We start from the raw sequence: 72,089 nt of genomic DNA, 5'->3' as shown, positions 1-72,089 counted from the left end.
CATATCTAAGGTCATTTTTTGATGTTTTCGGTTGGTTTGTTGTTGATGAACATGCATTTTAAGCTCAGATCTGAGTTTTATATTCAAGAGTTTTACATTCAGAGGACGGCGACGAAGGATGCGGGTTTGATTTTAAGCTCAGATCTATGAAAGGTGTACTCATCGTCTCATCAAGATGAATACTATTTTAAGCTCAGATCTGTGAATGGTGTACTCATCTTAGAGCGGTTTTCCATGTCTGAGAGAGTCAAAAAAGCTGTGAGTTTTCTCTTAATTTCGAATTCATTTTTGTTTCTATACGTGTTGCCAAAGGTTAATTAGTTAAATATAAGAAAAGTTTCAAAAATTGGTTTGAATATTTATTTTTCAGGTTATGATAGCTCGCCAATTTTATTTCTACTACACTACGCCAGATCGGATATTGAATATTATCATATTGTAATCAGGTGCAGGAAGTGAAGCCTGATGTACTCCTTGGGTTGTCTGCAGTCGGCGGCTTGTTTTCTAAAGAGGTATATTCTTATATTAATTAATTGAGTAAAACACGTTATGCGGTCATGTATGTCAAAAACAACATGTTTAGGAATCTTCATTTGTAATTTTATTTTAAAAATTTTGTGTAGATATTAGAAGCATTTAGAGGTTCGACTTCAACCAGACCAGCAATATTTGCACTGTCGAATCCCACAACCAATGGTACAGTTGATAACGCTCGACCAAATTGACATGTAAATACGAACTTTTAACGTCTCAAAATTTTGTCACATGACAGCGGAATGCACCCCTGAAGAAGCGTTTTCTATTGTCGGTAAAAACATTATTTTTGCAAGTGGAAGCCCGTTTAAGGATGTAGATCTTGGTCTGTTTTCTAACTTCTTTTTTATTTTACTTCTACCGTTTTAATAAAATGAGCTTAGTAATTTCTGCATGCTGTAATACGTAAACTTGATCGCAGGAGGTGGAGAGATCGGCTACAGCAATCAGGGAAACAATATGTATCTTTTTCCTGGGTCGGTGAACGGTTCATATCTCCCGTCACTAATCAGAAAATTGAAGATTTAATTTTTTTGTTTTTTTTTGTTTTAACTACTCTTCGTCTGACTAAATCTTGAACTGCAGCATTGGTCTAGGTACCCTTCTGTCTGGTGCTAGAATAATCTCGGACGACATGTTACAGGCTGCATCCGAGTGGTAATTTTCGTAAGGGAACGTTTCACAATATAGCAACCAACTTAGCTCGTTGGCCCGTTTTGTTAAGTATACTTTTTGTCATGAATTAGTGACTATACTTTGTTATGTGGGCTAATCTGATAATTGTGACCGGTTGATCGCCGCACTGGCCAAATGGCTAAGTACACTTGCGATTTAGTGCTAGGGCTGTAAACGAGTCGAGCCGAGTCGAGCCAGGGTGGTCTCGAGCTCGTGCGCAAGAATTTCAACGAGGCAGCTCGGCTTGGCTTGAGCTAGAGATAGAAGTTAAACTAGCCTATGAACAAGCCAACGAGCCGAGCTCGGCTCAATTACAAAATGAGCCCACTCGGCTCAGGTCGTTTCAATTCAGAGGTTTTTTAGCGAGAGTTTTTTCGAGCTTTTGTCGAGAGAGCTACGAGCCGCGAGCTTTATGAACATTAACCCAGTTAAAGTTGTAAAAAAGAGTAAAATGCCATTTTCGTCCCTAAGGTTTGGTCACTTTTGTGACTTTCGTCCCTGAGGTGCCATTTTCATCCAAAAAGTTTGAAGTTTTGCCATTTTCATCCCCGAGGGCCATTTTTCGAGGGACAAAAATCGCAATAAATTGCCAACCTCAAGGATTGAAATGGCAAAAAAAAAAAAATCAAATGAGATGGTCTAATTGATCTTTTTTTGTTGAAGATTGAAGATAGTTGCCCAGATTTGGTAACATCTGGAGGATTAAGAGAGGCAAGAACACAGGTCAGCAACGAATAGCAAAAGCTGAAAAAGATTTAGCAGACGCTGAGCTGGAACTACAAAACGTTCCACCATATGAAACTTCCCGAGAGCAATTTGTAAGTCGAATTTATTTCACTCAAATGTTTATGCATCTGAAAATATTTATTTTAATATTCGAAAAAATTACTTTATATTTGCAGGAAAAGTTAGGTGCTGAAATATTGGAGCTGGAAGCTTCTGCAAGAGAAACGATATCAAAAGAAAGAAAAAGAGAAGCTTTTAGAAAGAAATAAACAATTAGCAAGGCAAACCGCAGATAGGAGGTGTATGGGCCTGTATTAATTGAGGTTACTTCATGTTGTGTTTTGAATTTTCAGTATGGATATGTTTTTATTATTTATTTTTCTTAAATTGATTTTTAATCGTGCTTCAGGTCAACATTTCAACCCAGCTTCATGCTTCATACTTCATACTTAGAGAGTCATGTTCCTTGTTACATTTGGAAGGTACCTTAAAATTTTGAAATTTTCAGTATGGATATTTTTTATTTATTTTCTCGTTGTCTATCGTTTAATTCTTTTTTCTGTCTAAACGCAAGCTTTTATCACACAAGATTCTGCTGACCGTGACCACTTGTTCAGAAACGTTAAGCCATTTGATGTTGCCGTAATTAACCAGGTTGCTGATGGAAATCGCAACCCAGAGCCATTTAATATTTCTCAAGAGGCAAGTGATGTCGTTTTTATTTAATATTATACGCTTCTTATGCAAGGCTTAAAAAACGGAAACGAGTTTCGAGGCATTTTCACTTCGCCTCACAAGGCGTAAGCCTCGAGGCGAACCGAGACGTAAGCCCGAGGCGGAATTGAAAAATAAATATAAATATTATATATCTTATAAAAATAGTAATACTAACTAAATTAATCATCAAGTTCATCAAAACAATAAAAAAACATGCATAAAAAGACATAAATTGCTTGAAATTGACACAAAAACGCAAAAACATCAAAAACAAATATCTAAAACCTCCGAGACGCTACCTTTTTAGCGCCTCAACCCCTTTGAGGCGCACAAACAGTATAAACCCCCTGAGGTCAGAATCGTTTTTTGGTCGTTTCGCTTTGAGGCGCGCCTCAAGGCGCACGGCTCAACCGTTTTTTAAAACCATGTTCTTATGGAGGCCGTTTCGCTTTGAGGCGCGCCTCGAGGCGCACGCCTCAACCGTTTTTTTTAAAACCATTTTTTAAAAAATTACATGAGCATATCTTAAGCTTTATTCATTTTCTCAACTTCGTTATTGTTTCTCAACTTTGGAGGTAACCAATCATTTTTCATAGGTATCTTCTATATGGAGACGTATCTGCAAAAGCAGGCCATATGTTTTCCCAGCCTGAGGTATAAATAAAACTTAAGATATGCTCATGTAATTTTTTTTTATAATGATTGATTTACCTTTTTTTGTCATTTCAGGTTTCTGATTTCTTTGCTAAGTTAATACAAAGGGTCTCACCAAAGAGTTACCAGTAGGCTCTCGGTGTAGTTTATGTTACCGGAAAGTTTTTAGAAAACTTTTCTGGTGATCAGGTATTTTAAAAATGTTTTATCATTAGTAAATTCACTACATGTTTACTAATTGCAATTGTATGATAGGTGCGTTTCTTGGCAAGGTCGTTCGGAGTACCTGGGAATCATCTTGGGCAACAAAGTCATGGTTTCCGATGGCCATATGGCCCTGTAAGACACCCTTCACATATTATTATTTCATAACATTCGTTATTTATTAACTATATTCTTTATGTTTCTAATATGTGTAATTGCAGGTGGCGTTAATTACACCTTTCAATTTTCCTCTAGAGATTCCGGTACTCCAGTTGAGGATGTCGACTTTATTAATTCTGATGGAATGACGATGAACAAGCTGCTGCAAGAGGTTGGTTTCTTCACATTTAACAGTCTATTAGTAAAAAAAGATATCCATTTTCATGCCTTAAATATTCTAATCTCATAATCAGGCAAATCCGAGAATGACCCTTTTTACGGGTAGCTCGAAAATAGTAGATAAGTTGGCTTATGACCTGAACGGACGAATTAAAGTAGAAGATGCAGGATTCGACTGGAAAATCCTCAGGCCTGATGTTCACAAGGTTTTATTATTATATCCTTTAAACTATAAAATCTTGAAACTTTATGAATTTGCAACATGAATTGTATTGCTGAGGTGTCATCATCATTAACAGGTGGATTATGTGTCATGGGTGTGTGATCAAGATGCATATGCATGTATTGGCCAAAAATGCCTAACACAATCGTTGTTATTCGTTCATGAGGTTTGTTTCTTTACTTATTCTATTAACGTACGTTTTAATGCTTATCATCATATTATAATTTATTTATTTTACCTTTTACATACTGGTTTTATATGCAGAACTGGAAAAACAGCTCACTCATGAGTCACCTAAACCACCTTGCGGGGAGAAGGACGCTTGATAATTTAACAATTGGGTCAGTTCTTAGAGTAAGTTATTAAATAACAGGACATAGAAGTTTCCACAATAAGATTATTATTAATATTAACCGTTTGTCACGATCTATGTTTCTTTAGGTTATAACAGAAGCAATGCTAGACAACAAATGAAATTACTTTTCCTTGTTGAAGTTGTAATTCACCAAGGTTTATAGGTGATGCATCTGTGTTTTGTTCTTAGTTAGAACTTTTTTACTTTGCTACTGCATTAGGTACTTCCAAGTAAACCTCAGAACTGAAATGTAGAATACTAGACATAATAGCAGCAGTAGATTCCTACTATGTGTGAGGTAGAGAAGTATCAGCAAGCAATATCACTTTTGGCAGCTCAACAATGCCACCCTCATTTGCAATTTCGTTAGGCCACGTCACCTTGGTTTTAAAATGCGCATAATGCATCATGCGACGATGTGCTGATGAGATCACATGAGGTTTTTAGTGCACTGATATTTTGTATATTGGTTGGTTTCAGCTTGCCGTGCCTAGAAACAAAAGATAGACCTGGATTGCTCTTATGAGAAATAGTCAAGATAATGGCATATGTCAATACTACTGTGGGGTCAGCTCGAATTGATAGTCAAGTATGTTACCAATCCCCTTCCTGGGTCAAACGGGATGGATTGGATTGGGTTGGATTGACCTATTAGAAAAGTTGTATTGATTTATAATTTGCTATAAATAGTTAAATATTTATGATTAAGAAAACGATAATAATATAATATCACATGAATTGTTTCTGTTTTTCGGTTAAAAGATTTAGTAGGCTGTATGCTCTAATATCATACTTGACTTTTGTTCACTTTCGACGTGTTCCTATATCAGCTTATTCTTTATTTATTTTTTTCACACATTTCAATAAAATAAATGGGTAAGAATGTATGGTACAGGGTTTGGTTGCCAAAGATAAATTTCATGCTACTACAGAGGGCAACTTTAAACGAATCTATGTCTTTAGGTAACCAAATACTTTCTCCTTTGTTACTATAGTATTCTTTTTTTTACTCTTGTAGGCCCACTGGGTTAGACCATATCCGGGTCTAAGCCCAAACATTGAGTGCGGTTCAGACAATCAGGTGGCAATTGGACCGGGTCTGCAACATGTATGGTCTTCACTGGCCGGGTGTTGGGGATATCAACTTGGTGTGAGTGTGTTTGGGTGGGGGATGTATACCGCAATAGGTGGGGGCTGTTGAGTGAGTTTGGTGATAAATAGGTACACCTTTTGGTCTGGGATTGTATAAGAAGACTTTTTGGTGAAATCAGACTTCAAAGAGAAGAGATTGCAAACATCCCAAGTAGTTAACAACCTAATTATCTGATGCATTGAATTGTTGTTGGGCGCTGTCTTCAACCCAGACACATATTTTGAACATTCCTTTTTTAATAAATAGCTAAGTGTGCCAAATATAGTTAGAAAACCAGATTAGCATGTACTTAATTCTAATTTTTAGGTAACAGAAATGCAAATTTAAAAAGTAGTAAATAATCCAATTTGACACGTATGTGTGTGGAAACATGAATCTTTTTTGAGGCATTTTCCCACTAGACTGACACACATAGATATAAAGAACTCGAGTTATTCACTCATAATTGTTTGTGAACTCTAGAAGTCGGAACTACTCAAAGGTTTCAAAATATTATCACTAATAATACTACAGTATTGTGCTACTCACAGGCATTTTCCCATTAGACGGACACATATATATGGTTACTAATTTATTCAGCTATTTAGAAATAACATCACCATAAAAACATTCTTCACTTTGAATTTTACACGTCTTAAAAAGAAAAAAAAACTTTCTGAGGAAAATTCTTTCATTTGACACAGAAACTACATTTCAAAAAAAGGTAGCACGAACAACCCCTACGTTGGTGATATTTTTTTAGTTTATGAATATCAGTCGTCAATTGTTCACTCATGCGTATTTATGTTACTTGAGTTTGTGTATTTATGTTACTTGAGTTTGTAGTGATCACCATATTAGAATTACACTTGTGCAACGGTTTGTGACTTAAATGAAACTTAAATTTGAAGTCAAATAATCAGCTTCACACCAGCTACAACAATATTGATTATTTTTTTGAACGGCCAACAAAAAAGATATAAATTAATATCTAGCCAGCAGCTAGCACCAAAATTACATACACCAGAGACAAGAAACATACAACAATATTGATTATTATGTAAGACGGTAAGAGAAACAATTGGTATGCCTAAATCATAAGGCTAATTATATGGTTTTATTCAATGGAAGCCTGAATTAGAAGTTTGTATTCAAAATTCTAACAATTCAATATTTTAGTTAAAAAACATAAAGTTTGGTATAATATTACTCTGTGGTCACTAGCGGATTAAAGATTAAAGACTTTGTAAAACAAACGCATACAACACATGAAATTATATAAATATATCAACACAATTTGTTTATATATATAGCTTAGTCATTGACATAGTGCTAAATAAGTTTTAATATATTTAACGTGTTTTTCTCATCTATATCAAACTAAAGTTAAAAAAAACTAACCAAACGCATTTTGAGCATCATGACTATGTTTTTTTTGGGTTAGAAATCGGCGTGTCTGGCGCAAAGCACGGTGAACCCCCTAGAATATTGATAAACTAACAGAAAATAACTTCTGAGTTGTAAGTCATCGGCGCCGCCCCGTACATAGCCCTAAACTCACCAACCTAAGTCATATGTTTCCCGCCGCATCGCGCGGGTAAACGACTAGTATATATATATATATATATATATATTAATATACACACATACATATACAATCTATATAACCCTCGATCTCACTAAAACAACACAGATCCATACTCTCTCTCTCTCTCTCTCAGTTCTCTCTCCCTCTACACCATTCACCACCGTCATCACCACCGTTCACCCCTGCCATACACACACTCTCTCTCTCAGTTCTCTCTCTCTACACCGTTCACCACCGTCATCACCACAAATCACCACCGTTCACCACCGCCATACACACTCTCTCTCTCTCTCTCAGTTCTCCCTCTCTCTCTACACAGATCTCTCCTCCATAGGGGATTTTGGGTGTTTGGGGATTTTGGATGTTTTATGAAGTGGTTCAACTCCGGTGACAGGGGATTTTGGGTGTTTGGGGATTTTGGGTGTTTGGGGATTTTGGATGTTTTATGAAGTGGTTCAGATCTGCCGGTAGTGGATTTACGGTGATGGATGGTGGTTCAGATCTGCCGGTGGTGGATTTACGGTGATGGATTTACGGTGATGGATGGTGGTTCTTGATTTTCTAGGCTTTGTTTCACTAAATGTGAATATATGTGGTTGAATAAAAAAGTTGTTGATCTTGAAGAAGAGGTGTTTAGTGCTCTCATGTTGGTGAAGGTGAGGCTCGTTGATAGAATTGTGTAACCGTCGATTTATGGTTTGTCGTAATCATAAATTGTGTTTTAACTTTGCTACAGAGATTAGGAATGGAATATTGGAATTGGGTTTTGATGATGTTCATCTGGGTTTTATTGCAAATATGATATTTGATGATGTTTTGATGATGTTCTTGATATGGGTTTTGATGATTTTCTGATGATGTTTGGGTTTTGATGATGTTCTTGTCTGGGTTTTGATGATATTCTTGATCTGGGTTTTGATGATGATGTTTGGAGTGGCGGTGGTGGTGGTGCTATAGAGAGAGAGAAGAGAGAGAGGGAGGAGGTGGCGGTGGTGCTATAGAGAGAGAAGGGAGAGAGAAGAGAGATGATTATTTTTATCTGGGTTTTATTGAAAAAAAATGAAATTTAAAAAATGACCAAAATGCCCCTGCACTAAAGGACAAAATAGGAGGTTGCAACAGTCAAAAAATAGGGAAATCTGGTCAAATTTGAAATTTGGACTAAAATGGCAACAAAATGCAAACCACAGGGACCCAGATGTAATAAGTTTGAGATTTGGACTAAAGTGGCAAAACTGGCCAAACCACAGGGACCAAAATGGCAGTTTACTCTTTAAAAAAAAGAAGAAGCCGTTAATACTTAAAAAATATATATGACTAATAACTAATAAAATAAAACAATCCGTGGGTACCACGGGTGATAACCTAGTGAATCATATAAACACTTATATAATATGTTTTAAGTATGATACACATTTTGCTTATATAACTGCGTCTTTTGAAAGAGCAACACCCTAGGAAGGCTTCTCCCAAAAATCCTTTAAGCAATGCGGCCAATGCCTCGAAAATTCTATATTCACAACATTGTTTAGATTTGAGCCCATGACCTCCCACTAAGAGACAAGAGTCTCTACTAAGTTAGCTAGCCCGTATTAACTAATGGTAAGGGCAAAGGTCTCTTTGGTGAAATCTAGGTTCAAACCTATGGTTGAAGATTTAGACTTTGTTGAGGAGTAGTTAAAAAAAACGTCGTTAACTGCCCCTTTTTTACCTCTTAATGCATACAACACTGCGTAGAAATAATTATGTTATTATAGTGATTATGTGATATTCACCGTTACATACCGTATTATTGCTTTTATATCAAACGTCTTTACAGTATAAAACCGTCATCCTATTATAACAATATATATTGAAGTATGCACAAAATAAGAGTTTCTTGTGTAACACTATTTTAAAATCTTAGTTCAACTATTTTTCTCTCTCCCTAATAATGGATTGGTCTAAAGCCAATCATAAAAAAACGCGTAGAATCCACTCGGGCGAAACTGTACAACACTGAAACATGGAGCATTTAGTTGCACAAAAATAAAAGTTGAAGGACCAATATTGAAAATACACAAGACCCTAAATCGTGCATGTTTGATTCCTTCGACATGTTCACGATCGACCGTATCTATTCACGTACATCAAATAAAATAAATATAAACAATAACTAATATGTTTGCATTAATTATTTCAACATTTGATCCATCCACCATTTTAATATTAAACACTTAAAATGATTTTTATTATTATTATTATAGGAGCTTGAGATAGATTTGAAATTTGGTCCCAAAAGTCATTTGCCACAATGATTTAACTTACTAAAGGGGTATGGTCTTTAAACATGTGTTGACTAGAAAAGAAGTCGCGTGCAAAGGACCATACCCATGCTTAACAACAACAATACTTAGCAACGATACAAGATCTGGCGCGGACCCAGAGGTGCGCGTGCATGAATGCAGCTAACTGATAGTAAAATAGTACAAACGGCAGGAGCCTACAGCCAATCAATGTATGCCAGGCTCTGCCAAGGCGACACCTGTCACGGCCCCCGACCCGGTTGACCCGTTTCAGGAGCCGCGGGACAGGAATCCCGTGGTATTTAATTTAGGCAACAACGGAAGTCTTTTTAAAACAGGATCTCTTAATAATTAAAACTGCTCGTTTCATAATTTAGGGATAAATTCCCGAAATTTACAATAATGTGATTTCTCAGGGAAATCTTTATTTTCAAAACATGTTCATTTATTTATTTACATTGAGCCACTTTTCTAAGCTGGGAGTGCTCCACGGCACTTTTCTTTGCTCATACCAGATCACCTGAAACATGTTTGAAAAAGGTTTTTTCAGCGGGGAAATACTGAGTGAATCATTCATTTTACTGAAAACGACACATTTGTTATAATCTACAGTATTAAGGGGAATTACAATGTTTCTGATATCAAACCAACTACCCACAGTATTTGTCACTCGACCATCCATTGGCTAGCCCATTTGTCCAATGGTGTCTGTGACTGTGGTCAGATCACCCCTTGGCCACCCGTCCACCCGTTTGTCCAAGTATGACGGGAAATAAGTAATGTATACAAAACCCCACATACCGACTGTAATTTGGTGATTACATAGACTTAATCCCTGTAATTATAACTTTGAAAATAACTTGGAGTTTTGTAAAACAGTTGATAAAAAGAGAATGACTCACGTTGCAGATTTATGAGCAGGGTATAAGCTTTACTGATTAGCCTTCTAACCTAATTTAAATAACAATGCACACACAAACGAGATTAGTAACTAATTCAGCAGTTACGTCAATTCACGAGATTAAACCCTCACAACTTTTATCAAGTGCGATACTTAACAATTCAATGGATTCACAACGAATGACAGAGCATAGTCCGAATTCGAACAACACTCAAACATTCAAGTTGAAATCACAATGAATAACAAAGTACAAGCTCAATTTGAGCAGCACTCGGACAATCGTTGGATAGTTATAATCGATCGGACGTTGAATCGTAATAGCGATCGAGTTATTACCCTGATTGCGGCAGCACCTCGTGATCGTGTGTGTGTTTATTGTGGTAAAATAGCCTGAACTCGACGTACACAAAGACAATTTACGTCGTTTTAATTTCTACAGGTGAGTGCCAATGTCGGCTATTTATAGCAAGTTTTGGGACTCCCTTACGGACCGTAAGCCGGACCCTTTACGGTCCGTAAGCTAAGCAGTCTAATTATAGGCTGCCTAGGTTCGGGACTAGCCTTGGTGACTCAACATTTCAACCAATCAGAACAAAGCAACGTTTAAATTAAGATAATTACCAACTAGGGTTTGCCCCCCTCGAGTTTTAGGGGCCCTGATCCTGATTCCGATTGTTCTGAAAATTTTAGGGATAGTGCAGAATTATTTGGGTGTCTCAATTAGGGTTTTCTTATTGACTAATTATCGTCCTAATTATTGATTTTAGTGGCAGTTGTTACAACACCCACGATAACTAATCGTGTAAGAGACAAAAAGTACAAAAGGGTGAGAACATGTAGCCAATCATGTTGCGAGTTTTACCGTTCCATGATCTCCACATACCTCTTGATGCTTTTTGTTAACTAGCTCGGACCATGGGGTTGCAATGGCTCGATTGCCAGACAAGGAACAACGTGTGTAGATGCGTATTATTGTGTAGTTCGTTTTTAGGGTTCCTAGCACACTCAACCATACCGCTTTGATTCAGCAGCGAAACGCCACTCAAGGTCGGGTATAGTATTAATTTTTATATAGTTTAAGGAGTTTATATTACTTGTATCTATTAGTCCGTCGGCGAGCCGTCAATTCCCCTTAGGTAGTTACTTTTATATAAACTAAGTCATTTACACCTTGGTGTTATCTCCGCGCAAAGGCAATGGCTTACCCAACCCAAAGCCTCATCCAAAACTTTCAACCTCCGCTGAGAGTATCAACTTGTTTTAACTCTACATAGACATATAATACATGAACGACCCAAATTAATGGCGTCACAAGATTGTTGGTAGATTTTAAGGGTTGGGCGGAGACTCTAACAACCCAAGTTAATGGCGACACTATTATTTCATCCACTTTCAATAAACTATTTCATTAGTTGATGTTATTAACACACACACCCTCTATTCACCCATGACCTTACTTAGTTAAGTCAACATCAATGAGTAAGTTATCACCAAACACCCTCAAGAATCTAGCCAAGAATGACCATGGAACTAGATGTTACTAAACTTGAAAATATTATATTAATCATAAAAAACTTGATTACACATGATTTTTTGAGTTCTTCCTAATGATTACAATTACTAGAGATCGTGGGGGTAAAAGAGAAGTATGTAGTGGAGAATTAGGGGGGGGGGGGGCAAAGAAAAATGGTGGAGAATGACCTCTATTTTCAGGCTAGCTAGAGCCAAGCATTGGGCGTGCTTGGCTTCGGTGACTGGTTGTTCCTGGTTCTTGAGGCACAGGGCGTGTATACGAGACACGGGTCGTGGTCAAATTTTCGGGCCCACTGGATCTTTCAAAAGACTTCATTTGTCTTGTATTGTCGAGGCATGGGACATGTCTGGCTTTTCTTCATTGATCTTCGTGCCGAGGACTTTTGTAGGTATTTGGTAGTTCCTTAGTTCCTGGATTATTATGATATCTTGCTGGTCCACTTAGAAATCAAAAAACGATAAAACTTTCAACAATAAAACGGTGTCGACATAAAAGGTGCGTGAAAAAATTAACTTGATGGGTTTTTTTATGTGCCAAGAATAAATCAAAGTCTCACTTTATAAACTAAACTAAATGGTGTAGTTTTATTTCTTATTTCCCTCGTCTTGTATTTTTACTTTAAGCCTCTTGCTAGGATTTATATTACACATTTTCCCGTTTAAAAAAAGTACCCACATGGATTGAAAGTTTATTGGATGTGGATACGTACATTTTTATACTCATTTATTTTGTCATTCTATCTATATTTTTTTTTTGTTTCAGTCATCTTTTTATATAAAATTCACCGGATGAAACGAGTTTTCCACTAAAGAACATATAACTTTCAAATGAAAAATAAGCGAAAATTTCTATAATATATACGTGCAACACCAAATTATAATGGTACTCAATATTTTAAAAATCGGTTTTTAAATCATACCGAATTGGGCTCTGAAAAAGGTTGAACCGGGTTACTAGTTAACCCTATAATTCTATAAAATACAAACTCATCTAAAAAACAACCCAATCTCAATTAGGTTTTGTGTAACTGATCATAGTTTTATCTAAAAAACAACTATTTTATTGTAAAATATTTTAAGCATTTTAAGAGTATTTTTATTACTTATAAACAACTAGAATTACGACCCGCCGCAATGCGGCGGGGATTCTTAAGTTATAACTAAGTCGATTTAAGACCTGCACGTTATGTTGAGCCTGTCGAATGGGGGAAAAATAGACGATGTAAACACGTTCACCCACACATGCACGTTGCGTCGTGTTAACTCGCAAAATTTAGAACGAAACGTAAAACGTTAAACAAAAGACGCACGTTGCGATGTGTTAAGTCACAAAATTTAGAACGAAGTATAAAGCGAAAAAATTGCGGAAAATGAAAACTATAAAGGACCAAAGTTGAAAGTAAAAAAAGTTGTGAGTATAGATTGCAAAAGATAAAAAGTTTTGGGTTAAAAGTAAAAAAAACCAAATAGTTTTGGGTTAAAAGTAATTTATGAAATACTTTTGGGTGAAAAGTAAAAAAAATATTTTTTTTGAAAAACCCCCAAAGCCAAGGTTACAACAACCATATGCATAACCATTTTTCTTTGGAAAACGGCGGGGGGGGGGGGGGGGGCATAAACCGTGTCATAGCAACAATGTCATACCATCCCAACGACCACCAACACTGAATTTGCGGCGAAAAAATTAGACTGAAACGTAAAACATAGAAAATAATAACTAAGTCGATTTAGGACCTGCACGTTATGACGAACTTGTCAAACAGGAAAAAAATAGACGATGTAAAAACGTTGAACTACACACGTACATTGCATCTTAGAACGAAGCGTAAAACGGAACGTAAAATTGTTGAACCATACACGCACATTGCTTTGTGTTAACTTGCAAAATTCAGAATAAAGCGTAAAACGAAAAAATTGCGAAATATAAAAAGTAAAGGAGACCAAAGTTGAAAGTAAAAAAGTTATTAGGTTAAGCTGAAAAGATAAAAAGTTTTGGGTTAAAAATTATAACCCAAATAGTTTTGGGTTAAAAATAATACATCTAATACTTTTGGACTAAAAGTATAAAATCAACATTTTTTTTAGGAAACTCCCCAAACATGATGTACAACCCATAATGCAAAAAAAAAGTTGATAATTTATAGTGTGTAAATATTGCATTCTACCATATGGAAAACAGTTTGGACGGTGATGAAATAGTACTGACCGTAAATCATAAAAAATAACTATATCCCAACCCAGAAAAAACTCCAGCACCAGTTTGGGTAGTGGGCTTCACTTCTAAGATTTAAGGGCTAACAATTGGATAGTGTTAGTGGGCTTTTTAATTTTTGTGTTTTTAGTTTAATGGGCTTTTTAATATTTGTGTTTTTAGTTTAATTTAGATAAACTGGATTGGAGGAAAATAAAAAATGTTTGAAACAGAACTAAGTTTTCATTGGAAAAAATGTTAATGTCATTACTATAATAGACTTTCACTACATGAAAATACCATCATCAATTAATGATTTCAAGGTTATAGTAAAACTTATAATTTTGTTTTCATTTGAAACGTTTTTTGATAAATGATTAGATATATACATAGGCACACAAGAATTGACGAGTTTAAATAAAAACACAGTTAAATCAACAAAATTCCAAAGATATCTTTTATATATTGATCATGCAATACAAGTGTGCACTACAGAATAAACTCACTACCTTTTTTTTTTTTATCATCAGTTAGACTCTTATATAATATATAATGCTATAAAAACTGGCCGAGTTACATCAATATCACAGGTAAGCGAGCAACAAGCTGCGGCGCTACCCCTTTCTGAATAGCAAACCCTAGCCTATTAAAGACGAACCCCTGCCCTCCTGTTGATGAGCAACTGTTATGGACAACCTTTTGGACCCTAGTCAACAAACGGATAGCTTCTGAAGCTAGGGAGCCAAAGGTGTCGAAGGCGAAGGGGACAAATGCATGTTGGTTATCAGCAGAGGATTTAGCGTGTTTATCCACCTTTTTTGATTCCGCTTTCCTTATAGCTTGTCCTGCTACAAACCCGCTTTCCCTTAAACCAGCTAAGGGGGAGACTCCTGTGAGATCCACACAAGCATATTTCCCTCCCGCCCAGCCAAGCCAAAGACGAGCAGATCCGCTGGTCTCAATGTATATCTCCCTTCCATGGGATCTGTAAGGAAATTCACAGGGGCCTCCTTCTTGGCAGAAATCCCCGCTCTCCTCAAGATGTCCCCTAAAACATCCCTCACCCAGTCATGCCGATATTTGAAACCAAGGAGCTCCTTACAATGAACAGCAGGGACGATGTCGATTTCAAAAGCCGTAACTTGTTCGACGTTTGGTTTCCAAATTGCCGCCCATAATCAAAAGGTGTATTTTGTTGTTATAGGTCTTGGGCTAATCTTTGTTATTTACTAATTAGGTCTCCTTTCAATTCTATTATTATTAATTTGTGCTTATTTATTCATTCGCACTTAATTATTCTATAAGTTTTGGGTTGTAAAATGTTTGGGCTTATAAAAATTGGGATTTTAGTAATATCAAGTATCCAATTTTTTTGTTAGGAATATCCTCGTATTTTTAGGGGTATCCTTAGTATAAAAATTATCCTTAGTATAAAAAAAAAACACGAAGAATACGGGTTTGAGCCGCCTAATACACTAGTTCCGCCCCTGATTCCAACCCTCTTGTTTAGGATGAGCGACAAACAAGAATCTTGGTACACAAACAAACGTCTTACTAACCTCAACGATGGAATGACACTTTAAGAGCATCCATAACACAAGAAAAGGAGCTTGATCCAGTTATCAGGTCCGGGCTGTTAGCATAATAAGTTTTTAGGTTAACTGGAGCTAGCTTCCCTGTTTATTATCTTGCTTTCCTTTTTTTTTTCATTGCATACTTTTCTCTAATAATAAACCTTAGCCGTATTCTCTGTATACTATATCATCGTGTTCACTTGTTTAACTTTAATCGAACAAACGATCTAATACAAACTTTTAAATGAACAAAGTTTTCTTATTTGTGTTCGTTCATTAAGAAATGAACGTGTTCGTGTATTTTTATGTTGGTTCGTTAATATAGTATAAACGAATGGTTTACGAACGAGCATAACTAAACATAGATGAATGAACTTAACTAAGCTAATATCAACTAAAAGTAAGTATAAATAACAATGTGTTGGGCTAAAAAAATTAATATAACTAGACTAAATTGTAATAGGTGATATTTTAATTTCATAAAACTACACTAAGTTCTAATGGTTTGGGATTAACACACAACTTCATAAGTGCAATTTTCAACAATTTTTGTTGATATCATATAATTGTGTCTGCCTTCACTTAAAAACATTTCCAACAATGTTCATATATGTTAATGCAAGTCTCCAGTTCCAAAATCACTTTACTCTTCTCACCCTTATATGTAATATTATTCTGGATTAGTTTTAACAAATTTTATCCGTCGTTTTCCTCGTTAATTAAATATATTATGGCATAAAATGACGATTATACCCTTCATTTAAATGAGGAAAACGACAAAAAAGAGAGAAGTTAACAAAAAATTCTAACCCAGTTAGCCAATTGGATGAAGATGACAACAAAATTGAAACCTCAAGACCATATACAAAATGTTTCATTTTTGAACTAAAGTGGCCTAAACTCAGGATCATTTTGGCATTTTACTCTATTATTTGAGATAGTGGGCCCAAGAATACAGTGAACTTGGGCTGGTACCACATGTAATATGATCCAGTGCTAATATTTTATGGGCCAATATTGATCCACTCATCTTACAGATACTTTTCATTGCCATACACATGACTTCTGTTCTCATCTTTCACTACTTTGTTAGTTTATGTTGTTTATCATTTTGACTTGATAATTAAATCATCATCATCATCATTATATCCCACCAATAGCAAAGCTAAGGTAGGGTCTGAGCAGGGTGAGATGTAGATAGCCTTACCTCTACCGCATAGGAATAGAGAGACTGCTTCCAATGAGACCCCCAGCTCGATAGTAGTTTTGCATCAAGCCTTGGACATAAGGCACATAACACTCGGCCATTAAGACAAATGCCGATTAGTGCATGTGCTCCGTTTTCTTTCGGCTATCAATGCCACCACTTGATGCATGATTAACCATCCCCTCTTTTAATGTTATTTTCACGAAATTGGTAAAATAACGTTAAAATTGGTGCACTTTCACTTTTGCCCCCGAGCGCCCACACATATATACATTATATGAGCATACCGCAAGCAGGGCGCCTGACTTGATAATTAAATACATACCCTTTAACATTATGCTGTCAGCTGTTGCTTACTTGCTTTGTGTTTTTAATATCAGTAACAAAGAATATACATTAATAATTCTTTAGATGTATTAATGTAGAAAACACAGTAGTAACTAGTAACAAAGAAGTTTGTCTTCATTCCACCTTTTTGAACTTTGTTTCCTTGTATTTTTTGTTCTAGATAAGGTTGGACAATTCTTTTGTTCTGATTCTCATGCTTACAAGTTGCAAGAACTGTAATCTAGCACACATCTCCTACGATATATTTGATGAACAACTCGATTTCATCATGAATGAACTTCTTAAAAGGAAAGTCTTTTGCATGCTAGGCACGGAACAATCTTTCGAATACATGGTATGTTGCCAATTCCTTCCTATGTTGCATTATCTTTTTTTTTTTTTTTTACTTTTGGTGGTTGGTATTCGTTTCTTCAGGTAGTTTTCGTCGATTTACTTTAAACAGAAGGTTAAAAGAACTTAACCTTGTAGTGAATTCTTGCTTTTTCTTGTTGGATGGACTTGTAGACACTTCCTTATTCCTTCAAACTATGACTTAAATTCAACAAGAAAACCACACTGCAGTTCATGTACTTTAGCAAAATATGTCCATGTTCACCAAAAGCAAATCATCATTAAATTCTAAAGCAATCTTGATCACGACAGGCTTTATCAACAACACGTCCAGTACACATTCTAACGTGCTTTATATCGTGTTGCAGGCATTCAAGACTCAGGTACTCATTACAGCGAATTTCGGGAGGTAAAGTTCAGTAGCCCAGAATTTATAAGTGGAATGTGACATCTGTTGATACCGACGTCTTTAAAGAAATTGGTCCCTCAAGTGGTCTCAAGTTGTAAATCGATTCTCACAGGTGTTGTTAACCTTTTGTTTTCTCTGAGAGTAGAGTTAGTTTTGTATCATCTCCATACATTTTTTTTGTACTTTTGACTGTTTATATTCTTCTCTTTTTCCTCAACTCATGATTGATGATGATACATAGAAATTTTGCATTATATTAGATTTATAGGACCATAGATTTGTTTTACACATCAATGGATATGGTAGTATATTTTTCCTAATTTAATTATACATATGAAACAATGATTACTAAATTATATATTTTCTTAGAAAGTTTCTGCTGAATATATAATTGAAATTGAAATAATATTAATGAGCATGTATTAATGATAGAGAGTCATTTATTCCCTATAAATAGGGGATTAATCTAATCATTAGGCAGGGAGAAATAATATTTGGTGAGAATCTCACAATATAAGGGGATTAACCTAATATCATTCACCGTGAGAGCGTTAAGAACCAAACAAGTTCATAGAATTAGGCCTATAAATGAACCGAATGAACACGAACATATAACCGAATATATTTTTTTTGTTCATGTTCGTTTATTAAGAAAATGGTCATGTTTGTGTTTATTTATGTTCGTTCGTTTAAAACCTAAATGAATAGTGTTTTCTAACGTAAACGAACATAATTCAACAAACAATGAATAACACAAATGAACATACTTGACTAAACATAAACAAACATAAAGTAATTTTTTTTATATAAATTAGTGATTACTTACGATAAATTTCATTGGAAAACTTATTTTTATTACTAGAATGCCCAATTACCAATTAGATATATTTATATAAGTAGTAGAAAGTTACATTTAGTTTAATATTTATATGAATATAACTATGTATGTATTTAAATTGAAACGAACATAAATGAACGGACATAAACAAATGTAAATAACTGAACATATTATGTTCGGATGTTCACAGACATAAATGAATAAACAAAATGTGTGTTCATGTTCGTTCATTTAGTGGGGCGTTTGTATCTGGTCCTGGGGGGGGGGGGGGGGGGGGTTGTATCTGTGTTTTCCAAATGATTATTGTGATCTGAAGTTACAGATTATTAGTTGTTCAAAGCTGAGGACAGGTATATAAATTTTACATTGTGCTCAGTTTTTTAAAGAAGCAACTTCAAATGTTAATAATCAGTTTAATTTTGTTGAATTTAGTATATGATAACTTGAAAATATGAACACCTCAGGATGACCCAGGCCACATTTACACTCACTGCACTCGGCCACTTGTCGTTTTCCTGTCTTTTATGGTGGGTCGTCTCGTGTTATATTCCTCTTTAACTTTTCTTTTCGCAACTACTTCCATTATCTATTCAGGCTTTCGAAATATACACGTAATTATATCCAGATTCAAGTACTTAAAGTTGTGCAGTTTGCAAAAAAAAAAAAAAAAAAAAAAAGCAGTTGGTAATTATTGTAGAAAAAAAAGTAGAAAAATTGTGGATTGAGATTCCATCATCTTGAAGAATGAAATGAAGTGCAAGTTTTGTTACATAAAGAAAGAAAGAAAGAAAGAAAGAGTACATAAAACTTTTGGTTTGTCTGGTTAATATACAGTCTTTATTGTAGGCAGATAGTATGTAATGTACCTTAACATATGTATACTTTCTAAAAGCTTTGCATGCATGTCCCATGAAACCCACATTCTTCTTTCTTTAACTTCTCATAGGACCACTATTCCACCCTCAATATGCTCTTCTTTTACACCATTTTTTTGAACATGGGCTGGGCCGGGCCGGGTTGACCCAAATCACAGCTTGTACAAAATTTTTTGATTTTTTAATAATTTTATAATGTACGAGATATGATTTCGAAAGTTATATTCCCATCTTTTACATCGTACTTTGAACATGGGTCGGGTCGACCCAAAACACTGTCTGTGTCTCTGTACAATTTTTTTATGATTAACAAAGTTGTACTATCTATGTAACAATCTATTTTTTTTTTATAAAAGAGTAAATTATGATTTTGGCCCCTGTGGTTTTTTCACTTTAACCTTATCAGCCCAAAAAAGAATTGTTTTTATTGGAAATACTCAAGGTTTTTTTTTTTTAAATTTATTTATTAAACGGGGTAGATATGGTTGTAACAAGTAAATTGACATAAATGCCCCTCATATGAGAGGCACATGACCAGTTATTAACCAAGTAAATGGACGGGGATAGTGAGAGAGGCTAAAAGGGTTAGAAAACATGACATTAGAGGTTTAGATGTCAAAAGATTCTCTTTTAGACTAATAAGATTAAAGTGAAATAACCACAGAGGCCAAAATCGTATTTTACTCTTAAGAAAATGATTTAAGAGCTTTCAATGCATTACCTATAAAACTTTAAAGTGACTTGACCTTTTTTTCTTATTTCTTTAAGTATAGACAACCCGAATCGACACATTTGTCAGTAAATGAGTCGAAACAGCCAGCTCTAGGTGTATTTATCAAAATTGTACTTTTCGCTCTCTCTAGAGTTTATCTATAATCATGGATGTTGAAACGTTATATCTAGCCACAATACAACACGTTGATGCACAAAGAGAGGCGAAAATGACACTCTGACACGCTAACGCCATGTAAAATGGATTCGTATTCGATTTGTGGGTCACCCTGGCGAGCACTCGAGTGCACGGAATTTAAGAAAGAATTATCTCCCAAGAATTTGTGATGGTTTCAATAGCCGTTGACATTTTGGTACATTCCCACTCTTTAATTCTCTTCTTTCATTTTCCTGTTATCCTTTTGATCTTGTTGCCACTAATCAATCTCATTCTCACCGGACCACCACTTAGTTCCTTTACATGCTCACGCTTACCACAGGTTTTTATCTTACCTTAGCCTTTATAAAAGGCTATGTTACTTTGATATTTAGTTGATTTTCTTTACCATGTTTTTGACTTTTAACTGCTTGTGTTTAAAATGTCTTGTTTTACTATATAGATTCGCTCGTGGGACCGTGGGATCGTTGGACGTCCTGTTCGACATATATTGATGAAAATTTTGAGCTGAATCGCTAACTACAGTTTCAGGAAATGACATATTAAATTGGCTACGTTGGGTGGGCGGCTGGGCCAACCTGTTTACAGATTTGGTGGTTTAACGGTTTGGTTTTGATGGTTTGAGCGGATTCTTTTTTATTTTTTTAAAAATCTTTGTTTGTTTGAAAAAGTTGTAAAATAATCTTGATTTATAATAATAATAATACATATAAACATACACATACACATACACATATACATACATAGCTTCGTAATTTAAAAATATAAAAATGATATAAATCGTAAAAGTTAATCGACTAATTCCATGTTCAGATCGGATCAAACCACTAACCCGGCAAACCGTCAAAACCAAACCCTGACCCGAATCGTTTAGGTATCAAACCGAAAGGTTTGGAAGGTTCGGTTATTTTGAACATTTTACTATGATTATGGATCACGATTCTAAATCTTTTCTTCGACCATGTCTTTTGTGTTATTTTACTATTTTTGTTTAAAGTTCTTAAATGAAAGAATCTATTAATTGTAAATTAACATTCCTATACCTTGTATCAGTTGAATTATTTTTGTTTATATAAGCTAAAAAACTAAATATAATGATTTGAGTAAATTCAAGAAACTTCCCAACAAAAAAAAGAGAAAAAAAGGGGCATGAAAAATGTGAAACCATTGGGAGTGGTCATTTGTAAATTCCATGGCTCAAAAGGGTCTTTCTTGGTCTCTACAGGGGTACTTTCGTCATTTCCAATGCTACTCATGAAAAACTTTAAACTAAAGAAGGTCGTTCTGTATTTACTTTTTTATGGTTTATCCAAATATTTTGTAACATTATATCGTGAAAATATCTTTTGTTTTTTCTTAAATGAGTTGGGTGTTGATGGAAAAAATCTTTATTAAAATGGGTATAGGGGTGCAAACGAGCTGAGCGGCTCGCGAGCTACTCGAGATCGGCTCGAGAAAAAACTCGAAACGAGCCGAGCCGAGTTTAAGCCTAAAGTAAAGCTCGTTTGTTTATCGAGCCCGAGTTCGAGCCTTGCATGTGAAGCTCGTTAGGCTCGTCGAGCCTTAGTGTAAACGAGCTTATTTAAACTTGTTTACAAGCCGAGCTCGAACCTAAAAATAAGCTTATTTAGTAAACGAGTCCGAGCCCGAGCTTCACTTATCGAGATCGCGAGCCTAAAAAGTCTATTATTTAATATATTAATTAATAGTTAATAAACGAGCCCGAGCCGAGCTCAAGCTTGAGAAAATACCAACGAGCCAAGCTCGAGCTTTGAAAACAAAGCTCGAATCAAGCTGAGCTCGAGCCCGAGCTCTCATAAGTTAATCGAGCTCAGGCTCGGCTCGTTTGCACCCTAAATAGGTGGTTTAAAAAATATTTACCAAAATTAGTTTTTTTCTAACAAAAACTTGCTTCCTCTCCTAATCTAATTGGATAAAACAAAATTTAATGATAACTAATACAATATTATTATTATCTAATAATAATAATAATAATAATAATAATAATTATTATTATTATTATTATTATTACTATTATTATTATTATTATTTTACCTTTGTTTTTCCATTTGATGTTTTCGTGCCTGTAATTTTTTTTAATTTGGCTTTAAAAAAGTAAGTTTTCCATTTACTCTATGTACTGATATTATTACACTATTTATATGCACTAAGCTAAAAGATATTATTTTTCACCATACATATATTAAGTATATTCACATTCACAATATAAATAACAACATAACAAGAAAATACTAATTACTTACAAAAATATATAAATTATTTATAAAATTAAGCATATCTTATCATTCCAAATAATTCGTAGTCCGGATAGTTTAGCTATTGTATACTATAAATTAGTAACATTGTAAGGGTGAGAGGGACACTCCTCTCTTAGGGGAGTCCCCTCTCTTACACACACCCAATCAGCACGTGTCATGTCAACTCCCCTCTTAAGTCCCCATTTTGCACTCAAACGTTGGCATCACTCAACTCACACAATTATTTTTTTTTATAAAAAAAGAAGAAAAAAATATGATTGTTGGAAAAAGAGTGGACCCACATTAACAACAAATCACCTCCTCTCTCTCTCTCCTCTCTCTCATGCGGTAACTACACCCCGATCTTGGTCACCGAATTCACTCACCGCGAGGATGGCGACGGTGTTCGCGCTCGGGGAATGGGGTCACCGCTTGCCTCCCCGCATAGTGCCCAGTACCCCCTAATGCATCATAGTGTTGTAATTCATGCATAATGAGTTTTTCAAAAAAATAAATTTTATTTTCCACTTTAAACCCTATAAATTAGTAACATTGTAATAGATCATAGTGTTGTAATTCATACATAGTGAGTTTTTCAATAAATAAATTTTATTTTTCACTTTAAACCCTATAAATTAGTAACATTGTAATGCATCATAGTGTTGTAATTCATGCATAATGAGTTTTTCAAAAAAATAAATTTTATTTTCCACTTTAAACCCTATAAATTAGTAATATTGTAATAGATCATAGTGTTGTAATTCATACATAGTGAGTTTTTCAATAAATAAATTTTATTTTTCACTTTAAACCCTATAAATTAGTAACATTGTAATGCATCATAGTGTTGTAATTCATGCATGGTGAGTTTTTCAAAAAATAAATTTTATTTTTCACTTTAAACCCAAAGCTTTTCATCTTTTATATTCTAACCCTTTTGATTTTTTTTTTTACTTTTGACCCAATGATTTTTTTTTTTTTTTTTTTTTTTGCAATTTAACTCCAAGACTTTTTTATTTTCAACGTTGATCACCATACTATTCATCTTTCGCAAGTTTTTCGTTTTACGTTTTCTTTTAAATTTTGTGAGTTAACGCGCCACAATGTACGTGTGGGGTTCAACGTTTTTTCCCGTTTAACAGGCCCGTCGCAACGCGCCAATTTTTTCCATTTGATAAATTCGTATCTTTCGCAAGTTTTTCGTTTTACGTTTTCTTTTAAATTTTCTTTTAAATTTTGTGAGTTAACGTGCCACAATGTACGTGTGGGGTTCAACGTTTTTATCTCATTATGCATTAATTTGTTTATGAACTTCAACTAGAACTGGAGTGATTAATAAAGTTGTTTTTATTAATTCTTTTGCTTGAGCTGTAAGCTTTGGAAAAAAAAATCATAGGTCAAACAATGCTATTTAATCTTATGTAAATTAGTTTGTAAAATAAAATCAAGTTCTAAAGCTTCTCACCAAAAGTTTTTGTTCAATTTTAGTCAATTTAAAAGAAATATTGTAAAAATGTTTCTTATTACATTCTCTAAACTATTTTAAAAATTATCCTATATATTAATTCTCCAACTATTTGAATAGTAACAACTATTTGAACAGTAACAAATAAAAAAATAGCATTATCCTAATAATTGAAGAAAGCACCTGAAGAAGCAATGAAACCACATGGCATGGAATAGTATCACCCGGTCATTGGTTCAAATGGGCGGTCGCCCCTTACCGATTGGACCAACCAGTTTATTATTTTATACACTCTTTAAAATTACGTTTTTGCCCTGGATTAGTGTTTCTCTGCCATTGGTTCAAATGGGCGGCGAGCAATACCCATTGAACCAACCAGTTTATTATTTTATATCCACTTTAAAATTACGTTTTTGCCCTCAGTTAAAAAATACGGTTTTGCCTCAACTTCAAAATACATTTACCCTTTTGCCCCGAGCTAAAAAATATGATTTCGCTCTCGGTAAAAAAATTACGCTTTTACCCTCAGCCAAAATTACGTTTTCACCCAAGTTTAAAATAACATTTTGTTTTTCCCCCGGCTCAAAATTACGATTTTACACCGGTTTATTATTTTATATCTACTTTAAAATTACGGTTTTGCCTACAGTTTAAAATTACGTATTTACCCACAGTTCAAAATAAATTTATGTTTTTGCCCCCAGCTAAAATTTACGAATTTCCCCTCGGTTCAAAATTACAATATCACTCTCAATTCAAAATTATGTTTTTACCCCTAGTGCAAAATAAAAATATGGTTTTCCCCTACCTAAAAATTAGGATTTTACCCTCGGGAATTTTTTTTTGATTTTTCCCTTAAGTAAAAATAAAAATATGACTTTGCCCACAACTAAAAATCGTGTCAAAGAGCTGACTAACACTCTTTTTACTTTTTATTTCTTGCAAAACTATAGTACTGTTTTTTTAATTGGTTGAGAATTATTCGGCCATCACCCCACAACGCGGGCAGGGCATAACCTAGTGTACTTAAAAATACTAGTTTTTTTTTACTATCGTCGCGTTGCGGCGAACGTCTTTTATTGTTTAGTCTGTGTTTACATGTGTTTTGAAATCAATACAAGCGTGTTGCGCACGAAACCGTTCACAAGAATAAAAAGAAAATATAGGAAAAAACACTCAAAGATAACCAAAAGAAAATCAACCAAAAAGTTGTATGGCAATAATGTTGTTCGTATGAAACCTGTGGTCAGAGATGAGCAAATGATACTGGGTACCGGTACCGAATTTCCTAAACTGAAATATCTTAAGTACCAATTCGGTACGACTTTTGTCGTTTCTGCTACCGGTTCGCTACCGTTTTTTACCTTCATATATAGGTACCGTAACTGGTATTTTCGGTACCAGTACCGATTCAGTATTGGTTGGCACCGAGCTCATCACTACCTCTGAAACTAAAAAAAGAAATCATTAAAAAAGTTGGAAAAAATCAACAAAAAAAGTTGCACGATACCGTTGTTGTTCGTACGACACCCGTGATCAGGGATGAGCAAATGGTACCGGGTAGCAGTACCGAATTTTCCAAACTAAAAGATTTTCAAAATCAATTCGATACCGATTTTTGGTGTTTTCTGTACCAGACTGGTATCGGTTTTTACCCTCATGTACCGATAACCGTATCGGTATTTACGATACCAGTACCAGTTAACATAAATTTATCTAACTTAAAAAGTAAAGAAGATAATAAAAATAATAAAAAAAACTATATTTATTATTATAACCTTTTCTAGTTACGGTTCAAAACATTGTCTTTTTCTACTTAGACTATAGGGTATGGGGCGGAGGTTGGGGCGTGGGTTGGAGAGAAACGCCCAAATCACCACCCCGGGTGGGCTCGGGTTTGAGCGTGGCCCCTTGGGCGGGAGTTTAAGGCCGACCCTGGGGCATGCGAGCGATCCTATGTGGCCGGCTCTTATTGGCTTGTTGGCTAGGGCATAACGAACCATTTTTTATTTTAATACACCTGGCAAAGCCACGCCGGGCTAGCCACACCCCACCATACCCCACGGACACGTCACTCACCAGTGGGGGGGGGGGCTCGAACTCCACGTGTCAACCCATGCCGTAAACCCCCGCCCCACCTGGCCAAGCCACGCCGGGCTAGCCACGCCCCATCATACCCGACGGACACGTCACTCACCAGTGTGGGGCTCGAACTCCACGTGTCAACCCATGCCGTACACCCCTGCCCAACCATACCCTACGATCTTACTATTCAAAACATTGCTTTTTTTAATATACTTATTATATTATATTATTATTGTTAATGTTCAAATCATTCACTTTTTAATATATAGAAGAATATGTAGTTAAAACAATAGTAAAACAAAATGTTTCTAAAAAGTTTTTTTTTTTTAAATCTATATCTAAAATATTGAAAACCTGTCTATTAAAAAATTCACTAAAACTTGTTTAAGAAAACATCTTTAGAGGAATTTAAAAAAACTTTTAATAAAATATCATAATATATGGGTATGATTTCTTTTTAATTTTAATCAATCATTTATAAAAGCCTAATATTAATTAGTAAATAGCAATACCCTAATTTCTTAAGTTAATATTGAATTAGGTTAGAGAGACAAACAAATTACAAAAGACTAGTTAAAAACATGGAAAAACACCCATTTTGGTAAATATTTTTCAAATCATCCATTTTGGTAAATACTTTTTCCGCCAACACTCATTTAGAAAAAAACTTGGTGAAAAAGATCCGTAAATAATTAATATTTTTAATTTGTCACATTTTTTTTCTATGTATTTTTCTTTGATTTTACGTATATTATCTTATTTTTAAGCATGCACTTTTAACGGTGGATATGGACCGTAAATGATAACTAATTTAGGGTTAGCAGTCTAAACAACTTAGGAGCTGTTTGTTTACCTCTTAATGAGGCTCTTAATGGTTCAGATTTCTTACTGGTTCAACACTTAATGGTTCAGACTGTTTGTTTCACGCACAGATGTCTGAATGGTTTAGACATTTGCCTCTAAATGGTTAAGATTTATAAAGAGTCTGAATGGTTAAGACCTCTAATATGAATTGGTCAGACATTTGCCTCTGAATGGTTAAACATTATACAGGCTCTTAATGGTTCAGCACTTAATGGTTCAGACCTCTTACTGGTTCAGCACTTAACCATTCAGATGATGCCAAACAACCCCTTAATAAACCGGTCATTCTAAGGTTCATATATTAAACTTGTTTAATTAAACAAGTTGATAGTCTAACTTGCTAACCCGTCTATGACGTGTTTTAACTTTTATCCATTTTACAACCCCTAAATTGTGAACCTGCTGACACATTTAGATAAATGAGTTGTGTTTGAGTTACACAATTTAAATGTGTACGGGTTATGATTTATGTTTATGAATTTTGACACAAATAAAAATATAGGCAAAGTGCTTGTTAAATAATTCAACATGTTCACCCGACACGATTGCCACCAGTACCTCTATCAATTTGCGTAAAAGTGTGATAATTGTATTATACGCCCCTTGTCAAATTTAGACACATGAATGCTTTTTTTACTGGATATAATAACTGAAGTAATTTGAGAAACAATTCACATTATAAAAGCACAAACTAAAATGATGTTTAAATTCAAGAAAACTCCCAACAAAAAAGAAATAACGACCATGAATAATATGTGAAAATTTGAAACGGGAGTAGGCACTTGTAACTTGTCTCCATAAGCTCAAAACTCAAAAGGGTCTTTCTTGATCTTTCATGAGGGGTAATTTCGTCATTTCAATGCTTTTGGAATATTACCATTCTACCCTTTACGTCGAAAACCTTGCTTAACCACTTGTACATTCCGCTTTAACAGTTGCCCCACGCATCCGAACCACTTGTACCGAACCCTCCATCGGCCGGGATCTCTATACCCCCGGTGTACGTTAGCATACTCCTCACGTTCACGTTAGCCTCGACCCCACCATGGTGGTCAACCTCCTGATCGCCGGTCAACCCAAGAAAATCTCTAGTCAAACGGTCCGTTTTATGCCACGTGGCAATACTCCCTGACGTCATCCCCACGTGCTGGTGGTACCCCACAGAGCTTGTCACGTGACCCAACTCTCCCATATCCAAACCACTCATAGTTGACCCCACATGATCCACCACGTGACCCACCGTCGCCGCCTTTTGTAGTAGCGCGGTGGCGGAGAGGTGATGCGCCGGCGGTTGATGTACGTTGGTGCTGACGTGGAGACCGTGGAATGTTGCTGGCGCCCGTGAAATTATCCGGGTCGGGTCCGGGTCTTGGTAATAGGGCAAAGAAATGGTGGGAAGAAGGTGGTGGGTCGGGTGGGGGTGGTTGATGGTTTCGGGTTTGATTCGGGCCGAGTTGGGATCTTGGGTGGGGATCCAAGTAGGGTTTGGGTTTGGGTGGTTGTGATTGAAATGGAAAAGTGAAGTTGTGGAGTTTTGTGAACTTAGTTGAATGTTGAAGGGGGTATTTGTAACATTGTTGATAATTGAAGGGTGGTGGGTGTTAGGTATTGAAATTGAAGCTGCAGCTGCAGCTGCAGCTGAGAGTCTGGCAGTTTCTTCAGCTAAAGCATCACAGAAGGCTCTGTGAGTAATAAAGCTATCTTTCCTATACACCATAAATGTAGAAAGTTAATATTAGTACTTTACAATAAAATTTACACATTATTAAAAGATTAATTAGTAAATACTTTAAAATAAGTTGCATGATTAAATAACTTAGAAAAGAAAAAATAATAATAATAATAAAAGTATGTCACATTTTGATATAGTGTGTATATATATACTATAACATAATTAATTATAAAATGATAATAAATTATTATAAGATGGGTGTGAACCCTTATTATAAAAGTTCATGAATAGGATTCAAGCTTAAAAGTAAAAGACGAAATTTTCATCATTGTAACACTACTCATTTCCATAAATAACATGCAAATGTTTGTCCATTTCTGTGATTTTTCGAGACAATAATTCAATTTCTATGAGCATACACAGTGACACACTATTGGCTTAATTTTTAGAATGATTTTATATGTTATAATTGTAGTTTTGTCACAAATAAAATACTTATTAATACATTAGATAAACCATCAAACTCTATGCTAAAATGAACCATGATAACAATTAATGAATTAATATATCTCATTTTGTCATACTTTATTTACTTTTAATTTTCATACATGAACAATTATAAGATAGTATATAACAAACTACTAGTACAATCACTATAAACCTAAAATATTCATATATAAACTATGAGGATTTTAGAGTTTCCTGTTAACGACATACTCGACACTCATTATAACTTATTGAACGTACCCATGACCTAGCAAGAGTAACATACGATATTGTACATAACCTATACACATCTAGTAGTCGAACCAACTTAACTTAAAGCGTGCAACTTTCTTTTTGTTACATTTTAGAATTACATTCTAAAAGTATAGGCAAAAAAGGTAATTACAACTTTTTTTTGTTCAAATTATACTACTATATTAGATAAAAATGCTGTAAAAACAAAATGTATTTCTTCATAACACTATAAGGTAGTATAGGTTTTAATAAAAATGCTAGATTTGTGATTATGTAATCTGCATGCATACAAGCAGTGAATGATGATGATGTTTGCAGGTGATGAATAATTCATATATACGGAGTATAGGACTGGCTATATATATATAGCTTTCAGCATCAATGTTTATTATGCCATCAAAAGCAACAGAATAAACAGTGGGAGTAATAATCAGTTCTGCCAATCTGTCTTTAATGCATTTTAACACTTGTATCCATCAACATATTCCATGCAAAACGTACGCCATTTTTATGCACATGACACCAACAAAAGACTAGTAAAAACAGTTGCAAAAAAAGTAGATAAAATGAGTCAAATGAGTAAATGACCACCAAATTTAAACACATTGATCAATCTTTAGGACAAGATTTTAAAAAATGAACAAGTTTGTTTATAAAATATGAGTGATTTTGAACAAATTATGGGGATTTACAAGTGAATACCTAAGTAATTAACAGTTGAAAAGAGTTAATATATATATAATATTGCTTTTAAAAATGACAAAAGTAGATTAAATTTTGCATGATGACAAACTGGCTAACAACCATAACAACTTATGATAATAAAGGCTATGTAAACTTCAAAAGAATTGTTTTTGGAAGTTTTATGTTTGACTCGGTAGTTATACTAACAGGTAACAATGACGGAACCAGAATTTCATAGACGGGGCAACCGGCTACAATAGTAGGTACAACTCATGTTTTTTCTTAAAAAACACTAATATTGTATGCATTTAATTAATGGTAGATCAACAAAGCCTTTTGACCCCTCTTGTTCCACCCTTGGTTATACACATCATGAAAACTGAATTGACTAGGCGTCATCGTATGTTTACTAGAGGTCAATTAGAAGCAATGCTTTCATAACAGTCGTCTTACTGGTTCACTGGTTGGTTTCCGGTCTAACTAGCCGGTTCGGTCCGGTTATGAAAGCATTGATTAGAAGATATATATGAAAATTTACCTGGAGAAGAGGGTACCACAGTCACATCTATACTCCCTAGTGCCACAAGTTTTAGAATGTGCTTTCCAATCAGATTGAACTGCATAGATCTTAGAACACTTGTCACACTTCCACTTCTTTTCACCATGTTTTCTACAAAAGTGTTTCTTGATCCCAGTGAGATCCCCAAGAGCCCTAGAAGGGTGGTGGTGCACACAAGTAGGTTCAGGGCACACATAAGCTCTTTTCTTGACCTCATCTTTGTTGTTTCTTTGCTTCAGTTTCCATGGTAGGTTATGACCTCTTCTGTGAAGTTGCAAGTTTTGATCTCTCTGAAACCCTTTGTTGCAAATCTCACACACAAATCTGTTTGTTGCCATCAGTGTTTTTGGTGATAATGCTATCACTTCTGCATCTGGATCTTTTTTATTTTCCAAAATAAATAAAAAACACCATTAAACATAAACAAAAAGTTAATCAAGATTATAGAAATATGTGCTATTTTGTTTTAACAAAAAAAAATCTAGACCCTACTCTACGAGTGAGATATTAATTACGGTTACGTTTGTTTGTTTATTACATATATGTGTGTATACCTATAACCCATTGAAGATTAACAAGTCAAATAAGATCTTAGATCATCAAAACACAAACTTAATTCATTTTAATAATAATTTTTGTTTACCAAAATTTGGAAACTGATTTTAAGTTTTCTGTTGAGGACAAAGATTTTATATTTTGTAACTATCTACTTACAAAAAGTTGATTGGACCTATTGCACTTACTCACTAGGGAGCTGGTAGGTGAAGTCCCCTACAACTTTTGTAACTAGAAATTAAGTACAAAATCACTAATTACATATTTATGCAAGATATTGTAACTATCAATTTGCAAATTTAGTCTTTTTCTAGTTGATTTCTTGATCCAATACTGTATCGGTTAATAATAGTGGCGAATCCAGGAATTTACTTTAAGTTATTGAATTCGAATAACTAATTAGTGTCCATATTATTTATGAAGAGAAAATGAGTGATATTATATGTATATATATGTACCTGGATTTCCTGGGAGGTTTCTCTTTTTCTTGATCTTTTGAGGACTAGGGTAGAGATGATCATGTTCTTGAATATGACTTGAAATTGAAGAAAGTGTGATTGAAGGAGTGAACTGATCATGATGAATCTTGCTTGTAATCACAGGGGAAACAGTGCTGGTTGCAGCATCTTGATCAGATAAAGAAGTAGAGGTTTTATTGCTAGAAGAATAAACTGATGCTGAAAACATCATTTTTCAGGGTTTTCTTGATGAGATTTCAAGAAAATGAAAGAAGAAGAAGAAGCCAAGGGATGAAGAATCAAACAGAAGATAACTAATAAAACAAATGAAACAAACCCACTGCTTGCTTTTAAACAAGTAGCTTTCTTTTTTACTCTCTCTATATATATGAAAATTTTGTGAATATTTGTTGGAAAAAAGCCAAAAGATAATGAGGAAATTTTATTCTTAAATGAGAGGAGTCACTATCTATCTATGCTAGCTCTTGCTACTCCTTTTATTAGCTACCTCATGTGTCTTGCTTATTATTATCTTTCTGTTCGTCTCTATTTGCATGCAAATCAAAACCCTACAACTACAGATATTTGCATGTACACACATATAGATATATATATATATACACATGTATATATGTAGGCTTGTTTGTTTGTGTATATCTTCAATGTACTCATGTGGGTTCATAATTTTCTCTATAGTATATATTTATAACTCTCCTTTATAGTCACCAGAGTATCTACTTGAATATGTGTGTATATATTGCTAGAAAAAAAAAGCAAATCTAATTAATTCGTTTAATTTTTTAATCCGTGCTTCATAATTTTAAAATTTAATAATTATTACACACAAATGTGTATGTTTTTTTTTTTTTTTTTTTTTTTTGAAAAGCAATGTGTATGTTTATATATATAAAAATTTCCAAACAAATTTTATTAAATGTTTTAATTTTTAATCGTTTATTTACACATGTGTAGGTTATATAAACAAAACTTGCCATTTTTTTTTGAATTTCATAAGAGGCGAATAAATATTGCAGTATATATAAAGTAAAGAGTGGTTTTTTGATAAATACAGTTATTATGCATACATTTTTGGACTACCCCACGCTATAAAAGTGACAAGTCAATCTTATATAACGTTATACCACATTTATAAAAAAAAAAAAAAATATGTTAACAAAACAACGCAATATTTTTTGGACGGCTATGCATTCAAATAAAGAAAATTATATAAGAATAAGAATGACAAGTAAACGGGTAAAACAGTAAATGAAATAAACGTTAGTGAACACTTCGTTAACTGTTTGGCGGAAAGTTCGTTTACGTTCATTCATTTAATGGATGGACGGACATGAACAAATTATTTCGTTTGGTTAGATAAATGAACGGACACGAACAGATGTCTCGTTCATTCGATTATGTCTGTGAACGTTCGATAATGTGTTCGTAAACATTTGTTCATGTTCGTCTGTTTTATGTTGTTCACTAAAGATTTTTATGCATTAATTTATTTTATCTAAACTTTTTATATTCGTTAATTCTTATTTATTTTATTACCCACCCTGTTTATGCACCATTCCTCTTTCCTTCTCATTATTCACATCGATAAATACTATCAACGTCTGTTCAATGATGGGCTTCAAGGTCTAGCATCACTCCCTCCCGTGATCCACCTCTAGCCGCCACTAATTTTATATGTGTTCATGAACCGTTCGTGAACACATTCGTTTTCTTAATAAGCATACGAACAAATTATCTCGTTCTCCAAGTGTTTAGGAACCATTTATTAACACATTATTTTCTTAATGAATGAACACGAACAAGGTCTTGTTCATGTTCGTTCCTTTTATTTGCAGTCCTATAAACGAGCAACAAACTACTCCACAACTCTCTTTTGAATAACAAATCCATTTTTTTTTATGATTACATGTTTGATAAACGATGAAACTCGTCCAAAAATGTTGTAAATCATGTCACACTCTCTTTGTTTTCTATCATTTTTTTTCAATATAACTCTCAAAAACTTTGCATCAAAAACCTTTTCATTCAAAATCTTTTTTTGTATATTCATACACACGTATGAAAATGTAGGACTGCAAAGATTTAAAATCTATAAGAATTAATTACCTGTCACTTATCTTTTGGTGCATTTAACTTGTTTTGATTGCAAAGTATGAAAATGTAACCTTTTATATCTTTTTAATATCTATCATTGATCATTCATATGAGATGGACAGTGGAGATGAAGTTTTTTGGGTTTCTTTAACTCATGTGTGTTTTCGATTTATTCTCTCTCTCTCTCTCTCTCTATATATATATATATATATATATATATATGGATGTAGGCAGAGAAGGTGATAGGTAGAGAAGGTGATGATTACATTACAGACTAAACATGTGAGGTTAGACCACACGATGTGGCAGCGTGGAAGAGGCGTGGAGGCCTCAACTACGCGGCTACACCGCCCCTTCTCCGGCGTGGTGGTGAGGGCGGGGGAATTTTTTCCGGCGTGGAGGGCTTTGGCTTGGTGACGTGGTGGCTCTTGATTGGTGGATGTCGTTTGAGTTGATTTTGATTGGCTGATGTTTTTTTTTTTTAAAAAAAAAAACGCTACTTTCAAGCCCCTTCCACTCTGTATGTTTTTTACCATGCCCCCTGCTGATGTGACGAAGAGAGGGAGAGGGGGAGGGGCAGAGAAAAGAGAGAGTCCAACAATGGTCCTAAGGGCATATGACGTACGTAAGTGTGTTGGGGCGGCTCAACCAATTTGAAGACTCAAGGCGAAATAAAAATCCGGGGCCCTTTTCTGAATTTCATTGTACAAAACTTTTTTTTTTCTGACTTGGGAGAGAAAAATAAACTATTCAATTCACACATAACAGTTTTGAATACCTTATCAATTAATGTTAAATTACACTCAATCTATTAAAAAAACTAAACAAAATTGTAGAACACAAAACTAAATAATCAACTTAAAAATCATATTCAAACATATTCTAACCACCTACACAAATCAATCAACAAAAGCATATGTTTAACAAAACTATGGATTGGGTTGACTTAGAGATTTCTTCACATTGTCGATACTCGTCGTCACCCGATGGCATTGACAATAAGCGAAAGTAATTAAGCAGATTAGCCGCTTGGATATAGAAAGTAGAAACAAGCCTATCATATTTTAGCACTTAGCTGTCTAAAAGTTATATATATGAAGAAGAGTGGGCTTAATATTCGGGCTCTTAAATAATGGAAGCCTTGGGTAATTGCCTTATTTTCTTAAGCCATAGAGTTAGCCTGCGTATGTGGGCGCAGGCGTGAGGCTGCCAATATGGCTCACACTCTCTCACACACAACATTCCTTACCTGTTAGTGTGGTGTGAGGCTGAATTCAGTGAGCATAGCAGCGGGCTCGAGCCAAATTCACTATCCAAATTATTTTTTTTGTAACCAATCAAATCACTCCACATATGCGCCATCTTTAAAATAATCAATATTAATTGAAGAAAAGTAACACCTAAATTATATTAAAGAATAAAAAATCACCCACTCGATCACACTCACGCACACATGGTGTTCCTTCCCCATGTGAGTGTGATATGGGAAACAACTTCGGCATATATGCGTGTCGTCTAGGTGATGCTGCTCACACTCACACTCACACTCGCCCAGGTAAGATGGATGGTCTAAAACCATCAACTCTAGTAATCAGTTTTCAAGGGTAGCATGTTAAATGTAAAGATTTTTTATACAAAATTTATAGATTTTTATGTTGAATAACTTTAAAACTAAAGAAGAAAGAATAAAAGATGTTTTAAAATACTGAATCATCATATCAATACACTGTTGTTTAGTTTCTCTTTTAACCGCCATGTCCTGTAGGTTTGAAAGAATATTATAAACTCAAGATTGAGACAAAATGAAGTCATAATATATTGAGAAGACTTTGGACACTTTTAGATAAACCCCTTTTAATTGTTCCTCAATTATAAAACACCCAAATTTCTAAAGCTGAGTTTGATTTGAATCATTCTAAAAGTAGAGGATATTATTTAACAATGCATGTAAGAATCAATGGGATGCTGAATGATGTGGGTAGAAAGCGTAAAAGCTAAAGTGCCTCCCCTTCCATTCAAACCATTCCTTTTGTTTTGCCCCACAAATCCAACTCAATTTTTTTTTCTGTTCATGACTTCATGTTAATCAACCATTAATCTTTTTGTTATCTTAATTAATATTATACATAATATTTTACAGAATCTAATAATTAGATTTTATTGTAATTATTTCTAACATAGTTAGGATATAAGATACAAGTAGGGTTTTTTTTTTTTTTTTAATTTTTGTTATAATTATCTTCATCCTATTTTGATTAGCTAGGTTTCCTTGGTAATTATACTAATTGTATTCCTTTATATAACTAAATAACTAATTAACAACACATTATATATCACGGGGTTTTCTTAATTCTATATGTTAACAAAGCATTTGGCTCTTGTTTTGTTCTCCTTTCTCTATAAACACGTCTCTTCCTTACTTTTGCAGACACATATTGTTTGGGCATTATTCCTTTCACCCCTCGCCCCCTACGTACGATGACTTTCTTTCTCTTATTCTCCTTGTCGTCCTACCTGAGGGACACATTTTACAAATATATTGATTAGATATTATTTGTTTTTCTATTGTCACCATTGTCATAGCTTTTGTTGGCGTAGCTCTAGCAACATGCCAAGCCGCTATAGCTTTAGAATTGTTCTCGCCATTTGCCGCCAAGAACAAATTAAAAACCAGGTACCGACCTTGAGTTTTAAAAACCATGACAAATTCATATTAAGCACCGACCCTAAGTTTTAAAAACTGGAACAAATTACAAATCATGCACTGACCCTTGCTATATAAACCAGAACAATTTCAAATAAGACATAAACCCTGAATTTTAAAAACATTAGTTTTTTTCTCTTATTTTTCATGATTGTTTTTCTTTTTATACCTTCATTGTTTTTTTGCTCACTTCTGAGTCCCCCCCCCCACCCCCACCCCACTCTGATTTCAGAGAGAGTATTAGATAAAATATATTAGTAATGGTCTATTGTAATTAACTATCCTCATTGTATTTTGATTAGGTTTTCTTTGTAGCTATCCTCAATAATTCTAATATATCGATTGATAATGTATAATATTTCACGAGCTAGGTTTTCATTATTCAACATGATATCAAAGCCTTAGGTTTCTTACCTATCATCTTCTCTCCTTTCACATCTCTCTTGCCACTTTTGAAGCCTAGATATTGGTTGATCGTCAACCCCTTCACCCGTTGTCTCCTTTGTGTGACGACTATATATTTAATCTTCTCTCTCACCATGCCTTGGGATGTATTGTAGAAATATATTGATTAGGTTATATTTAATTTCTCTTGTTGCACCATGCGCCACATTCATCATCTTCGTTGCCTTAGTCGTAACTCTTGTCATCATAACTTAGTTGCCATGTCTCTTATCCATGGCGCCATGGACTTTGAATCTTTGTCATCATTTAGCGTTACTGCAGAAATTACAAATCAGGTATCGACCCTGAATTTTCAGAAAACCAGAACATATTCAATTCAAATTTCAAGCATTAACCTTGGGTATTAAAATTTTCATTGTTTTGTTCTAAATATTTTATGAAGATTACATTTTCTTGTACTTTGTCTTTCGCTTCAATCCAATCCAAGCGTCCGAATTTTGATAAGTAATACATAACATGTCACATGGTTTTTATTATTTCATAATATGTCACATGGTTTTTATTATTTCATGATATGTCACATGGTTTTTATTATTTCATAATATTAAATTTTTTTAGATGTTCTATGTAGCAAACTTTATTTTTTTCCTTTATAGAAAATAATAAATGTAAAATATAAAATACAAAGGTAGGATAATAGGAATAGGACATTGTTCAAAATCAAAGTTGACCTAAAGTATCATTATTTTCTTGGTCGTATATGCATTAAAGAATGGAAAACTAGAAATATATGATATATAAGGAAACTACCTTTTCATATTAAAAAAATTAAAATACTATTATTGTACATATGAAGTAGGCCGGATCTATTAAGGATGTACACTATTACATGAGACCAATATCCTCTTTCTTTTTTATTTTTGAAATGTAACACATGTAAAAAAAAATACTAGATCGAGCTAGGTAGCATCTTAGTCATGTGAACATATATATGAATCATAATCATTATTTGAAACAGAGAAAAAACATTGATTGATAGGTTATAATAAGGAATCTGAACTGCTTTCTTGTTTACAATAATTTTCATCAAGATTTGTTTCATCTCTCTTCTTATTCTTTTGCAATAATTCTTCTCATGGTATCCCCATTAAACAGTAAAAGTTGATCTTATACTCATACATATCTCCCATACCCCACCACACCAGAATTATATTTTGGAAGCTGTCTTCCTTGCCTTAGCTTTTCCTTATATTCCAAACCAAAACCTAAAGCCAAATAGTAACAAAAAAGTCCTAGTCTTTTTCTAATACAAACTCAACTCATTATGTGGTCATTTTTAAAATAATTATGTGGTCATTTTTAAAATAATACTGTTGAAATTTTCTTTTTACCTAGATATAGAATGGTGAATGACATTACATAATTACAAAGTTACACTACTCGGTTCAAGACACGGATCTGGCTTTCGATCTACTACTAAACTAAAAAAAAAAAAACAACCGAATTAGTTTCACTAATGGTATCTTCCACCCGAACTTGACTATTAGAGAACTTAACATCGTTTCTGGCCCGCCATATGCTCCAACACCCAATCAAAATAATCCAGTGAAATATCTCAATATCTCTTTCGATATGCCTTGCAAACCGACATGATCATGAAGGTCCAGAAGCTCCCTGACCGTGTGAGCAATAAAAGGTGCAACTTTACACCATCTCGAAATATAATGCCACACTCTACTCGCCACCATACAAGAAGTGAAGAGATGATTGCTCGTTTCGTCTTCAGCTCCGCATAAGGGCACGCAAGGTCTTCTATCTCGACATTCCTACTTCTTAACGCCATTCTAGTTGGGATTTTATCCATTTCAGCTCTCCATGCATGAATGTTACACTTCATCAGGATCCATTTACACCATTTCTTTACATAATTACTGCTGTGATCCGTTCCTTTTTTAAGAATTCTTCTAACCGTTCCAACCGAATAATCTTCCATCCCGATCCATGCCCACTTGTGGTTTCGGACTTCAAGCTTAATCGAATCCAAGTCCCTAATGATCCAATTCAATTCCGATATCTCCAAGAATGACCCGGGACTATTTCTCCAGCTCTAGTTCATCCTACAAGTGCCGTGATGACCTTTGTTTAATACATATGTTTCAAAATTTTGATGGCAATATATATTTATCTTTTAATAGAATTATTTCTTTTGTATAAAGTAACAAGTTAAAGAATTATTAAACCACCTAAAACCAAAAGATAATATTCGGTTTATATATTCCCTTTATATATTTTGAGACCACGTTACTATCTAAGAGAAATATTAGGTCTACATGCGTATTTAGGATATTCAAATTTGATCTCTTGTTTACAAATGGGGAATCCAATGTGGTATTTTTCATTCCTTGAAGGTAGCTTTAGCTTATATTCATTTTTCTTTAACTTTTTGTGGATAAGGTTGGTTTTATGCTTGAGTGATTCAACTTTAGGTACAATGTAAAAGCATAGTTCTTGCCACTTGATAGATACTCTCCCTAAATACACCCCTTTCTATTAATTGTTACTTATTATCTAAATGAAATCATTTAGTTTGGACATGGTGTAGTAGTATGTTTTCTCATTTCTATCCTGGATTGTATTTAGGAGTACGTAAATTTGCTGTTATAATAATCATTTAGTCAACTTTTATTGCTTCGTATTTATCTCATACTTTGTAATTAAGAATGTTAATCGTTGTCGTAAGGTTTAAATGTCATTTTCTTGTTTGGTGAATCATATATATGAGTTATATTATTTGATGCATGCTTATCTATATATACAATATTATAATACTAGAGAGGCGTGAACACCCCTCTGGTATACAATAAAGTACGCAGGCTATTACTCTTTAAGTTCTAAGATACAACAAAGTATGTAGGCCAGTACTCTTTAAGTTCTAAGAAGAAAGCATCTTGGGCGCGATGAGCTCTACATGTGTACGGTATTGAGGGTATGTGTTGGCTATAAATATCATATATAACATGTTAAAAGATATTATGATTTAGGGGTCTTAAGAACCACCGTCATATGGTCAATTCATGTATATGTAGAGCTAGGAAGATGAGTATTTTGAAGAGAAGGTTAAAGTCCAAGGACCTAATATGTAAGAATCAAAAGCCCAACCCTAGAACACAACAAAAGCCCATATGCTTTGTACCTTAACAATTATCAAGATTCAATCATATATAATGCACTAAATAGTTGAAAGAACAAAAATGAATTGATAATGATGTCAAATCCAAGATAATGACACTTAAAAAGTAACACCAAAAAACCAAAAATTCATCAATTAGAGTTTTAAAGACAATTAACACTATACAACTTATGTCCCAAATTGCTTAATAGATATCCATTTACCAAATATAATGAATTTCTTGTAATGATGTATGTCGACAATCTTAGATCGTAAGGATTTGTCGTTTGAATAAAGGACGACGACAGTTGGCAAAATTATATGTACCAAACATATCATTCATCATAGGAATCATACCATATTTTAACTATTAGACAAGATCGTTGTCCAACCACAACTTCAACCTCAAAAAAACATATTACTTTCTAATATAAGTTCCCTCACCTTAATTTACCAAAAATGTGCATAAATGTTGGCCACTATGTAGCATGATACACATCTATTAGCAAGTCTTATTATGCTTGTGGGTATGCACATATATATTTGTAGTCCTTTTCTCCTAAAGTAGAAGACCTAAATCAAGAGTAATGTACAACTTTTTTAAAAAATAAAGTACAAGTTGTTATAGCTCGTTAAAGCAAGTACTTTGTTTATATTGTTGTAATCATTTCGTTTGTCTATAAACTCTAAAGATCGACAAAAGAGGCCCACACATAGAGTTAGTTAGAACTATTATTGCATGCAAATTGTTTTAAAATGTGTCTACATTCAATTTAACTACATGTTTAGAAAACTTCGTTTACAAGACAATTTTAAGAATTCTAATGTAACACTATCTTTTTATCTTAAATAGGCGATTTGTTTTCTAATCTCACGATGACACTTAAAAATGGACTATGTGTAGAGTACAAACAAACTGAACGTTCAATAAATTGTTGATTCACTAGATCAACAAACACAAATAGACGTATTTTTCATTAATGTATATTCGCGAACATTCATTATTCAATGATGTATTCACGGTTTGTATACCTCCATAAGCTACATACACGCAATTTTATTTTTTCTTAGTAATTTATGTCCATAAGCTATATACATACAAACATGCATTTTATACTTTCTTGGGAAAATAGTTATACCCCCATCAACAAAAATGTATGAAACCGAATATTATGTTTATTTTAAATTAAATATTTTTAGCAGATTATATTATAGATATTTGTATTGTTGTATCTAATCCTAAATAAATTAACACCAACAAACTTATGTTCTTAACAAAATAACAAGGAAAAGACAACATGTTTGTCGAAATTTTTCTGTCCCTCTGTTTGGTTAAACTTAAAGGAACGCATATGAACAAGTCTTGTTTGTGTTCGATCACTTTATTGACAACCGTAATACTTATGTGTCATGTTTAGAGATGATAATGGAACGAGTACCGTATGTGTTTCCCAAACCAGGGAAATAAGTGTGTTGTCCCAAACCACGGACACATGCTTTTAGTAAAGAGTTGTGAACTCACCTTAGTTTTGCTCGGTAAGACTAAAATGCTTTATAAGTTGATGTGGTCAACCATGACCTATTATGATACCCATAGGGTTATTAGTTTTTATGCAAAGTTTATAAGTTCTACACTCATCTAGCACACATAGCACGCGAAAAAGTTGTCACAAGATATTTTATAGTGTGGTTTTCATGCACATGGTCTTAATATAACCTACGACATGTCATGTATCATTTATGCAATCACTAACCAAGTGCGGGCACTTAAAATAACAATTTTGACTCTTATAAGTTTATCAATCATACATAGCAAATTCACTAAAATTAGGTTGTTTTTGGAAGCTCGTTTACCATACTTACGATGTTGCAAAAACTATGATCTTTTGTGGGACGTATCCCTCGGTGGGGTTGTCCTTGTGTTAAATTTTTGAGGCCTAACTCTTTACCAAAAAAATTATAAAAATCCTTTACTATGCAGTGGCCAGATTCGTCACCTTCTGACTGCAACTTACGGAAAAAATCATTTAAAAATCCTCGATTAACCGATTGACCCGACTCCACTTGGAGATTCGTACCGACACCTAAGAACATCTACTGTATAAATTTCATGACCTAACTCCAAGTATTCACTGAGATATAACGTAAAACACCACACAAATTCTGCAGAAAAATGCAGCTTTGACCATTGAAACGAAATAATTTGTTTAAAATATCAAACGACGTCCAAAAATTGTGATTCCAGTGCCATTAGAATCGTATTTCAAAATACTATGTTTTGGACTCAAGAAAATCTAGTTTTCGTTAGGTTATGACCCGCGTTACAGCCACTTAAAATCTGGTTGTAACGTTCGAAACATCAACTCTTTTCACATATACTTTACTAAAACGAGATTCCAAGCTTCTTAGACATGTTTCGCGATTATATGAACCTAATAAATCATTCTTAGCAGGTTATTGGTTATTTATATCAGATTCATTGTACCAATTCATCAAAACACATAGCATGCGAAAAAGTTGTCACAAGATATTTTACTGTGTTGTTTTCATGCACATGTTCATAATATAACCTATGACATGTCATATATCATTTATGCAATCACTAATCAAGTGCGGGCACTTAATATAACAATTTCGACTTTTATAAGTTTATCAATCATGCATAGCAAATTCACTGAAATTAGGCTGTTTTAGGAAGCTCGTTTATCATACTTACGATGTTGCAAAAATTATGATCTTTTTATGGGACGTACCCCTCGGTGGGGTTATCCCTATGTTAAATTTTTAGGCCTAACTCTTTACCGAAAAATTTAGAAAAATGCTTTACTATGCAGTCGCCAGATTCGTCACCTTCTGATTGCAGCTTACGGAAAATTCATTTAAAATTCTCGATTACCCGATTGACCAAATTCCACTTGGATATTCGTAGTGATACCTAAGACCATCTACTGTATAAATTTCATGACCTAACTCCAAGTATTCACCGAGATATAACGTAAAACACAACACACAAAGTCTGCAGAAAAATGCAGCTTTGACCACTGAAACGAAATAATTTGTTTAAAATATCAGACATCCAAAAATTGCGACTCTAGTGCCATTAGAAGCGTATTTCAAAATACTACGTTTTGGACTCAAGAAAATCCAGTTTTCGTATTGTTATGACCCGGTTACAGCCACTTAAAGCCGGCTGTAACGTTCTAAACAACAACTGTTTTGACATATACTTTACTAAAACGAGATTCCAAACTTTCTAGACATGATTTCGTGATTATATGAACCTATATTCTCAGTAAATTATTGGTTATTTATATTAGATTTACCAATTCATCAAAACCATCAAGCATCTCAAACCCTAATCGTGACACATCTATCTATACATGCATAAAACTATTTCTAAGCATATCACTTGATTTTTATGAACCCTATACCACAAGTAAATCATCATAACATCACCAATAAACCTTATAAATCCAGAAAACGCAGCCAAGAAATGAATGATTAAACACAAATTAACAAAACCGAAAAATGCTTAAAGTGTTACCGAGATCTAGGAGGTGGTGTAGGGCCGATTTAAGCTTCTATCGGTGAGTGTGAAGGCCGTGAAGCTACTGATCTTCGCTCACAACAGAGAAGGGGTGTCGCACTAGGGTTTGGGGATTTGTGGCAGTTAGCATGCATACATACATACGTAATATCAAGTGGGATTGGGCCGAAACAAAATGGTGGGGTTTGGGCTCGGTTGACTTGGGCCGAGAATAAAGAGAGGGGGAAATGGGATGGCGGTTTGGGTTTATAAAAAGTGGGCCGCAAGTAATTAAGAATCAGGTTTGAGTTTACAGTGTGTTGTGTTAGGGTGTTTGGATTAAACACATTGACGTAGGTTTTGGGCCGAGGACGTACGAGTGGGCCGGGTCACGTGAGCGAATTCTCGTTACGTATTACAGTTTCGATATATATATATATATATATATATATATATATATATATATATATATATATATATATATATATATATATATATATATATATCGTCTAAGAATCGATATATTACATAATCGTATAGATATTCAAGTAGGTGTGCTAAACAACACAAGCGATGTAATAAAATAAGACATAAACGTGAGCGGTTTTTACCTTAGACAAACGGGTTGTCACACCATCCCCAACCCAACCCAACCCAACCCAACCAAACAATGTGTCATTCACGCATTCAGGGGCCGGTCTATGTGAGAGCCAGGGGGTGCACGGGATACCCCTCAACTTTCTTGTTGAAGTGCAATTTGTTTTTTCTTCTAGATCCGCCACTGATGTCATTTGTACAAAAATCAATTACGGCCTTTAAAAACCTATCCCAAGCCCAACCCAACCAAACAGAATTTTTTGTACAAAAATCAGTTCTGACCTTTGAAAACCCATCCTCAACAAAACCCTACCAAAAGGTTATCTTAAACCAAAATCAGCTCTACCGCGGACAACTCATCCCCTACCCTAGTGCAACTAGTTCGGTTTGTGGTTTTTAGTTTCTCTACTCGGTTTCAAATTCTTTTCCTATTCCTAACCAAGGACAAAAGATCTCAAAAATATAGTTCTTAAGCACATATGAAAAATCGATTGAAATTAAAAAAAAAAAAAAAAAGGATGACCTTAAAGTGATGTATCCCAAAAGGTTATTCCACTAAGAACCTAGAGATGGGCATAAAAACCAGTTCCTATCCGATTCCAGTGGACCCGACCCGTACCCGGTTCCGGTTCCTACCCGGCTAATAGTAGAACCGGTTCCGGGTTCAAAAAACCCGTAGGTTCCGACCCGGTTCCACATTTTATAAATAAAATCGGTTCGTACCCGGTTCCTAACCGGAACCCGGTGCATACCCGGAACCCGGTTCCTACCCGGAACCGGTTCCGGGTATTACAAAAAAACCCGACAACTATTTAAGATATGGATTTTAATTGGACCGGTGGTTTATATGAGCAGACCACATGGGCCGACAACTACAACACCTAATGGAATATGATTGGGCCGTTCAAAGACTGACAATCCTAATTATTTCACATGCAATTGTTGACAATGTCCGACAAAGTAATTCAACACTCTCTATTCTCATTGGGCCGATTAATATAGTGATTCTGAACATGCACATGTATTGTTTAAAAGGGCCGAAGACAAATTACTCTAATTGGACCTCCAATGTTAGTGGATCTGATTAATTGTATTTCATTTATGATCACATGCAGCCGTTTTTGATTCAAACGAAATGATTAATATTCAAACGAAATGAATATCTTTCAAACGGAATGATTGACGTGTACCCGGGTTGTACCCGGAACCGGTTCCATCAGGACCCGTACCTGGTTCCATTGTACCCGAAACCGGTTACGCCGGTTCTAAATATATTGACGTGTACCCGGGTTGTATCCGGAACCGGTTCCACAGAGAACCCGGTTCCACTCACTTGTATCCATACCCGGTTCCGGGTTGGAACCGGTTCCGGGTTTTATGAATACCCGATTATGCCCATCTCTATAAGAACCCAACACAATTAAGACATGGGCCTTACATGCCTTTGTTCAGCCTACACAATTAAGTAATGGGATCTTTAAGTACTTGGGCCTTAAAGTTCAAGTTACACTCAAAACTACCGAACACAAATATTAATGGGCCTTGATACAGATTTGGCCCGACCCATTTTAATATGACTAAAAAACAAGTCATGAGTAGCAGTTGGAGCTCATGAATCATGATCCATATCATCCGGGTTACCCCGTATTTCCGTTATGACGAAACTTTTAAATATACCAAAACTACATACTACTGCGTTCCAAAACCACAACGATAGAATCTCCGGTGCAACCGGTACAATACCTTCTGTGAGATCTACATTGTAAGCCAGAAAATAACACACCATGACAAGAACTAACCGGGCTGAGCTCATATTTACAATAACTCAAACTCGGCTTGTTTCAAGCTCAGTGGTTAAATCTTGAGTTTTTATAATTTTTCAAGCTCAAGATCAGCTTAGACTCAACTTGGTTATTATTTATAAAATTTTATTATGTTATTTATACATATACATAATTATTCTATATTATATAAATATTATTATAACATAATTTTTATATATAAAAAGATTTATTTTTTAAGTTACTTTACTATAATTCTATATATAATATAATAAGATTTATTATGTAATTTATATATTTATAATTATAATATAAAATAAAATTTTATTTGAAATGAATAATAGACTTGTACCTAAGCAATCAAACTCGATAAGGGAAACTTGAGCTCAAGCCAGTTTAATAAACGAGTTCATTTATTAAATGAGTTTCTATTTATGAACGAGTTCAAGCTCAAGCTCAAGCTCGTTTAAACTCAAATCGGTTCGAGATTTCACGATCTCGAGAAGCACACGAGCGCCTCGACTCTTGTAACATTTACGAATCAACATAACGAACCTCGAGATATAATCGGAACAAGCAACTTCATTTGAGTCCAAGAAAATGCTTGCTTCCAATCTAATCTGATATGATGAACAAAGAGTTATTATATAAGAGAATCAAATGCACAAAAACTTAAAAAGAACCCATAAAACAACAAATGATTTCTGGATAAACTTCTGAAGGAAGGAATAGTTGTGTTGATGACCTAATCTCCTGAGAATCACAACAAAATCTTGAATCAAAATCTGATAAATCAACACTAGACATAATTGTGGATTAGATAGAACATAACCGACCGAAAAACAGCATCCTAAAATCGGTCAAAGATCATCATAATCTTCAATCACCATCTGATGTGTTTGTTCATAACTACAAAGATCAATAACAAGGAAGATCAAGATTCAAGAAACAGTTATTCATGAGTTAAAACATCCGTTAACGGGCTAACGGGCTTTTCCTACTTCGGGCTCGAGCCCAAGAAATCCAACTTATCAGCCAAGAAATTCACATCATCAGCAGACTGTTCATATGATCTGTCACTAAACAACTCTTCCCAGAATTCATCATCCAGTTCTTTCTCCCCACCGTCAAATTCGAGATCGTTTCGTTCGTGTTCGTGTTCGCGTTCGCGTTCTTGATTTCTTTTCGATCTACCAATCCCTTGAATCTCTAACGCAAGCGCCTCGAGTTCCGACACTTGGAACGACGAACTATCCATGAATTCCTCCGGTTCGGATTTAATAAGCTTCGACCCGCCACCCGTTTGACTTGATTCGCCGATCTGGTTCTTGATCGCTTCTTGAAACTCCTTACTTTTACCATGTTTGACCAGTTTCTGAACAAAGTCCGGATTTTGCATTGCTTTCGCCAAGAAATTCATCATCTTTTGTTGTTTTAACTCGGTTCCTTGTAACCGTAGCTCCATTGCTTGAAGTTGGGCCCGCGTGGTTTGTTGTTGTTGTTTAAGCTTAACTAACTCCATCATTAACACCTGTTTTTCGTGTTTTAGATGACCAACTTCATCGAAACTCGACTTTCCAATTTCGTTAACCGGAGATAACACTTGAGCGTTAGGCGTTCTTCTTCTCTTGATGTTCTTTAACACATGTCGTTTACCTCTTACAAACGCTTCGTTAGCGAATTCCCATGTGTCCGGATCGATCTTTCGAAATCCCTGCATTCGAAACCGAAGCCCTGAAGCTAAGAATTTCCAAAAAAACAGGAAAATGTGAAAAAGTTTCAACATTTGATCAAGAAAATTTAGATTAGGGTATGCAGTATGCACAAAATTATCAAAAAAAATTTTTTTTTGTCTTTATCAATAATTTTTTTGTTGTCTTTATCAATAATATCTTTATGGGTTACCAATATACTGTCATGAACACACCCACAAATATCATCTCTTTTTATTTCGAGGATCTTGTGAATTTCCTTACGGACTCTATAGAAGGAAGATCTACTCTGCAACCAGCAGATCTGCTCGCCTTTGGTTGGGCTAGGGGGAAACATGCTTGTGTGGACCTAGCAGGGTTTCCACTCTGGTTTGTTTAAGAGAAAACGGGTTTGTAGCTGGACAAGCAGCAAGAAAGGCAGAATCGAAGAAAGTTGATAAGCACGCTAAAGCTTATGCAGAGAACCAACATGTTTTTGTGCATTTTGTCTTTGACACATTTGGCTCCCTAGCGCCAGAAGTTATCCAATTCCTGACCAGGGTACAACGGGTCATCCACAACAATTGTTCAGCCTCAGGAGGGGGCAGGGTTTCGTCTTTGGTAAATTAGGGTTTGCAATTCAGAAAGGGGTGGCGACACAGCTTGTTACCCGTCTACCTTCTGTTATGTAATATGAATATATGAATTTTTCTATTAAAAAAAAAGGATAAATCTAATATTTTTGTGTAAAATCAAATTTAACAAACAAATAGATTGATACCAGAAATAGCTTCCTACTAGTAAATGTAAGATTAGGAAAGAGAGAGACTTGAGGTAGGTAGGCCCCACACACAAAAAAAACAGTGGATTATGAAATCAAGATCATCCTAACATACAAATGTGGATCAAAATCTCACAAAAAAAAAAAAAAAAAAAAAAAAAAACCTTTGAACCTACAATGGATCATGAAATCAAGATCATCCTAACATACAAATGTGGATCAAAATCTTGCAAAAAAAAAACCCTTTGAAACAACAATGGATTATGAAATCATGGTCATCCTAACATACAAATGTGGATCAAAATCTTACAAAAATAAAAACAAAAACAAACCTTTAAAAACAATGGATTATGAAATCATGGTCATCCTAACATACATATGTGGATCAAAATCTTAAAAAAAAAAAAAAAAAACCCCTTTGAAACAACAATGGATTATGAAATTATGATCATCCTAACACACATGTGGCTAAAAATCTTTGAAACAGTCTATGAACATGAACATACATTAACATAACAACTCCCTCATTTGGGCTGCAAATTTGACCAAATTTCAAGATTTTTATCTTTTTTTAATATTTTTATTATAATAGTCACAAGAAATCTGAGATTTGGGGAAAAAAAGCAACTTACATAAGTATTGAGCTGCCTGACAAAGCTAGAGAAATTATTATGCTTAAAGTATCTTGGAAGAAGATTAGTAGAAAAAGCATGTGGATCCAACACCACAAAGCTTTGACCTCCTCTGCTCCAACAAATTATGTGATCAATTGTTTGGTCATTCACCATATCATAGATTTTTGTCAAAAAAGGTGGGGGCCCAGCATCATGTAGCCCCTCCATTGGCTGTGGAGCTTGTACCACCACCACTGGTTGTTTACCACCACCACCACCACCATCATATTCTTCTTTAATAACTGAGTAAAAAGGGTTCATTTTAACCCTTTAGAACCCTTTTTCAGTTTTTCACCTACCTAAAATCAGTAAATCACCAACCTTTTTTATATTAAAAAAAAAAACTGAAAAAGATCACAAACCCACAATCTTTTTGCTGTAAACTCAAATGGGTCTACAACAGTTTTCAGGAAAAACAAGAAAAAAATAAGAAAAAAGTTTGCTTGAAAACAACAAAACCAGACAAATTACAGCAAGATCATCACAAACCCTTGAATTTTTCTGTAAGAAAATTAAACTAAACAGACTAAAAACAGATGAATCGGAAATCAACAATCTGTTTCCTATGGGATGATCAAACTTTGAAGCAAAATCAAGAGAAAAAAACAGGAAAAAGTTCATTGAGACAAAAGATCGAACAGTTGGTGTGCACAAAAGATTTGAACAAATTCAGTTAGAAACAGATGACATAAATGGAATCTAGAGGACAAAACGACATTTGGGGAAAGATTTGACAACTGCAAGATTCATTGCAGATGATGAGTTACTGATTTGGGAAACTTTTTATAGGTCAAATTAATGGGTTTTTTTATTGAAAACATACGTTGATTTTGGGGAAAAATGGAATAGAAAATGCAAGTTGCTAGAGCCTCAGGCTGGTAGAAGGAAGACGAAAGTTCTAGACTCTACTTATAAGAACCTTCTCTTCATCTAAATATTTTTTTAATGAATTTTTGTTTAAATTATTGAATATGAATTTTTAATGAATTTTGTTTAAATTATTGAATAAAAACAAATTGTGGGGCTTTATGGGCGGTCAAATGATGAAGATGTGACATTATTTCTGTTTTTTTAACCTAAGGGTGAATAGGGTGAAAGTGGTAAAGGGTGCGGTGAATTCTTTTACTGTGTGGGGAATATCGCCGCCGTCCCCTCACACCGTGGGGGACACCTCAAAATCGGGGACTTTTCGCCGCACATCAATATAACCGTTGGACATGAAAGATGACCGTTGGAGGGCACTTTAACGGCTATAATGTCGTTTGATTTAAAAAAAACAATTAAATACCTTATAAATATTACCAATTTACATTTCATTTTCACCAAATTCACAAACTCTCAAAGCATACTACGGATAGACAAAACAAGGGTGATGACGAGAAAAAAGTTTCGGGTTCCGGTTCGAATGCGAGGGGTCGCGGCTCGCAAAGTAGACGAGGCGGATCGAGTGTGTACTAACCCAACTATCCACCACAATTTTTTTTCACAACCGGGTTTTTACAACACCCAACCCAAACCCAACTATCCACCGCAATTTTTTTCATTACCACAAGGTCTCACGATGGTTGCACCGGGTGTGTACGAGTATCCTACGGAAGCTCAAAACGCTTTTGACCCGTTTGCTTATCGAAGTCCACGACTTAATCTCAAGAGATAATGTTGAGCACATGCTTCCATATTCAATGATCATGAAGATGAAGAATTTGTAGCCGAGACTCAAGAGCTATATCAAGACAAAAATGAAGAAGCTGAAGAAGAGGAAGAAGTTGAAGTCGAAGAAGAAGCCGAAGATGAACGGAAAGGAAAATAGGGTAAGCCGGATCCGCAAAGATGGACGACGAAACAAGAAGATGCGTTAGCGATGGTGTATGTGCATTGTAGTGTTAACAAGAAAAAAAAAAGCAATCGACAAAAGTCGGAAGGCTTTTGGAATAAAGTTCTCGCACACTACAATGCAACCGTTGGAGAAAGTTCACGGACCGTTCATCAAGTCCGTCCGGAATGGAAAGCTATGCAAGAGAAGTTGAACTTATTCAACGGCTTTGACATCAAGCAGTATATTTTTTTACGTTTCCATACTTTTTATTTTTTACCTTTACATATTGTTATTTTTTACCTTAATATAATATATATTTTTATTATAGGATCGTTTACGTCCTAGCGGGAGTGACGATGATCATGTTATGATACACGCGCTAGAAGATTACCAATAACAACTTCCGGGTGGCTTTCGTCATATTGAGGTGTGGGAGGTGGTTAGAAAACATGAGAAATGGGCCCGGTACCATTGGCGGGTGAGGAGAGTGGTAGTTTGGGGCAAAAAAGAAAGTCATCGGATAGGGTAACTACCAAGCGGGTACACTGAGTACCGAATTCGCTAGTGATATACCCGACATAAACGTAGACCCCTCTCCAAGAAGGTAAAAAATAAAAGAGAAAAAAGATAAAAGACCCGCAACGTCGAGCGAAAGGTCAATTGGTATGTTCGACAAGCTCCAAGAATACAAATTTATGAAACAAGAGTTGGTGGAAATTAAAAAGAAACGAGAGGAAAAATTAATGGAGTTGGCGGATGAACATCGAGAGACGTTGAGATCGATTAGGTTTGATAAGGATCTGGAGACGTTTAACGGGCCACTCGACAATGTTCCACCGGAGATGTTGGAATCACACTAGCCCAAAAACGCGAGATCGCAAAAAAATATAATTTGCCATGTAGTTTCTAAATTTTTTATGGTTTTGTTTTTTTAGTAGGTTTAATTTTCTGTAATGTTTTTTTTAATTTAGTTAATGTAATTTTAGTTAATTTAATTTAATGTAATGTTTTTTTTAGTTAATATACTTTTATTTTGTTAAAATTCTGTTTCATTTATTAATTAATAGTTTATAAAAAAATAATTTACCCCATGGCATGAGTGGTGGCCACTCTTTATGTTTTTTGGGCAAGAGTGGTGTAAGAGAGGGAGAATTGACATGACCCCTCATGATTGGGTGGGTGGAAATTTCCACCCATCTTATGAGGGGCGCACCTCTTTCATCCTGAGTAAATACACTCTACAAAATTATAAACATATAGAATTAGTATAAAAGTGATGGCTAGTGTTTGTGTTTTATTATTATTATTAGAGTAAATTGTAAATTTTCTCTTTTATTTTGTATGAGATTTCAGGTGGTATTATTTGTCTTAAAAATTGATTGGATTTGTATTTATGATTCCAAATTTATAGCGTTTGGTAAACTCTATGAAAACATGATGACATATGTTTTCTTGATAGTAAAATAAAAATCATTTTAAGACCTGTTTTATGAAAACTTCCTCTCACAAACGAAAAAGAATTGAGAAATGTATCACAAAGTAGAGGGCCATTGTCTAATATTGTAACACCATGTAAAAACGTGTCCAATTATGTATAGACACGTGTCCTAAACTCTAAATATAGGAAAGATTGAGTTTGAAGGACTAAAGTTGACAAACAGTGAAAATATGTATGCGAAGGGACTAAAAGTGTCAACATGCCAAACTTGAGCCTCTGAATGACCTTACGTGAAGAATATATCCTTAAACGAGTGATCAATTGGGTATAAGAAGCCGTTTGTGTAACATTTGTGCTCGAAATCATTATGAACAGTTCAATTATCAATAAAACAATGTTATTTGATCCCAATGTTTGTTTGGTTGTGTTTTACATTTTTCATGTTTTGACTTTTGTTCGATTTTAAACTCTACATCGCTTTCTGGAGAATTATACGCAAACTGGTGCGTAAACGTACTCAGTTTAATGCGACAAATACTCCGGAACATCAACATATACTCAACATACCTTAAATAACCTTTACATAACTTAGAAATAAGTTTTGAAGGCCTTGGTATGGCAAAAACAAGTTAATTCGCTTACAGGGACTAGATTTGACAAACTGCGAAAGTATGCCAATTTGAACTAAAACAGACATTCCGGAACATGTCCATAAGTTAAACATACCATAAATATCCTTTACATAGCTTAGAAACAGGCTTTGAGGGGTTTGGTATGCTAAAATAAACTTTTGGATCATTCAGGGACTAAAAGTGTCAAAAAGTGCATAAGTTTGCACTTTCGCGCATAACTTACTTTCTGAATACATCCGGACATCCAAAAATTTATGTAAGCATCCTAATATTATGCCTTAGTGTTTGGCATGAGAAAAATCCATTCGTCGCGCATTTTGGATCGTTTTTCGCGCTTATGCGCATTCCGTCGTAATTAACCGAACATCGCGATCGTATGGCCAAACGAACCAACATCCGACATATTTTTGAGCATGTTTCATGTCCTCAATGTTTAGGCATCATTTTAGGGCCTTAAAGTTGGCTTTACGGGCCTTAGAAGTGTTGGAAATGGCTTAAATATGCAGCAGGGACTAAAACTGTCATTTCTGAAAGTTTGTGCTGATCAGACAAGGCCAGGCGGCCCGCCTGAGTTTTGTGTGTATCCTGACGCGGGCCGCGTCAGCCCTGCAGATGCAGAAACTCGTTTTTTTGCTGATTTTGGCCTTTCAATCACTCCAAAGGGCAATGCCCTTTCACAATCTCTGGACTTAGGGTCATTATATGATACCACAACATCTTGACAAGTGTACGGATTAGATCGTGGCACGATATTCAAGAAACGATCCTAACGGTCTTGCTTTTCCTATAAATACCCCCCCCCCATTTGTGTTAAAACCCACAAAACTGATCAAAGAGCTCTAAGTTGATGCCATTGCTTCATACCTGAGCTCCTGGATCAAGTTTAGCTTTCGGGGACCCTTCGTAAGTGTTCTTTCGTTCTTTTAATCGCTTTCTAGTGCTAAAGTCAAACTTTGTTTGACTTTCTGCGTTGACCAGCTAATGGTCAACACGAAGTTCGTTGGAACTTCATAACGTGAGCGTGATCACGATGGTTATAGTCCGTAGTGACTATACCTACTGATTACCACGTTATCTAGGCTCAGTGACGAGTCGTAGTTTCGGCCAAAATGCGCATTCTTGCGTATTTTGTAACCAAACTACTCGTGAGTATCAAAACCGTTTGTTTTGATACCAAACCTGTTTTCTAAACTTAGTTAAGCATGTTCTAACATGCTTAGCTCGTCACTTTTAGTTTAGTGCTTATATAGGGTCGTAAGGTAAGCGATCTAAACAATCGCTTACACTTTCGAACCCTCATTAGGATCCGACCAAACACATTAGGTGACCATAGCTGTAACCTTCCGAGGTTATATGTAACGCCTGGCTATTTTGTACTTTCCATTTATAGGAAGTTTTGTTCGTAATTATATTTTTGGAAGCCTTGTATTCTTGTAATCGTTCCTTTCTTTGTAATCTTTATCAAATCGAGACTTGGATCATTAATGAAGCTGGTATTTTATTACATATATGTTGTATGCACCATAATTATGCTCGTATGTTCAACTTCGTGCATCAATCGATGTTTAATCATTATACTTGGAATCTATGTGTGAAACGTGTGATCAAACTAAACTTATGCTTTGAACGTATTTTGAACAAGAACGACACTTGAATTGATACTTATACGCTCGATTATACTTGGTTTATATTCCTCATGCATAAACATACCTTAAACTATGCTTTTGTGACAAGAATGGTCCTTAAAACACCATAAATCATCAACTACACAACAATAGGGGCCAAAATTGTAAAAAAAGAAACTTGTTTCCGGTACCCAGGTGGCGCGGCCCGCGTCCACTAGCCTGGATATCCCAGGCGGGCCGCGTGAGGCTCATGTCTGCAGAACTCTTGGATGGTCGCGACCAGCCACCATTTTGAGCGGGATTTTTGAGTTTAAACCGTGTTTTGGCTCTTGTAATCACCTCTAAACAACCCTAATCACCTCCCTATAAGTACCCAAGCTTCCCCAAACACTTGGACACTTTCACCACTCTCAAATCTCACCAAAACACTCCCAAATTCAAGCAAGAATCTGCATTTTCGGACAGATTCATACCTCTACACTAAACTTGGTATAACTTGCTCATTTCTTGATGAAAACACTTGGTTATTCTTCCTATTTGCTTGGTTAATCATGGAGTTTGATTCCTTGACTTCTCCTTGGAGAAATCAGACCTGGAATTGCTCCGAAATTGACCAAAAACTTTCTGTTTTGTTACAAACTTATGTAAACTTCATCCAACTTGTGTTTGACACAACTCAAGCCAATGTCCTAATGCTTACAACCCCTCTTTGTGACAACTGGCACAAAACCGGTAACTTCCGTACACTTTAATTATTATTTAATGACTGCAATTATGTGCTTAAATGTCAACATTGACTAATTAGATGCTAAGCAAGTGAATTCATGCACGTTGTATACTACAAAATATTGCTTCATGCAATCGAGAGCGCTGCGTCAGAAATATTAGTAAACTCGCCGGTAAGACACACTGTGTCAACGGAACTGCAGAAAGCAGTCAGACATTAGAATTGAGGCCTAGGTGTAGGTCCTACGACAAAGGTACATTAAAACCCAAGAGTACATATCAGGGTTTAATTTATGGTCGTTACAAAAGCTAAAACACGCACTAAAAGGCACCTGAAACACACTTTAAGTGCATAACTAATTACGACAAAACTGCGAAACGAACGTTGGTGGCCGCCCGGATAATATTTAATCCCACAAATATTCTGTAATGATTAAAATTTTATTTTAATCAGGTTCGTGTTGTAAAATAAATTAAAACGCTTAAAAACGTTATTTTTCAAGTTTAAGCGCGTACCGTGAGTTCCTACGCGACACAGTGCTTACACTGCAAAACGCAGACAGCGCAAAAAACCCAGGAATATGCCAGGAATATGCTAGGAATATGCCAGGAATATACCAGAAATATGCCAGGAATATGCCAGGAATATGCCAGGAATATGCCAGGAATATACCAGGAATATACTAGGAATATACCAGGAATATGCTAGGAATATGCTATATGGAAGGTCTATAAATACCACCATTCCATCACTCCATCTTCCTCATCACCACACTTCCACTCTCTCCCTCTCTCTCTCTAGAAAAGCTACGGCCAAACACCCCCTCTCAATCCATCAATTTTTCGGTTTTGATCACCACATTCCATGTCCATAAAGTATCAAGAATCCCGTATAAGGAGGCTTGGTGCAAACGGAAAGCGAAAGACCTCATTCTCTTGCTTTTATCCACCCTATTTGCGTCTAGATTCTTCCCTAGCCTCGAGCTAGTGGTATGTTGCTTAAATCACATTCTTGAACTATTTTGAAGTGGTTAATATGATATGTAACGGTTAAAACTCGAAATCTTACAAATTGATGCATTAAAGTCTACTAAAAACACTAATAATGATGGTTAAAAGCTCATATGTTGTGTAAATGTTGTAGTAATTGATTTGTGTGGTTATTTGGACCCGATCTATGTTGTGGTAGCTCGGATCATCATTTAACCCGGGTTGGTCATGATCATGGATCATGACATAAGGATGTTTTGAAAGAAACAAGGGTTAAAGGGTGAAACTCTACTACACATGAATCATGAACTTGTGTAAAAATGAATTTTTCTTGTAAAATGAAGTTCTAAACTAATAGATCTAAAGATCTACAAGTGGTATTTTCGAAAGACCAACTGTAAGACGAAACCATGTTTTAAAACCGAACCTTTCATGAACTAGAGGTGTTTTTGTGAACAAACAAGTGTGTGGACACTTGTGTAACAAAAGTTTTAACAAAGAAATAATTTTCATAAAAACTGACTAGAAGTTGTGAAACTTCATATTCTTTAAAAATAAGGTTTTTAAGAAATTAAACTTATTTATAAAGATAACAAGACTTACTAAATGTGCTAGTAAATTACTACACATTTTTGTAAATATTTAAGTTCATGAAATGGAGTAATTAGTGAATGTTGTTGATGATTAGTGTTGATAATTGTTGATGTTGATTGTTGACGATTTAAAAGAAAATAAACACATGTTTTGGAAACATGGGAAACCTCCATTTTTAGGGGAAACTCTGTCAAAATTTTTATAAATTTTGACACTTAGAAAAAAATATAAGTTTTTGAAGAACTTATTCCCTAAAAATGTATTTAAGAGTATTACTAAGGTTTCCCTAATTTTTGGTGATAAGAAATGAGGATTTCTTCAAAAATAAAAATGGATATAAGTATGTATATTTTTGAGAGAAAAATATATATTATTTTATCACCAACTTTTGTGCTAAGTGGATATAGTATGTGTTATACGTGCTAGCGTATTAAGACTTAAAAATACACATACATAATACAAGATACATAATTCGGGTGCAAAGTGCAAAACACAAGATACTTATATTAATTTTAGAGAAAATAATATAAGTAAGATACTTAGTTAAAAATATAAAATATTTTTAACACAAGAATATATACACAAAATAGAGTGACTGTACTTGTGCGATGCAAGTCTAGTGACTAACGTTAAGAAAACGCGTATAGGTTACGACGTTAATTAAGCAAATCCGGTGAAGTTTACGACGCACAGGAACGCAAAGTTGTGAGTTCATGCTCCCCCTTTTCTCTTAACTGTTTTCAGTTTTATAACTTCGGGGGTGAAATACATGTCACAAATATTTTTATGTTTAACAAATGGTATGATAATAAAAAGCACACTTGGTGAGAACGAGTACCAAGTGTGTAGCAATATAAGAATACAAGAAACACACTTGGTGAGAAACGAGTACCAAGTGTAAAGTGATATAAGAATACGGGAAGCGCGCTTGGTGAGAAACGAGAACCAAGTAGGATGCGCTATGAAAAATGATGCGAGAAATCGTGTCACGAAAAGGGTACAGAAGCACCATTAATCAACAATATACCTAGACCGTAGAACAAAAGGTTAGATCTAACGGGTGCCGGGCAGCCACACTCTCGGTGAGGGCGAGTACCGAGTAGTGCTTTTGTGTCTCAGAATATACCAATTAAATGCCTAAGGTTTGGTGACTTCCTATGTCGTGTCACATGTTAATGGCTTTGCAACCCATTAACAATCCTGATACTTACAGGAATACCTTATTTACATAAAATTTCATACCATACTAAAACTTGATGAATACTTGAGTACGTGGGGTACTCAAGAAAATGGGAATTATACTTGAGTACGTGGGGTACTCAAGAAGAATTTGAATTATACATGAGTACGTGGTGTACACATGAAACTGGATTTATATATATGAAAACTTGATTTATTCACAAACTATGTTTTCATACAAAGTATACAAACGTGAAATACAAAACTGCATGAATTCACACCAATATTATGTTGACGTTTTTTCCAAAACTCACATGTATTTCAGGTAACTAGGATGGATGTGCGCGTGGTCTTACTTATGCTCTTGGATGTCGCTTATGTTTATCTTTAAATAAAGTTGTAAACTTTTAAGACAATGTTTTATGTGACCTAGCGATGTAAACGCTAAGCGTATGTTTCAAATTATGGTATTTGAAGTTATTTTCATGAGCATATAGTATGTTTACCTTTCGTATGCAATGAGATCCTTTCATGATCACACCTCGTGCTTCCGCCGCAGAAAGGGGTGTGACAGATTGGTATCAGAGCTGCGATTGTAGTGAACCAGGATTCCTTCTCGAGTCTAGTCTACAATCTCTAGGATCCTATCACGAAAACAATTTTTTTCAAAGAGTTTTCATTGCATAAAACGTCCCGCGACATCCACTGCCTGAAACTGTTTACATGAGTCTAGAAAGGACACTACGAGACTTAGGGTGCAGGAGTAGCACTTGTCTTAACTGAGAAATTACTTGCAATTATGTGTGATAATTAGCATGTACTAGAAGTAGGATGTCACAAGTATATGTGACTTTACCTGAAAGCAATGGCCCATCCGAAGGAAGAAATATGAGGATGAAACGAACTGTGCGGACTGTGCAAGGAGTTACGTAATTATGGATGCATACATAATTATGGAATTTAGTGCACAGAAACCACAGCAAGTCTCGTCACGTATAGATTCCCTCAGTGCAAGCCTACTATGTACTCTGCTGGAGTAATAATTGTTTGATGTCACTTATGTGGTATATATACCTGTGAATATATATGCTAGGGTGACGATATCAAGCAAATGTTTAACCCTGTCGTGTTATGTTCTGCCAGAGCATGGCACCCAGGAGAGCTGTGAATGCTCGCAATGGTGATCAACCTCCTCCTCCCCCACTGCCAAGAACTGCTGAAGAACTGAACGCCCTACTGGAAGAGAGAATCTCTGCTGCCATCGCCCAGTACGAGGCGAACCGTACCCAAGACAGTGGAGGGCTAAGCAATGCCAGGCGTAACGAACATGGAGATTCGTCAGGAGGAAACGCAGCTCAAGGTAACCCTAAAACAATTTGCTAAGCATGAAGAAATTTATGAACGGTCCTTGTTTCATTATTTCTTCGATTGCTCATAAGTGAATTGGTTGGGTTAATTACAGGCTGCACTTTCAAGCAGTTCCTCGACTGCAAACCAATGAACTACGATGGCACTGGAGGAGCAGTAGCATTTGTGTGTTGGACGGAGAAGACTGAGGCCACTATCCGCATGAGCAAGTGTACCGCGGATCAGCAAGTCACTTTCGCTACTGGACTGTTTGTCGATGAAGCACTGACATGGTGGAATTTGCAAGTTCAAACGTTGGGTGATGAAGTCGCGTACGGCATGACCTGGGATGAACTAAAAGAGAAAATGAGAGAGAAGTACTCTCTCGTGCCGAACTCCAAAGGTTGGAGACAGAGTTCTGGCACTTGACGATGGTAGGTGCTGACATCAATGGGTATACTCGAAGGTTCCATGATTTGTCCAGGGTGATTCCTTACATGGTGACCCCGAAATTTAAGCGCGTTGAACGCTACATTTGGGGTCTGGCCCCGGAATTTCGCGGCATGGTGACTTCAGCCAAACCCCAGACAATCACTGAGGCTGTAACTCTGGCTGTCAGCCTTACTGAAGACTGTGTTCGCATGGAGAAGCTATCTCTGAACCCGGCAAAAAACACCGTGACGCATGCTGAGTCGTCCGGTGACAAGAAAAGAAAGCATTCAAACCTGAGTCAAGCAACTCGCAACAACAAGGGTTCCAACAAGAAACATGACTCCAACCACTCTAAGGAGGCAAATGCTGCAGCGAAAGGGTACCAAGGCACCATGCCTAAGTGCCAAAAATGTAAGTATCATCATGATGGAGCTTGTCGCATTCCAATGTGTGACAAATGTGGTAGGTTGGGTCATCAAGCGGAAGACTGTTGGGGTAAGGGGAAGAATCGAAATGGAAACAGTGCTGGTAACAAGAATGGTAACGGGAAGGGGTGGAACCAAGGATGCTTCCGTTGTGGAAGCAATGATCATTTCATGAAAGACTGCCCAAAGAAAGACAATGCTCAGGCTCGAGCATTTGTGATTGGAGCAAAGGACGCACGCGAGGACCCTAACGTGGTCACCGGTACGTTTCTCATTAACAATCACTTTGCATCCATATTATTTGACACTGGAGCCGATTATAGTTTCATGTCCGTGGAATTTAAACGTACGCTTGGGATAGAATCTAGTAGATTAGAAATTCCTTATTCCATAGAACTAGCCAATGGTAAACTTGTTGAATCGGGCGAAGTTGTTAGAGGTTGCACGCTAGAACTTGGTGAACGAAGATTTAGCAACGACCTCTTACCTATTCAATTGGGTAGCTTCGATGTGGTAGTCGGAATGGACTGGTTGTCCAAGAACAAAGCTGAAGTTATTTGTCATGAGAAAATCATTCGCATCCCTTTAGCGAATGAGGAAACTCTCATCGTACATGGAGAAAAGCGAGACGCGCCTCTTCGAATCATCAGTTGCATTAAGGCACAGAAGTGCTTAAGGAAAGGATGTGTTGCCTTCCTAGCACACGTTGTAGATAAGAAGGCTGAGGAGCCGAAACTCGAAGATATTCCTGTGGTGAAGGAATTCCCGGATGTTTTTCCCGAAGACCTGCCAGGACTACCTCTGCAACGACAAGTCGAATTCCGTATAGACTTGGTTCCAGGAGCCGCACCTGTAGCCAAGGCACCCTATCGACTTGCACCATCCGAGATGCAAGAATTATCTACACAACTTCAGGAGTTGTTGGATAAAGGATTCATAAGGCCAAGCTTCTCGCCCTGGGGAGCTCCAGTATTGTTCGTGAAGAAGAAGGATGGAACTCTACGAATGTGCATCGATTACAGAGAACTGAACAAACTCACTATCAAGAATCGGTACCCACTACCGAGGATTGATGACTTATTTGATCAGTTGCAAGGATCAAGCTACTATTCCAAGATCGACCTTCGATCTGGATATCATCAGTTAAGGATACAAGAAGAAAGCGTACCAAAGACTGCATTCAGAACACGCTATGGACATTACGAGTTTCTTGTGATGCCATTCGGGCTGACGAATGCACCAGCGGTCTTTATGGATCTGATGAACCGCGTATGCAAACCATATCTCGATAAATTCGTGATTGTATTTATCGACGATATCCTGATCTACTCTCGGACGAAAGAAGAGCATGGGCAACACCTCAGGACCATTCTAGAGCTACTGAAGAAAGAGAAACTATTCGTAAAGTTCTCAAAGTGCGAATTCTGGATTCGCGAAGTACAATTTCTTGGTCACGTGGTGAATGAGAAGGGCATTCATGTAGACCCGTCCAAGATTGAAGCCATAAAGAATTGGGAAGCTCCCAAAACCCCGACTGAACTTCGGCAATTTTTGGGCTTAGCAGGCTACTATAGGCGATTCATCGAGAATTTCTCGAAAATAGCTCAGCCGCTAACTGCTCTTACGCAGAAAGACAAGAAGTATGACTGGGGTGTTAAACAAGAAGAAGCTTTTCAACTACTCAAAAGCAAGCTATGCGATGCACCAATATTGTCACTACCCGAATGTCACACCCCGATCTCCACGTGTCACCGGTGGGCCCGGTGTGGGGTACAGTGACGTGGTTGGCATCGTCATAGACAAACAACACAATATAATAATGCACAGCGGAAGCAGAAATAGATTCATTTCAACTTTAATTAAAATGTAATAATAAACATCATAAGTAGTTGAAACGGATCCACAGGCGGATCAAATAAATAAGATAAATTGTTCAACAGTTTATTTGTCGTCCGAGCTTGCGAGACTATAGTGGACGCTCTTAGGAAACAACCAGCCTAGTTCGTATAGTACCTGCACTTAACCTTTTGGGAAAAATACGTCAGTTTACACTGGTAAATACACATCAACTGACTCATTTTGAAAATGATTGAAAATTGATTTAAAAGCACAAGGCATAAATATTTTTATTAACTTGGGATAATTATGCAATATAAACTTGTGAACGAATTACATGTACTCGTACTTTTGGTGGCCCGGGATCTGCTGTCCGGGCTAAAGATTAAATGACACACCACATTAAAGAGTTATACACGTCGGGTGTACGCCTACACCCCGTGCTCTGGTCGTGGCCATCTCGTAAGATAATGCCAAGGATATCCGGGACACGGTCAATAACCCCCCCAAAGCCTAAAGTAAGACAAGACTGTTTAAACGAGTCGCACAAACTATTCAAGACTGTACACCCAAGGCGCAGGATTTGTGCGCTCGATCAAGCGGTATTCTATATACCGTACCCCAAGCCCGTATAGGGAAAATAAGTCAAAATGTATTTACCTGAGCAAGTATGAATCACAATTGGTAAGTGTAGGTAGCTTTTACTGGGCCTCCTAATCTGGAACAAAGGTTTATAATAACCTATCAGATTCCTAACGGGTCTTTTATTTAAGCTTTAGCTTAGACCGGTTAGTTTTAAGGACGATACGGTACAAGCGCACGATTAAGCGAAAGACCGGATAGAATGTGATTTAGACCCGACAAGTTTGAATACTTGTATAATATGGGTATACTAAATACATTCTGGATTTTGAGACAAAAATGATAACGTTTGACCCGTTTCGGTCAATTTACGCAAACTAGTTACGTAAACCGAACCGAACGCTAAAAGGGCGTTACGGGTAGCCAAAAGAGTCAAATGCAAGTTCCCTGAGATAATATGCTTTAAATATGATATAATATCAGTAAGTTATGTTCCATTATGCCCCGAATAATTTTAAACTCAATTTATGCCTTAGAAGGGCATTTTGGTCATTTAAAAGATTATAAAAGAGTAAAATTAGAAATCTGAGTTTCGGGTCTGGTTTATACAGTAAATATACTTTATTTGGTATATTATAACAGTAGGGTATGACCCATATACCAAACTTAACATTTAAAATTAAACTATGCACCGTAGGGGTATTTTAGTAATTTCACAAGGGCTAAAACTGCCAAAACTGGAAATCTGAGTTCAAACATTTATACTTACTGTTATTATATGAAAATATACTAATTACATCAGTAGGTATGAGTCTTATATGTTTAAAATGAGTATAACGCCTACTATACGCTAGAAACGCTTAAAAATGCGATTTAGAGCCGTTTCCGGGTTTTTAAAAGAAAGCTGAGATTTTTATATTTCCAGAATGCTCAAAATGATTTATTTAACATATAAAATCAGTAGAAAAAGATTTGGGGTCAAAAGAATGTGTAAAACTCATTTTATGGCTTAAATGGTCAAAACCGGCATTAACCGAATCGACTAAGCGATCTATGATACGATCAGCCAAAAATTAAATAAAAATCATCAAAAATCCCAAAATAATATATAACATCAGTGGGTAAAAAGTTTTATACCAAAACGTGGCCTGAAATAGGTTATACGCTAAATGCGCCGTTTATGTAACTTTAAGATATAGTTTTACGATATCGGCCATAACTCAATATCTGGACCACTAACTGATCTCAAATTTTCGGTGCAAGTTTATATATTAGAAATAAAGATTTCTACTCTTTCACTTTTCCAAAAATCACGTTTTATATCAAAAAGGGCAAAATAGTCAACTTTAAGCATAAATCGGAAACATGCAAATGAATCGGCTAAGCATAGACTTGAGATATAAAAATTCCAGAAAGTTTAACCAAAATAAAAGTAGTCAAAAATAAGCTCCAATACAGATCTCAAACATGCATGTACGGATCCGAATCGATAGTCTACGAAAAAGTCGTTTTACAAGGCTCTCGGTTCCGATTCGTATTTATACTAAAGATTGTCGAGTTGATTATGATAAAACACATTCTTATATCCATTATAAGTTATTTTTGATGATCAAACTGATTGCATGTCGTCTACATTACCATTTAAGCTATTTTTCGCAAAAACGATTTCTGTTGACTTTTTAAGAACATCTTTGACTCGACAATTAGCATGCATAAAGTGGGAATCAGAGAATACCCTTTTGAGGGTTTGTTTCCCACATAAATACCAACATATCAGTGGTTTCAGTTTGAGAAATGACAGAGCCAAACTCGTTTAATCGAAAAGTCAAATTATAAGAACAACGGTTTGACTTTTAGCAATTAATCTATGCTAGAACGAATTATAGAATGATATAAAGGATTACCAAGGTCCTAATGAAGCTTAGTTAACCCTTAGAGGCTGCCTTGTCGTTCAGAAATGCTCCAGAAGTTGTCTTGAGAGTTCTTGAAAGTTTGGTGTTTCTTGATCACAATGCAAGTGCCAAAGAAATGAACCTTTGATCTAATTTATGGAGGAATTCAGAGGTTGTAGCAAGCTCTGAGTAGCCTAGGCATGCAAGGACTCTTATTGGAGCAAAAGAGAGGTGATCCCAGCTGTTTACCACTTCAAAAATGGACCAGATTGCAAATAATTCGCGAATTCAGCATCTGATAGGGTCACGCGGCCCGCTTGGGCATGTCCAGGCGGGTCGCCTGGCTTCTGCTGCTGTCAAACTTTGCCAAAAGTTGGCAACTTTGGTCCCTGTCTTCGCAAACGATGTTTCGGCTACTTATTTTGACTCGTAAACCCCCAAACTTGGTTTTTAAGAACCTTGGGACATTTACCAACATGGTAATGTCCTCGGATAACTTTGCGCTCAACCGAAAAGCCATGAAATTCGACGTTGACGCTTTTAACCCCTCAAGTACGGTTTTGGCCATAACTTTCTCATACGTTATCGAAACTTCACGAAATTTTTAACACATATTCTAGTGAGTATATTTTAGCATTACAAGGCTTCGGGTCTGCCAAAAGTTCACTCAGAGGTATAAATTCAACATGTTGACACTTTTAGCCCCTATAGTTTGTAATTCCTCACTTTTGTGCAATTTCTGCGTCGTATGATCCATGAACCATCCGTTTAAGGTTATATACATTATGTAGGGTTATTGTAGAGTCTATTTATCCATTGTTGACACTTTGGACCCTTACGTTCCATAGTTTTCACCGTTTGTCACTTTTAGTCCCTTTAAAGTTTGTTTTCACATACCGGAACCTTATGACACGTGTCAAGACATTATTGGACGAAATTTTTCGAGGTGTTACATCCTCACCCCCTTAAAAGAAATCTCGACCTCGAGATTTACTGAAACAAATGAGGATATTTCTCTTGCATCGTGGATTCCACTTCCCACGTGTATTCGGGACCTCTACGGGCATCCCATTTGACCTTTACAATAGGTATGTGCTTCCTTCGAAGCTTTTTCACCTGTCGATCCTCAATCGACAGAGGTTTTTCCACGAACTTCAAACTCTCATCTATGTGTATATCTGTATGCGGTATAACCAGTGATTCGTCAGCGAAACACTTCTTCAAATTACAGATGTGGAACACATTATGAATAGCGCTAAGTTCCTCAGGCAAGTTTAACTTGTAAGCAACTGCTCCGACACGTTCGATGATCTCGAAAGGTCCTATGTATCTCGGGCTTAGCTTGCCTTTCTTACCAAATCGCATCACCCCTTTCCAGGGCGATACCTTAAGCAACACTTTATCACCTACATCGAAGTGAAAGTCTTTGCGCTTAGGATCCGCATAACTTTTCTGCCTATCCCTGGCAGCTTTCAAACGATCGCGTATCTGCACGATCTTGTCCGTCGTTTCAAAAACGATATCTGGTCCTGACAGTTGGACATCTCCAACTTCTGCCCAACAAATGGGCGATCTACACTTTCTACCGTATAAGGCCTCAAAAGGCGCAGCTTTTATGCTGGAATGGTAGCTATTGTTGTAGGAGAATTCAATCAGTGGTAGGTTCTTATCCCAACTACCACCCAAGTCGATCGCACATGCACGAAGCATGTCTTCCAAAGTTTGAATAGTACGCTCACTCTGACCATCAGTCTGAGGATGATAAGCCGTACTAAAATTCAAACGAGTGCCCAACGATTGTTGGAAACTCTTCCAAAAATGCGACGTATATCTAGTATCTCTATCGGAGATAATAGATACAGGTATACCATGCAATGCTACAATCTTATCAACGTATAATTGAGCTAACATATCGGAGCTATACGTCTCCTTGATGGGTAGAAAATGAGCTGACTTAGTCAGTCTATCTGCTATGACCCATATGGTATCATTTCCCTTTTTCGTCTTCGGCAACTTGGTGATGAAATCCATTGTCACCATTTCCCATTTCCACTTGGGAATTTCAGGTTGTTGAAGCAAACCTGACGGCTTCTGATGCTCAGCCTTGACTTGCGCACAAGTCAAACATTTAGCTACATGCTCAGCTACTGGGTGGTAGTTGGACGAAATTTAGCTACATGCTCAAACATTTAGCTACATGCTCAGCTACTTGGACGAAATTTTTCGAGGTGTTACACCGAAGGCTCGAAAGGCTTCATGGTATACTGTGACGCCTCGCGACAAGGACTAGGTTGCGTGCTCATGCAACGCCAAAAGGTCATCGCTTACGCTTCAAGGCAATTGAAGGTACACGAAAGAAACTATACCACTCACGACCTGGAACTGGGCGCAGTGGTATTCGCCTTGAAAATCTGGCGACACTATCTATATGGTACTCGATGTACAATCTTCACAGATCACAAAAGCCTGCAACACATATTTGATCAGAAGGAATTGAATATGCGCCAGCGGCGATGGGTCGAGCTGCTAAATGATTACGACTGTGAGATTAAGTACCACCCAGGAAAGGCAAACGTTGTAGCGGACGCGTTGAGCCGAAAGGAAAGAGTTAAGACCCTACGGGTTCGAGCATTGGAAATGACTATCCGATCGAACCTCACTTCACGTATTCGTGACGCACAACAAGAAGCCCTAAAGGTGGAAAACCGCAAAGCTGAATACCTCCGAGGTGCATTGAAGTACATGGCGCCAAATGAAGAGGGAGCCTTATACTTTAAAAAGCGTATTTGGGTTCCGCTCTATGGTGGCCTACGAGAAGTCATCCTTGATGAAACGCACAAGTCAAGATACTCGATCCATCCCGGATCGGACAAGATGTATCAAGACTTAAAAGAATACTATTGGTGGCCGAGACTCAAGAGCGACGTTGCTGTTTATGTTGGTAAATGCCTAACGTGTGCTAAGGTTAAGGCTGAATATCAGAAACCGTCTGGCCTACTACAACAACCAGAGATTCCCATGTGGAAGTGGGAGCAAATCTCGATGGACTTCATAACAAAGTTACCCAGGACCTCAAGAGGGCACGATATGATATGGGTAATAGTTGATCGATTGACGAAGTCTGCGCATTTCCTACCAATCCGTGAGAAGGATAGCACTGGAAAGCTTGCTGAAATATACCTGAAAGAAATTGTGACACGTCATGGAGTGCCTATTTCTATTATTTCAGACAGAGATGGACGCTTTGTCTCAAGGATCTGGCAATCATTTCAGGAAGCCTTTGGATCTCAACTAGATCTAAGCACGACATTTCACCCTCAGACAGACGGCCAGAGCGAACGGACTATACAAACATTGGAAGATATGCTTCGCGCATGTGTCATGGATCTAGGCGGCAGCTGGGATACTCACCTACCCTTGGTTGAGTTTTCCTACAATAACAGTTATCATACAAGCATAAAGGCCGCGCCGTTCGAAGCTCTGTATGGCCGCAAGTGCCGATCGCCCCTATGTTGGGCAGACGCCGGTGACAAGCGTATGGTTGGTCCTGAACTAGTACAAGAGACAACCGACAAGATTGCGCAGATCCGAGAGCGCATTAAGGCGGCTCGAGATCGACAGAAGAGTTAAGCTGATCAAAAACGAAAACCCTTAGAATTCGAGGTGGGAGACAAGGTGTTGTTAAAAGTCTCACCATGGAAGGGCGTAGCCAGATTCGGAAAGCGTGGGAAGCTGAATCCATGATACATCGAACCATTCAGAATCTTGGAGAGAATTGGTACCGTGGCGTACAAGTTAGAGTTACCGGAAGAACTTAATGGAGTACATGATACATTTCATGTGTCCAACCTAAAGAAGAGTCCAACACAAGAAAACGTGATCATCCCTGCGGATGAAGTGCATATTGATGACGCCCTCCGATTTACAGAACAACCCGTCGAGGTTACTGACTGGAAAGTCAACAAGACCAGGAGGAGCAGTGTGAAACTTGTCAGAGTACGTTGGAACTCTAAGCATGGGGCCGAATACACATGGGAACGCGAAGACCAGTTCAAGGAAAAGTATCCCCACCTATTCAAAGAGACTCCTGCGAGGGTTAGTTCATCCTGAATTTCGGGACGAAATTCTTTTAACGGGGGGAGACTTTGACAACTGGCACAAAACCGGTAACTTCCGTACACTTTAATTATTATTTAATGACTGCAATTATGTGCTTAAATGTCAACATTGACTGATTAGATGCTAAGCAAGTGAATTCATGCACGTTGTATACTACAAAATATTGCTTCATGCAATCGAGAGCGCTGCGTCAGAAATATTAGTAAACTCACCGGTAAGACACACTGTGTCAACGGAACTGCAGAAAGCAGTCAGACATTAGAATTGAGGCCTAGGTGTAGGTCCTACGACAAAAGGTACATTAAAACCCAAGAGTACATATCAGGGTTTAATTTATGGTCGTTACAAAAGCTAAAACACGCACTAAAAGGCACTCGAAACACACTTTAAGTGCAGAACTAATTACGACAAAACTGCGAAACGAACGTTGGTGGCCGCCCGGATAATATTTAATCCCACAAATATTCTGTTATGATTAAAATTTTATTTTAATCAGGTTCGTGTTGAAAAATAAATTAAAACGCTTAAAAACGTTATTTTTCAAGTTTAAGCGCGTACCGTGAGTTCCTACGCGACATAGTGCTTACACTGCAAAACGCAGACAGCGCAGAAAACCCAGGAATATGCCAGGAATATGCCAGGAATATACCAGGAATATACCAGGAATATACCAGGAATATGCTAGGAATATGCTATATGGAAGGTCTATAAATACCACCATTCCATCACTCCATCTTCCTCATCACCACACTTCCACTCTCTCCCTCTTTCTCTCTAGAAAAGCTACGGCCAAACACCCCCTCTCAATCCATCAATTTTTCGGTTTTGATCACCACATTCCAAGTCCATACAAGTATCAAGAATCCCGTATAAGGAGGCTTGGTGCAAACGGAAAGCGAAAGACCTCATTCTCTTGCTTTTATCCACCCTATTTGCGTCTAGATTCTTCCCTAGCCTCGAGCTAGTGGTATGTTGCTTAAATCACATTCTTGAACTATTTTGAAGTGGTTAATATGATATGTAACGGTTAAAACTCGAAATCTTACAAATTGATGCATTAAAGTCTACTAAAAACACTAATAATGATGGTTAAAAGCTCATATGTTGTGTAAATGTTGTAGTAATTGATTTGTGTGGTTATTTGGACCCGATCTATGTTGTGGTAGCTCGGATCATCATTTAAACCGGGTTGGTCATGATCATGGATCATGACATAAGGATGTTTTGAAAGAAACAAGGGTTAAAGGGTGAAACTCTACCACACATGAATCATGAACTTGTGTAAAAAGGAATTTTTCTTGTAAAATGAAGTTCTAAACTAATAGATCTAAAGATCTACAAGTGGTATTTTCGAAAGACCAACTGTAAGACGAAACCATGTTTTAAAACCGAACCTTTCATGAACTAGAGGTGTTTTTGTGAACAAACAAGTGTGTGGACACTTGTGTAACAAAAGTTTTAACAAAGAAATAATTTTCATAAAAACCGACTAGAAGTTGTGAAACTTCATATTCTTTAAAAATAAGGTTTTTAAGAAATTAAACTTATTTATAAAGATTACAAGACTTACTAAATGTGCTAGTAAATTACTACACATTTTTGTAAATATTCAAGTTCATGAAATGGAGTAATTAGTGAATGTTGTTGATGATTAGTGTTGATAATTGTTGATGTTGATTGTTGACGATTTAAAAGAAAATAAACACATGTTTTGGAAACATGGGAAACCTCCATTTTTAGGGGAAACTCTGTCAAATCGAGACTTGGATCATTAATGAAGCTGGTATTTTATTACATATATGTTGTATGCACCCTAATTATGCTCGTATGTTCAACTTCGTGCATCAATCGATGTTTAATCATTATACTTGGAATCTATGTGTGAAACGTGTGATCAAACTAAACTTATGCTTTGAACGTATTTTGAACAAGAACGACACTTGAATTGATACTTATACGCTCGATTATACTTGGTTTATATTCCTCATGCATAAACATACCTTAAACTATGCTTTTGTGACAAGAATGGTCCTTAAAACACCATAAATCATCAACTACACAACAATAGGGGCCAAAATTGTAAAAAAAGAAACTTGTTTCCGGTACCCAGGTGGCGCGTGGCCCGCGTCCACTAGCCTGGATATCCCAGGCGGGCCGCGTGAGGCTCGTGTCTGCAGAACTCTTGGATGGTCGCGACCAGCCACCATTTTGAGCGGGATTTTTGAGTTTAAACCGTGTTTTGGCTCTTGTAATCACCTCTAAACAACCCTAATCACCTCCCTATAAGTACCCAAGCTTCCCCAAACACTTGGACACTTTCACCACTCTCAAATCTCACCAAAACACTCCCAAATTCAAGCAAGAATCTGCATTTTCGGACAGATTCATACCTCTACACTAAACTTGGTATAACTTGCTCATTTCTTGATGAAAACACTTGGTTCTTCTTCCTATTTGCTTGGTTAATCATGGAGTTTGATTCCTTGACTTCTCCTTGGAGAAATCAGACCTGGAATTGCTCCGAAATTGACCAAAAACTTTCTGTTTTGTTACAAACTTATGTAAACTTCATCCAACTTGTGTTTGACACAACTCAAGCCAATGTCCTAATGCTTACAACCCCTCTTTGTGACAACTGGCACAAAACCGGTAACTTCCGTACACTTTAATTATTATTTAATGACTGCAATTATGTGCTTAAATGTCAACATTGACTAATTAGATGCTAAGCAAGTGAATTCATGCACGTTGTATACTACAAAATATTGCTTCATGCAATCGAGAGCGCTGCGTCAGAAATATTAGTAAACTCACCGGTAAGACACACTGTGTCAACGGAACTGCAGAAAGCAGTCAGACATTAGAATTGAGGCCTAGGTGTAGGTCCTACGACAAAGGTACATTAAAACCCAAGAGTACATATCAGGGTTTAATTTATGGTCGTTACAAAAGCTAAAACACGCACTAAAAGGCACCCAAAACACACTTTAAGTGCATAACTAATTACGACAAAACTGCGAAACGAACGTTGGTGGCCGCCCGGATAATATTTAATCCCACAAATATTCTGTAATGATTAAAATTTTATTTTAATCAGGTTCGTGTTGAAAAATTAATTAAAATGCTTAAAAACGTTATTTTTCAAGTT

General features: G+C 36.0%; 4 protein-coding genes and 1 long non-coding RNA gene across 16 annotated transcripts in view; 3 read left to right on the top strand and 2 right to left on the bottom strand.

Moving 5' to 3' along the window:
• The window catches only part of LOC110935787 (NAD-dependent malic enzyme 1, mitochondrial-like), a 2,881-nt gene extending 239 nt beyond the window's left edge, over window positions 1-2,642 (top strand). Inside the window, exons 2-11 of one of the 5 annotated variants that reach the window (XM_035978208.1) lie at window positions 69-258; window positions 447-512; window positions 624-696; window positions 773-859; window positions 956-1,010; window positions 1,120-1,191; window positions 1,873-2,027; window positions 2,112-2,258; window positions 2,345-2,417; window positions 2,553-2,642. In XM_035978208.1, the coding sequence (XP_035834101.1) occupies window positions 235-258; window positions 447-512; window positions 624-696; window positions 773-859; window positions 956-1,010; window positions 1,120-1,191; window position 1,873 (378 nt within the window). In that variant the 5' untranslated portion in view covers window positions 69-234 and the 3' untranslated portion in view covers window positions 1,874-2,027; window positions 2,112-2,258; window positions 2,345-2,417; window positions 2,553-2,642. Of the gene's footprint in view, window positions 1-63; window positions 259-446; window positions 513-623; window positions 697-772; window positions 860-955; window positions 1,011-1,119; window positions 1,192-1,872; window positions 2,028-2,111; window positions 2,259-2,344; window positions 2,418-2,509 lie in introns of all 5 variants that reach the window. The other 4 variants (XM_035978207.1, XM_022178142.2, XM_035978206.1 and 1 more) reach the window with 4 other exon arrangements.
• Window positions 2,643-3,243: 601 nt separating this feature from the next.
• LOC110935772 (delta-1-pyrroline-5-carboxylate dehydrogenase 12A1, mitochondrial-like) lies at window positions 3,244-5,840 on the top strand. Of its 7 annotated transcripts, none has more exons than XR_004868725.1 (9): window positions 3,244-3,306; window positions 3,382-3,495; window positions 3,562-3,645; window positions 3,732-3,841; window positions 3,924-4,055; window positions 4,149-4,238; window positions 4,337-4,413; window positions 4,908-5,016; window positions 5,446-5,533. XR_004868725.1 is itself a non-coding variant. In XM_022178130.2 (9 exons), exons 3-8 carry the CDS (start codon window positions 3,630-3,632, stop codon window positions 4,544-4,546), a joined length of 471 nt encoding a protein of 156 aa, XP_022033822.1. In that variant the 5' UTR covers window positions 3,244-3,306; window positions 3,382-3,495; window positions 3,562-3,629; the 3' UTR covers window positions 4,547-4,590; window positions 4,908-5,273. The 7 variants fall into 7 exon arrangements, 4 of the variants coding, with proteins under 4 accessions (XP_022033822.1, XP_022033815.1, XP_035834097.1 ...); XR_004868726.1 differs by lacking the exon at window positions 5,446-5,533 and adding an exon at window positions 5,323-5,438; XR_004868727.1 differs by lacking the exon at window positions 5,446-5,533 and adding an exon at window positions 4,514-4,590 and having other exon boundaries at window positions 4,908-4,921.
• Window positions 5,841-17,345: 11,505 nt separating this feature from the next.
• On the top strand, window positions 17,346-18,142 carry LOC110935765. The gene is made up of 2 exons (XR_002589435.2): window positions 17,346-17,520; window positions 17,885-18,142. It is a non-coding gene; the product is annotated as an uncharacterized LOC110935765 (long non-coding RNA).
• Window positions 18,143-27,849: 9,707 nt separating this feature from the next.
• LOC110864209 (protein indeterminate-domain 12) lies at window positions 27,850-32,307 on the bottom strand. Its single transcript, XM_022113241.2, has 3 exons — window positions 31,869-32,307; window positions 30,835-31,234; window positions 27,850-28,905 (listed from the first exon to the last, which is right to left on the bottom strand). Exons 1-3 carry the CDS (start codon window positions 32,098-32,100, stop codon window positions 28,128-28,130), a joined length of 1,410 nt encoding a protein of 469 aa, XP_021968933.1. The 5' UTR covers window positions 32,101-32,307; the 3' UTR covers window positions 27,850-28,127.
• A 6,138-nt stretch (window positions 32,308-38,445) lies between these two features.
• LOC110864192 (heat stress transcription factor A-7a) lies at window positions 38,446-50,204 on the bottom strand. Of its 2 annotated transcripts, XR_004868724.1 has the most exons (5): window positions 49,267-49,377; window positions 48,139-48,534; window positions 46,999-47,876; window positions 46,718-46,915; window positions 38,446-39,206 (listed from the first exon to the last, which is right to left on the bottom strand). XR_004868724.1 is itself a non-coding variant. In XM_022113236.2 (2 exons), exons 1-2 carry the CDS (start codon window positions 49,567-49,569, stop codon window positions 47,160-47,162), a joined length of 1,020 nt encoding a protein of 339 aa, XP_021968928.1. In that variant the 5' UTR covers window positions 49,570-50,204; the 3' UTR covers window positions 47,011-47,159. The 2 variants fall into 2 exon arrangements, 1 of the variants encoding a protein (XP_021968928.1); XM_022113236.2 differs by lacking the exons at window positions 38,446-39,206; window positions 46,718-46,915; window positions 48,139-48,534 and having other exon boundaries at window positions 47,011-47,876; window positions 49,267-50,204.
• Between the last annotated feature and the right edge of the window lie 21,885 nt (window positions 50,205-72,089).

This window comes from Helianthus annuus, chromosome 1, assembly GCF_002127325.2.
Source record: "Helianthus annuus cultivar XRQ/B chromosome 1, HanXRQr2.0-SUNRISE, whole genome shotgun sequence".
NCBI lineage: Eukaryota > Viridiplantae > Streptophyta > Magnoliopsida > Asterales > Asteraceae > Helianthus > Helianthus annuus.
This window is presented reverse-complemented; position numbering and strand designations above follow the sequence as displayed.

Coding starts and splice junctions, on each gene's coding strand:
- LOC110935772 (XM_022178123.2), top strand. Junction 4,056..4,148: donor TCAGGCCTGATGTTCACAAG/GTTTTATTATTA, acceptor CATCATTAACAG/GTGGATTATGTGTCATGGGT. Junction 4,239..4,336: donor CGTTGTTATTCGTTCATGAG/GTTTGTTTCTTT, acceptor TTTTATATGCAG/AACTGGAAAAACAGCTCACT.
- LOC110864209 (XM_022113241.2), bottom strand. CDS start 32,100: ATGATGTTTTCAGCATCAGTTTATTCTTCTAGCAATAAAACCTCTACT. Junction 31,235..31,868: donor AAACCTCCCAGGAAATCCAG/GTACATATATAT, acceptor AAAATAAAAAAG/ATCCAGATGCAGAAGTGATA. Junction 28,906..30,834: donor TGTGGTACCCTCTTCTCCAG/GTAAATTTTCAT, acceptor TATGGTGTATAG/GAAAGATAGCTTTATTACTC.
- LOC110864192 (XM_022113236.2), bottom strand. CDS start 49,569: ATGAACCCTTTTTACTCAGTTATTAAAGAAGAATATGATGGTGGTGGT. Junction 47,877..49,266: donor TCAGGCAGCTCAATACTTAT/GTAAGTTGCTTT, acceptor TTTCGAATGCAG/GGATTTCGAAAGATCGATCC.